At 38.7% G+C, this 72089-nt stretch overlaps 1 pseudogene; it reads left to right on the top strand.

The window, feature by feature from the left end:
- The first annotated feature begins 13156 nt into the window (after positions 1–13156).
- On the top strand, positions 13157–13713 carry LOC123806711 (annotated as a pseudogene).
- Positions 13714–72089: the final 58376 nt, after the last annotated feature.

The following is a 72089-nucleotide window of genomic DNA, read 5'->3' on the forward strand; positions in this document are numbered from 1 at the left end:
TTCTCTCTCACATTGATATTTCTCTGCTTCTTTTTCTCTTTCCCTTCCCCTCTCTCTAAAATCAAATATTAGAATGTATTTTTTCTCTTTTTTAAAAATATATTTTATTGCTTATGCTATTACAGTTGTCCCATTCCGCCCTCCTCACTCCCCTCCACCCTGCACACCCTCTCCCACCTACATTCCCTTCCTTTAGTTCATGTCCATGTGTCATAAGTTCTTTAGCTTCTACATTTCCCATACTATTCTTACCCTCCCCCTGTCTATTTTTTACCTACCATCTATGCTACTTATTCTCTGTACCTTTCTCCCCCTCTTCTCTTCCCACTCCCCTGTTGCTAACCCTCCATGTGATCTCCACTTCTATGATTCTGTTCTTATTCTAGTTGTTTGCTTAGTTTGTTTTTGTTTTTGTTTTAGGTGTGTTTGTTAATAATTGTGAGTTTGCTGTCATTTTACCATACATGTTTTTTATCTTCTTTTTCTTAGATAGGTCCCTTTAACATTTCATCTAATAAGGGCTTGGTGGTGATGAACTCCTTTAACTTGACCTTATCTGGGAAGCACTTTATCTGCCCTTCCATTCTAAATGAAAACTTTGCTGGATACAGCAATCTTGGATGTAGGTCCTTGCCTTTCATGACTTGGAATACTTCTTTCCAGCCCCTTCTTGCCCGTAAGGTCTCTTTTGAGAAATCAGCTGACAGTCTGATGGGAACTCCTTTGTAGGTAACTGTCTCCTTATCTCTTGATGCTTCCAGGATTCTCTCCTTCATTTTAATCTTGGGTAATGTAATTATGATGTGCCTTGGTGTGTTCCTCCTTGGTCCAGCTTCTTTGGGACTCTCTGAGCTTCCTGGACTTCCTGGAAGTCTATTTCCTTTGCCAGATTGGGGATGTTCTCCTTTATTATTTGTTCAAATAACTTTTCCACTTGTTGCTCTTCCTCTTCTCCTTCTGGTACCCCTAAAATTTGAATGTTGGAATGTTTAAAGATGTCCTGGAGGTTCCTAAACCTCTCCTCACTTTTTTGAATTCTTGTTTCTTCATTCTTTTCTGTTTGGTTGTTTCTTTCTTCCTTCTGGTCCACTCTAGTGATTTGAGTCCCAGTTTCCTTCCCATCACTATTGGTTCCCTGTACATTTTCCTTTATTTCACTTAGCATAGACTTCATTTTTTCATCTAATTTGTGACCAAATTCAACAAATGTGAGCATCCTGATCACCAGTGCTTTGAACTGTGCATCTGATAGATTGGCTATGTCTTTGTTGCTTAGTTGTATTTTTTCTTGAGCTTTTATCTGTTCTTTCATTTGGGCCATTTTTTTTTTTTGTCTTGACACACCTGTTATGTAGTGAGGGGAAGAGCCTTAGGTGTTCACTCAGGTGGGGCAACCCAGTGGCTGCGTTGTGATACTGTATGTGGGGGAGGCATTTGAGAGGAAACGATGGGGCTTGGTCTGCTCTCTTCCAGTGTTCAGTCACTTTCCCCACTTCCCCCAAGCAAATTGTGCCCTTCTGGTGCTGATTCCCATGTGGGTGGGTTTGTGTATGTTCTAGGACCCTGTGGGTCTCTCCAAAGAACTCTCCTGTGAGGTTGGGAATCTCTCCAGCCACCTCACTCCCACAGGTGTTTTCAATTGGTGTTTTCAGGCTTTATTTTCCCATGCTGGGACCCTAGGTTGCATGGTCTGTCTTGCTCCCCAGTTTTGTCTGGTTCATCTGCAGGTGAATGTGGGACCACCTGGTTCTGCAAGCCACCGTGGGTGCCAAGCCCCTCCACAATCTGCTGCCTCACTGAGTCCTCCCACTGCCACCTTGTGCACCCACCTGGTTCCACCAGCTGCCACTTTTTTTCTTTGCTGCAACCCCTCTCCACCTAGTTGCCCAACTCACCCCTCCTACCAATCTGGATGAATGTGTTTACTTTAACTCCTTGGTTGTCGGACTTCTATGTAGTTCAATTTTCTGTCAGTACTGGTTGTTATTTTGTTTCTAAATTTTTGTCGTCCTTATTTTGGTTGTGCGAGGAGGCACAGTGTGTCTACCTATGCCTCCATCTTGGCCTGAAGTAATAAAAATAAAATTTAAAAAATTAAATAAATCTGTTGATTGCCAGAGGGAAGGGGTGGAGTGATGTGGAGGAGGATGTAGAGGGATAAATGATGAAGGACAGAAACTTGACTTGGGGTGGTGAACACACAGTACAATGTACAGATGATGTCTTGTAGAATTGTGCACCTGAAACCTGTATAATTTTGTTAATCAGTGTCACCCCAATAAAAAAGAAAAAAAAACAAAAACCTTTTTCAATTAAGTAAACAGTGATGTTTCTGGGAAAACATTTATTTTCCTGAATATCCTGCCTTTTAGTACAGTGTACATCTAGGGCAGCACCAATTGTGCTCTTACAGATATTTAATAGTATTTGGGGATTATAATTACATCCTTATAAAATACATATTTTTGGAAAAAAGATTATATGTTACATAGACTATGAGGTATGCTAACTAATTAACTAGAATTTTTTCTTCTAAAAATGTTGATTTTTCTTCTTTAAAGATTGGTTTTGAGGGTAGAGATGTAAATATATTTATGAGTCAATGCTAAGCAGAGCTGAGAAGACTTGCTAATTTATAGGTAATCAGTGTGGACAGCTAACATTGTGGACAACAGAATTAGCATCAAAATTATATTGGTGTATTGAAAAGTGAGTCAGGAAAAAATAATTAAAAGCTTAGAAAGAATAAGTTAAATAAGATAATTTTCATAAAGTCAAGATGGAGACCATTTGTCTATAGATTTGACAGAAGTGGGTGAATAATGACAGCATAGAGACATTGACAAATGTCAGTCTGAAAGTGGCAGCCTACAAACTACATTAATATAGAAATTGCAGCCAAAGCTTTCTACAGTAAATAAGATTCCTGTTCTAAAACTGCTGATACAAGTTATCATTAATTTGAATTTAGCCTCCTAGTAATCCCATTCATGAATCAAAATTTGTCTTCAAAAATATATCTTTGGTACATAGTAGTTCTCTCACTGCCTTTTCTTCTATTTCCATTTCCTCTTGCCATCATTTTAAGTGATATGAAACTGAGGAGGAGAAGGTAAAGTAAAAGCTGATGATTTCAGCAAAGTTCTGAGGATTAACATGCCATTTTGATGGCATGCAGGGACCCAAGCACTTTGTTGAGCATGCAGGAACCCAAGCACTTTGTTGAGCACTTTGTTTCTGGGGCACAAAAGGCTTTCTTTGCTCACAATATTTTGTAAAACAGCTTCATTTAGTATGTAAGCTTGCATTCTGAAGTCAGACAAACCTGAAATCTCATTTTCATTTTTAACATCTCTTCTCTGAGTCTTAGCTTTCTTCTACCTTTTCAGGGTTCTTATGGACAATAAAGTAAATGAGACAAGATATGTAATGGTAAAAATTAAGTGAAATAGTACATATAATGAAAAAATTAGTGCTAATAGATATTTTAAATCCCTTCCCTTAAAACATCTTAGAATTCCACAAATGCAAGCACCTTTGTTCCAGTCTCACTGGTCTGCTTGGGTAGTGGCAACCACACTGGGCTTTGCTCTGTACTTTGAGGACTCCAGAGGTCTTCGTTTTCTCAAGAGGTCATATAATCACATGAATAGACTAGTTAGATTCTTCTAAGAATTCTGTGTATAGCAGTTATTGCTTCTGAGCAATGAGAGCTGTTTAACTTGGTACAAATTCAGAGAGGGGCCACAGAAAAGATTAAAGGACAGGAGATTAAAAACTAAGAGAGAAAAAAAACAGAGCAAGTGGGATTATTGAATGGGGAGGAGTGAAGGCTGGTTACTGATAATAGTCTTCAAGGGCCACTGGGCTATTATGTAAAGTAGGGCCCCTCAACTATTTTCACTTTGGCCCTCTGAAAAATGTTCACTATGCCATGGTGCACCTGGGACCCACACCCTACTGATTAAAATTGGCAGGGGAGGAGCAGGTCTTTAAAGAGATTTCACTTGAATATAGTCAAGAAGCAAAAAATAGGTGAAAGAAGAAAAGAAGAGGGGGATACGTTCTTTATGGCTTTTTAAAATAGTTTATTAATTATTGTATTTTTTTCCATTACCATTTATCTAGCTTATACCCTCTTCCACCTCCACCCCACAGGGCCTAAATTGTTTTCACTTTTTAGAACTACCCTAAGTTGTGAGGGGAATTTGATTCCAGGGGTGTCTGAAGTCACTGATTGGTGTTTGCAGTTTAACATGTAAAGCTTTCATTACTTTTAAGAAATAATAGTAGAAATTGAAGTAGTCGGCATCTTTGCTGAAATGTGATTAGGATCCTTGTAGGCCAGTGCTCAGGATGGAATCTCCAGCCACAACTCCAGACAACCTGAATGTTCTTTGTCGCTGAAAACAGTAACTTGAATAAAGTGCAAAAAACCCCACATTATTTTTATGTGAAAAATATTTCACCTTTAAGGAAAAAAATGTCAACTTTTAGTGCCTGTGATGAGGATGATGGAGTCTCAAAAACAATAGCTCTGAGACAGGAAGTAGAAATTCACAATAAATTAAATATGTGAATGTAAAATTGTTCGTGTGTCTGTGGTGGTGGTGTAAGGAGTGGGAGGTTGTTCTGTAGAGAAGCAAATAAAAGTGAGAGTTCCAGCCAGTATTAAACTTCAGGGATGGTTGAACAGCTGGTGGTTTTGTGTGTCTGTGCACAGAAAACATATGGCACCTGATGGAAGTCCAATACTTCAGTGCTGCTGGACAATTTCAGGCATACATCTTGTGAATGTCAAGTCTACTACAGTGATTTTAAGGGTGATATCAATTCTTCTGCTTCACATTGGAACAAAGTTATCATACATCCAACCCTTGGGTCTGGTTAAAGAAAAGGAATTGTTGAGTAGGAATTAGTCACTGAAGTTGTGGAATAATTAGATTTTTACAAAGAGGCTATATCTTAATTTGTCAGTTAACTAATTTAGTTAATTCATACTAGTTTAGTTAATTCAAGCATGAGAAACATGGTACATGATTTCTCATTCTTCCCTGGACTTTGATTTTCAGAACTATGGGTGCTGTTTTTCTGGACTATTAAGGACAAATATTTTGACTGGTGCTAGGCTGACAAAATAGAAAGCATTATCTTTTCAGAAATAATTAATAGTATTATAGTCATAAACAATTATGTATATTTTAGGCAACAGCTTTACAACAGGAAGATAGGCCTGCAAAGACAATATTGCCTCTATTCACAAGTTTGTAGATTTGCAGTTTGCTTTTAATTCTGTATTTGCTACATTTCCAGTGTAGAATTAAAAGAACATTCAACTCCAAATTTCATTATAAAATCTTTTGTTGTGTTTTTCAGTAAATATGGATATACGATTACAAAGTTTTCCAGCTTATTAGTGTACACCAATTCTAGTTATTTATAAAATTGTTAAAAGTCTTTTCTAGATGTTATTGTCTCTTCACTCAGAAAGCACAACCTTCAGTATCATTCTAGTTTTCTTTTCTTTTGAGAATGTCTGTCTGATAATGTTTTCTTTCATAACTAGAAACATGTATTGATAACGCTTCTCTTTCCCAGTTTATGACGCTTGGAAGATTTGAAAGTCAAATATGGTGGAGAGAGAAGTTGTCCTTACAGTGAGACTGGAGAGAGAGGAAATGAGAATGTGAGCCATCCAAAGAGAGGAAATGAGAGTGACAGGCAAAACAGAAGGCAGAAAATACATGCAGGTTGACTCAAGAGAGAACTGACTGGAAGGTGAAAGGTGAAAGGACCAAGGAAAAGGCAGACTTTTAGAGAATCACTTAGACCTGAGGTCTGTGGCTGTGACTTCAGAATTACTCCCAAGGCCTTATCAAGTTGGAGGGGCTGAAAGAGAGAGCTGGGCAACATTCAGGTTAGAAGAGAGGGGAGGGAATTTAAGTGGAAAAGGGGAAGGGTTTACAAGAACAAGTATAAAGGACACATGGATAAAAACTAGGGGGGTGGAAATGGGAGGGAGGTGGGGAGGAGTGGGGGGTGGGCTGAGATGGGAGTAAAAGAAAACTATACTTGAACAACAATTAAAATAAAATAAAATAAAATAATAAAATAAAATAAAATAAAATAAAAAACACATACACACATACCTCTGTACAAACAGACAGGCAGAATCTAGCATATTTTTAAGATGTTGTTAATAATTTATTTCTACAAGGGGACATTGGAATTAAATTAAGAGTGTTGAGGGTTTGTTCCCAGGTCCAAGAAGGGACTGTCTCTGAATTTTAAAATCAAAAAGAACTTTTAGATCCTGGCTTTAAATTTCTTCTTTTTATACATGTATGCATAAAATAAATTTAATCTAGAAAAATTGATTAGATAGTCTAATTTATTCTATTTGCAGCAAAAAGTATATTTTACCAGCCATCTATATCATCATGAAGTAAATACCTTTAAAATCTTAGAACTTCTGAGAGTACTAAACTGCCTTAGTATTAGCCAGATTTTCTGGTAATATTAGAACTTCTATAAAGTAGATTTGTAAGGTAGAGATTCTGATACTGTAAAGACTATAAATTCCAAATTGTTACATCATATTCCTCCTGACATAATGTAGAGAAATGGTATAATCTATCTTCTTGGAAAAAAACTGAAGTAAATATGAATAAATTCAGTTTTCATTTTTAAGAATCCCTTTTTAAAACAGTGAGAACATTAACTGCCTAATGTTAAAGTGCTTTAAATTTAGTTAATCATTTAAAATTTCAAGTATATTTAGAGAACAGAAGTACAGTAAAGTTTCATATTCTCATCATCAGAGTTACCATTACGAGGCTTTTGCTACTTCATCCATCCAGGTTTTCTCTTTTTGGAAGTATTTGAAAGGAAAATCCAGTCATCAAGAATCCATTTCACACTTGTGCTCTTCAGTACAGTTTTTTAAAACTGTGGCATTTTCTGCTGCCATAGTTTTAAAAAACTATACTGAAGAACATAAGTCTTTGAACTGGAGAGCATTATGCTAAGTGAAATAAGCCAGATGGTGAAAGACAAATATCATATGATCTCACTTATAAGTGGGGCTAATCAACAAAACAAACAAGCAAGGAAAATATAAACAGAGACATTGAAATTAAGAACAAACTGACAGTAACCAGAGAAGAGGTGGGAGGGGATAATGAGGGGAAAAAGGGGAAGGGTTTTCAGGAACATCTATAAAGGACATATGGACAAAACCAAGGGAGAGGGTGGGATCAGGAGGGGAGATGGGGATGGTTAAGGTGAGGGGAAGTGGTGGGGTGAGAGAATAAAATGGAGACAACTGTACTTGAACAACAACAAAGAAAAAAGAAAAAAAAGGAAGTAAGGGGGAAGAGTGTGTTCCCAGGGTCTATCCCTGTGTAGTGAATGAAAGCACACTCCCCATTACACATATCTTCACACACCCCTAAAATAAAGCAGGCTGAATAACTTAAAAAAAACAACTATGGCATTTTCTTACACAGTTGCAATGCCATCAACACACTCAATAAAGATAACATTTTTCCTTTAATATTATCTCATATTCACCCATAATCAAATTTCTCTGGTTGTCTCAAAAATGTATATTCTTACAGTTGGTTTGTTAAATCCAGAGCTCCCTAACCCCCTATACAACATGTGGTTACCATGTCCTATAACTCTTTTTAAATTTCTTTAAAATGTATTGATTTTAGAGAGAGAGAAGGGAGAGAGACAGTGAGGGAGAGAGAAAGAAACACTGATTCATTGTTACACTTATTTATGCATTCATTGGTTGACTCTTGCATGTGCCTTGACCAGAGATCAAACCTACAACTTTGGTGTTTCCGGATGGTGCTCTTACCAACTGAACTACCCAGCCAGGGTTTTCTGTAAGTCTTTTATAATCTACAGCAGTAATTCTGTTCAATTTTTTACCCTCTACCTACTAGCTTGCTGAAAAGTCTGTCCATTATCCTGTAGAAATATATGAAATATATAATTTAAAGTCCATAGTAATGTAGTCTCACATAAACTACTCAGTATCTTGCTAAATAAATAATTGAACCCCTAAAGGATTTTGCTACCTCTCATGAAATTAACACTTTTGAGTATTTTACCCCAGTTTACAAATGAAATAAAATAGGCCCCTCATGAATTTGCCAGATTTATCTCTAGTTTCCCTTTATAATAAGATTTTTCCCTTTAATAGATCTATACAGATTTAGAAATAAGATGTAAATGATATTTGAGTATTATCATTAGGTTTTAGAAAATGTTTATATTTTGGTGGACTGGCTGATTAAGTAGTGGGTGAACTAGCCCCTATATACTGTTCTTACTTCATCATTATTGTTACTTTTAACAATAGTCCTCATTTTTTTAACCCATAGTATATGTTAGAAAGTTGTTAAGCACTTTCCCTATATCATTTCATTAAATCTTCAAGAAAGACATTGTCAAAGTCATTTAATAGAAAGGTTTTAACCCAGATTTGTGTTACTGAAAGCTCATACTCGTAACCAATTCAAGTTGTCTGCCTGCGTGCCCCTTTGTTATCTGTTCCTATTAACATTCCTTTTCCCCTGTCCCAATTGTTTTAGAAGCCATAACTTTTCTTCTTTCCATTTGTATACCACTGCTTCATTTCTCTCTGATAATGGAGCTACATTGAGACCCTTTGTTGGGAATCGCCCTGCCTGGTTTCAGAAGCTGTAACTCCCCATGGCTAAGGCTGAGTGAGAGACCTTGGGACCATAAGCTAAGGAAGAGACAAAGCTTATCTCCCTGGCAGGGGTACTGCCTCTGCTCCTTTTACTTCACCCTGCCTGGCCCCCAGTGCTTGCTTGGTTAGCCACTGATGGGTAAGATTCCTCAAGGGAGGTATGACTTCAGACAGGCACGATCATGAGGAGGCCCTCAGGGAAGGACTTGGGGGGTTATAGAAAAAGAGGGTGATGGCCCCTCGCCCCCCCACAAGAAGTCTCTTAATCTCTTGGCTGCCTTACTTCCCCTGCTCCACCTAAGCATGAAACAATGCCGAAGGTGGGTGCGGCCCTGTGCTGGAAAGGGTAAGTTCCCCAGGGCAATCGGGCCTAAGAGAGAAAGCATAAAATCCGATGAAACCTACTTTGCAGATACCTTCAGTTTAAATGATAAGGGCCCAAGCCTGAAATGAGTTTGTTTTCCCAAAGTTTTATGGCCCTTTAACTATCTGACCCTGACTCTAAATGAGCCCTCAAATTTCTTTTGAATATTATCTGTTTGATCATTACTGCCTAACAATGATTGTGGGTCTTTGGAACTATTGGTTGCTTACTGATTATAATAATGCTCTGTGTACTTTGATGCATTTGCAAATTATTTCTCCAGGATCATGTGAGAGACCAGCAAGTAGCAAGCTTGGTAGGATCTATAGTGATCCTAACTAAAAACAAAGGGGGAAATGTAGGAGACCATTCTGTGTGGTGTGGGCCCAGACAGGACCCATGCCCATGGATAGGTTTTCCCTTGGGGAATCAGGCCTGCAATGTACCTAGGCTGCTTTGAGACTTGCTTTTTCTAAAACTTTCTCACCCTGAATTGAGGCAACAAGTACCTACTGTGACTTCTTAAAGTCTGTGCTAAACCTCCCCAGTGTGGAGTGTAGCCAGTCCAACCACTTTTCCCTTTGCTTTTGCAAATATCCTTCTTCCGTGATGTGACTAGTGGCATCATATCCTTTATTTTCTGTAAAAAGTAACCACCTAAAGCCAACCTGTGCATAGTAAATGAGGACCATCATGTAATGTGTCCAGAAAAAGAAATAAAGGTCAGTCGAGGAAAGGGCCGAGGCTTTTTCTCCTCTTGAGAGAGAAACCATGCTGTCCCTTTTCCTCCACAGGACTGGGTAGTCTGTGTGAATTTCTCGTGCTTCATCCACATGAGCCAGACCCCACAAGCTGGGATCCACATCAACCCTTTAAACAATATCAACTTAACCAGTGAGAAATGATCAACTTTATATTTTCATTGTTTTAGAACACAAAATGTGTCAATATACTGATTTCTCTCTGTACTCAATTAAATAGTTTTGACTTTTTGACTTTCACACATTTTTTTCTGCATCAGTTTATTTCTACTTAAGACTTCATACAGAATATTTTTATGGTTTATTTATTTGACACAAATATTATCTTTCTGATGTGTTTCAGTATTGTACATTTCCATGTCATAGCTGAAAGACCAAATAATATTTACATTAGAATTTTTTATCTGATATAAATAATCTATGGTTGGTGTTTTAAAATCTAGTAATATAATTTGTATTATATTAAATAATATTCCATATTTATATTGGGATATAATGATATAAACTTAAATTTAATATAAATCTGCACTCTGAGAACTTAATTTTACTATGATATTTAGCCATGCCTTAACTGCTGTTTTCATGAGGCCACCTTTCTTTATAATTTTGAGGATATTATTCAGGGCTACATTTATCACACAAATCTTGGAGATATTTGTCATCTTTCTTTTCTGTGTTTTTGGTGTTTTGATTTCAACTTGGGCCAGGTTCAGTTGAATATCCTGAGCAAGCAGACTGCATCCTGTTTCATATTAACATCACAATTTAAACAGAAGATACTCAGGAAGACTTTGAATGTTGCCTGAAGGTTGTTGAAAACTGTTACTGTGATTCAGCTCCATCTTCTGATCTTCTTTGTGTTATGTATTATATGAATTGTCTGGCTGGTAGCATTACAGGCCAGCACCAGCCCCTTTACGACCTCTTAATCCCACTCCTAAAACCATATGGATCATATCACCAACAGATTAAATACACAGTTATTAAATGTGTTACTTTAACAGTGTTTTCTCAAATTAATTTAATTAAGCATTACAAGGAATTCTTTTTGATTTCTGAGCCACAATTGAAATGTTCATGATAATATGCTCTCTTCTTTCAGAGAGGAAAATTGATGTTCTTACTGTTTATTTTTAGTGATGTTTTAGGTTTATGCTTATACAGAGAAAAACAAAATAGCAGGTTGAGTTCAGAATGTACTTTGGTGTGACTCAGGGCTTAGTTCAAGCTAGTCACTTACCCCTTTTGAAACATCACTAAAAACACTGGAATTCTGGGATGTATCTTCCAAAGAGCAATTTAGCTGCCCAAAGAGATAAGGATAAATGCACTCATGTGGACCTAGTTATGAATATTTGAGATCTCTACTTTTTATAGCTCTTTCTTCTGTCTTACTTAGCCCTGTCCCTGACATAGGCTGTGAATAAGAGTTCCTCTGGGGCTCTGAGTTCTTCCATGCTCATATGATATATAAGAACTAAGGAATTAATGTGTTAAGCACTTTAGCTACATTATTTCACCTGATTTTTCAGGAAATAAACATTAAGTCCTCACTAACATTTATAGATTATGAAATAAAAGCTTAGAGTAGGATGACTTAAAGTGAGGTCCACAAATTGTTAACTGCCCTCCATGAAGTTAGAAAAGAAATTGAGAATTAGCATCCAGGAATGTCTGTAACAATTCAACATTTTGACATAAGATTTTTCTGTTGTATTTTGCAATAGTATTTGTCTACAGCATATTGGCAGTGATAAGAATGAAAGAAAGGGAGGGAGGGAGAAAGGAAGGAAGAAAAAGAAAAAAATGATCCTTCATCATAAATAGGTAAGAGATGCAGGCGTAAGACAGTTAATGATTAGTTCAGGGCTGTACATGAGATAAGGGTCAGAACCAAGATTCACACACTACCCTGGCTTCAAAGCCTTTACTCTTTAGCGTGACAGTCTCCTATCTCCCAATTTGACAATGATGATGAGTCAAGGAAGAAACAACCAGCAATCTGATGACAATTTGTCATTACCCTTAGGAGACTCAGGAGCTCAAACTTCAGATTTTGGGGAATTAAAGTAAGAAGGGAAGATTTTATACTAAAGCCAAGGTTCTTACTCCTGTGTAGTCATCCCACCATCATTTTTTTTACCATAGTTATCATAATTATTACTAGTTGAGAGGTAAGAACCAAGAAGTGTTCCATATACTTAATGTGAATTATCCAGTTATTCCCAGGATGGTTCAATAAGGCAGGCACTATTTGGCTTTGCAGTATCAGAGCCAGGATAGCAAAGCAAATGTGCCTGATACCAAAGCCTATACTTTTCCCACCTATTCTACATGATGGATTCACAAGGATGTCTAAAACAGCACTAGAATTTATTTGCTAATACTGGGGACTTGGATCAGACTAACTGGGTTTGAATTTGGTTCTAGAGCTGTGTGGTCTTAGACATATATCTTAACCTCTCTGTGCTTAAATTATTATGTCTATAGAATGGGAAAAAGAAGACTTGCCTCCCTGGCTGGCGTAGGTCAGTGGATCGAGTGCGGGCTGCGAACCAAAGTGTCGCAGGTTCGATTCCCAGTCAGGGTACATGCCTGGGTTGCAGGCCATGACCCCCAGCAACCGCACATTGATGTTTCTCTCTCTCTTTTTCTCCCTCCCTTCCCTCTCTAAAGATAAATAAATAAAAAATCTTAAAAAGATTATATATTAAAAAAAAAGACTTGCCTCAAAAGCTTATTACAATACTATAACATTTTTTACTATATTAACACAATGGTTGGCACATAATGTTCAGTAAATTGCAGCTACTGCTAATATTATTAATATTAAAATTATATATCAGTACATTTTAGCTTAACATAAGAGTAAAACAAAAATGTGGAATATTATAGTTTATGCATTTTGACTTTCTGTTAAAATTTAGTAAATTTTGCTTTTCACAATAATGTGTGGCTTTAAGGCATTCCATCTAACATGCTAGCCAGAGTGAAATTAACCTTATATGTCCTTCCTATTTTCCACAATCTTTAGTTCAGGTATTCTCACTTGATTAAATTGCTTCTCTTTTAAATATTGAAATAAATAGACCTCAATAAATGTCTGGAAACTTACTTTTGGAAAAGGAAACATTAATTTTGTACTATTCATTAATCACCACTAATGTTTAGTTTATGATTGCCATTCTAAGAATGTAAGCTCTAAAAACCAATGTGGAGGTGACTCTTGTGGAGGCAGCTAGCACAAGACTGAGCCTTGCATCCTGCTCTGTACTGTCCAGACTAGCAAACAATACAGTCAGGATGGCTGAAAGTGATCTCAAGAAGCCAAAGGGCAAGATGTCTGCTTATGCCTTCTTTGTGAAGACATGCAGAGAGGAACATAAGAAGAAAAATCCAGAGGTTCCTGTCAATTTTGCAGAATTTTCCAAGAAGTGCTTTGAGAATTGGAAAACAATGTCAGGGAAAGAGATATCTAAATTTGATGAGATGGCAAAAGAAGATAAAGTACGCTATGATCAGGAAATGAAGGACCGGTTAAGGGAGGCAAGAAGAAGGACCCCAATGCCCCCAAAAGGCCACTGTCTGGATTCTTTCTATTCTGTTCAGGATTCTGGTCCAAGATCAAATCCACAAATCCTGGCATCTCTATTGGAGATATGGCAAAGAAGCTGGGCGAGATGTGGAATAACTTAAGTGACAGTGAAAAGCAGCCTTACAACAATAAGGCTGCAAAGCTGAAGGAAAAGTATGAGAAGGATGTTGCTGATTATAAGACTAAAAGAAAATTTGATGGCGCCAAGAGTCTCGCTAAAGTTGCTCAGAAAAAGGTAGAAGAGAAGAGGAGGAGGATGAATTAAAAAACAAAGCAAAACTATTTATCTGTCTCCTTGTGAATACCTTAGAATAGGAGAGTGCCGTAATCAACACAGCTCTTATTTGAGAGGTGTCTGTTGCCCTCATTAGGATTAATTACACAATTGGATCATAATCATATGTAGTCTTTCAAAGTGCTCTAGAAATTGTCAGTGGTTTACATGTAGTGGCAATGGGTGTCTGGAACACCATGAAACTGTATCAAAGTTGTACTTATTTCCAAACATTTTTAAAATGAAAGGGCTATCATGTTCTTCTCACTCTGTGCACTTTATTGTTGGTGAGACAAGGCATTTAAAGATGTTCTTGGCATTTTCTGTTTTTAATCTCTAATATGGTTATTGGTTAGAAATCCTGAGTTATCAACTGTGTATATCTATAGTTTGTGAAAAGAACAAAACAACCGAGGTAAGCTCTTGATGCTCTTTGCTTAGTTTTGAGGCTGTTGGGAAGATGCCTTTTGGAGGGGCCATAGCTCAGGATGTCCACTGTGAGGCTGGTCCTGTAGACAGAGCAGTGGACATCCGTTTAGCTTCAGGTCGTCTTGTTTTTATATGCAGTGGCATAGCATTCTGCCATTCTTAGCTGTGGAAAAAGGGAGGAGGTTCAGCTGGCATGAGAAGTGTTTGGTTCTCTTTTAGTTAAGTGCAGTAGTTTTAAACTGGTTGTTTTTAAACAAACTGTAGAACTCTTCATCGTCAGCAAAGTGAAAAGCCACTGTATCAATGAAAGTTGAAGAACCTTCTGTATTAAACACAGTTTGAAACATTTTGTTGTTTTTTGTATGTTTACAATGCTGAAATGTTTTCGAAGTTAAATGAACAGTATTACACTTAAAAAAACAGTTCAGAGAGCAGTGCCTGGTGCATAGTAGGCACTCAATAAAATTCTGTTAAATTAATGCATGCTACTGGAGAACTCAGTCACAGCAATTTATATTCCTTTGAATAGTATTTAAGTCTGCCTTTAAAAATGTATCATTAAAAATATTAACCTTTGCTGTCTCTAAAAAAGCTGCATCACTGTGGAAGCTGGGGATGGGGTAAGAGGATTAAACCACTTTCTACATTTATCTGTATTGAGGAGAAAATGTGATTCCTAACTACTGGCTTGACCTCATCTGTAGGTGTGTCCTTGGAGTACAAGCTGGTTCACCAGGCCTGGTGGGGCATGCTGGAGCCCACATCTGTTACCATCTTGAGGGAGTGCTGGGTTATGAGTTCAATGTGGTACAGTGCCCGGCCTGAGTCATTGTTACGTCTCGGTGAGTCAGACTGTCTGGCACTGGACCCATTAGTCAGATCCTGGGACTGCACCGTCACTGCACCGTCACTGCTGGATGGTGTGGCTAGCCCCTGCAGCGCCGCAGTGATGTCTGTGGGTTGGGGTGAGGCTGGGGCAGGGTTTATAGTGTCTCTCTTCAGACAACCCCTTGGGCTCCTTATCTCCTTACAGGAATCAAAAGAGTCTCAGCAGTGCCTCTCTCCCAGCTTTACTGACATTTTTGAATAATAAACTAAAGAGAGAAGTTGATATTTGAGGAAATAAAATGTATTATTCTCTGACAAAATCTGACTATGTTACTCTAGACAAGTCTGCGACCATTAATTTCTTCACCTGTGAAATGAGAAGTTTTGGACCATTGTTTCTAGCACTGGGACCCTATACCCTGAGAATCTGGTCTGGATAGAGCCTGGGAACTTATATTCTTAAAAACTCCCCATGTTATTTGGATGGGCAGCCAGGTTTGCCCATCATCAAACTACACTACTTCCAAGGGCCCTTCTAAACCTAAAACTCTATAAATCATGATCTATTTTCCAATCAAGTTCCTTTGAGCCAAAACCAAAAATTCATTAATTATCTAGTATTAGATGAACTACAAAAAAGGAGAAAGCTTCTTATCATTTAATTTTAGTAAAAATGAAATTCATGTCTTTTTTTAAAAAATCAAGTTCACCTGGGCAACTGCAAAACTGTTAACATTTACATTCCTGTTTGTAAGGATGAAATTCTATCTTGAAAAATCCCAGGCTGAATAGAAATACCATATCTGAGCCCATTGTTCTGTGGCCTTTCACCACTGGGTAGGTCAGAGAGAGAATAGGCCAACTGGGTCAAAAATATCTCAATGCAGCCATTTCATTCACAGCCACAGCCAACAAAGTTCACTGTGAGCAGCACTTCCTGCCTTGTTCTAAGCCACAAACTGCATCAGGAAATAAAGTTTGTCAAATTTTATTTTCTGGCTGAACCCTGTGTTGAAATAGCCACATTATCTATGACATCAGTGATAAGGTCAAAGGAGAGAAAATACACATGAATTTATTCCCTCAAAAGTCTTTAGAAAAAGGCAGGAGGCCAGATGTTTCCTCTTTAAGTGACAAAGGGTGGCCTGAGAACAGAAGGTATGAGGAACAATTTGGAAGATCCACTTGGACTGCTTTCTTAGTGCCTGAGATTACTAAGTTCAATGAGGGCATCACATCCTGGATCCCAGCACGGGGTATGGCACACAACAGATGCTCAGTGTATATTAAACAAACATATGAATCAGACAGTTATGAAAATCTCAAGATCTTTTTCTACTGAGAGTTAACTCAGGAAAAACCCTATCAAATTATAAGTTCAAAAAGACAGTGTGTCTTATTCATCTTATAGCGCTTGACAAATTATCGGTAAATAGTATTTAATGAAATGAGTTGGTCCAGAGGTCTTCTAGTTGTAGAAAAAAGGGAGGCAATCAATGCAGGAGCTCATCATAAAGGTTAAAAGAGTCTATGTGCATATTACATATCAGTATTTCTTGAACAATCATTGACTGATCTATTGATGTCATGTGAGCAAACATAGCAACATCTTTAACTGGTAATGATACTTATTTCAGTGAAATAGCATTATTCAAAGCAATGGGTTTACGGATATTAATTTGGCAATTTTAGGACAAAACACTGAGTCACTCAAAATAGCAAAAAATCGAATTGCCCTAAATGTCTAACAATAGGGAACTTGATAAATAGACTATGATGCGGTCATGCAATTACGTTCTCAGTTAAAATCATGTTTTTAAAAAATATTTATTGCTGTGGAAAATTTTATGTATGCTAAATCAAAAAGATGTAGTAGCAGAAACTATTGGTTTCCTACTCACACCTATTTGCTACAGGCTTCCTACCCACCCCATTTCTTTTGTCCTTCCTAAGAGCACATTTTTTTTTGAGGTTACTATCTTTTTCTACATAGCCATGTGCTTTAAGGGAGGCAGGGGCCAGGCATGACTAAAGAAAGCAATCCATGGTCACCATGAGTTCCTTTTGCCAATGTTAGGTTGAGGCAAAGGTAGGTATGTGGTTTATTTCAGGCCAATGAGATGGTTTGGGGTAGGAAGGCTTCTGGAAAAATTTTTTTCCATCTTGAAAGAAGACATAGGAAAGCAAGGTCCTGCTTCTGTTAAATGTTGGTGAGTCAGCAGGTGATGTCTGCACTGTGGCAGCCACCATGCCACAACCTTGGAACTGAGCTGACATGAGGCAGAATGCAAAGAGATGGGAAGGCCATTGATGGTTGGCGCTGCTGATGTGCTGATCAGTCAATCTTGCAGTCATTGGCAGTAGGTCATTGTCCAAAAGTCAATTCAGCAAAAACTCCCACTCTAATCAGGTCCTCATATGGCCAGATTTTTTAATGTACTCATTGATTTTAACTATTTTGATACAGCTGTCTGATTTCTCTTCTTTTTTTTAATGTATTTTATTGATTATGCTATTACAGTTGTCCCATTTCCCCCCTTCTTTCCCTTCCATCCTGTACCCCCTCTCCCACCCACGTTTCTCCCCTTTAGTTCATGTCCATGTGTCGTTCTTATGAGTTCTTTAGCTTCTACATTTCCTGTACTATTTTTGCCCTCCCCCTATCTATTTTCAACCTACACTCTATGCTACTTATTCTCTATACTTTTTCCCCCTCTCTCCTCCTCCCACCCCCCTGCTGCTAGCCCTCCATGTGCCCTTCATTTCTGTGGTTCTGTTCCTATTCCAGTTGTTTACTTAGTTTCTTTTGGTTTTACTTTAGGTGTGGTTGTTAATAATTGTGAGTTTACTGTCCTTTTACTATACATGTTTTTTCTTTATCTTCTTTTCTTAGATAAGTCCCTTTAGCATTTCATAAAATAAGGGCTTGGTGGTGATGAACTCCTTTAACTTGACCTTATCTGCAAAGCACTTTATCTTCCCTTCCATTCTAAATGAGAGCTTTGCTGGATAGAGCAATCTGGGATGTAGGTCCTTGTCTTTCATGACTTGGAATATTTCTTTCCAGCCCCTCCTTGCCTGTAAGGTCTCTTTGGAGAAATCAGCTGACAGTCTGATGGGAACTCCTTTGTAGGTTACTGTCCCCTTATCTCTTGCTGCTTCTAGGATTCTCTCCTTCATTTTTACCTTGGCTAATGTAATTATGATGTGCCCTGATGTGTTTCTTCTTGGGTCCAACTTCTTTGAGGCTCTCTGAGCTTCTTGGATTTCTTGGAAGACTGTTCCCTTTGCCAGATTGGGGAAGTTCTCCTTTATTATTTGTTCAAATACATGCTCAATCTGTTGCTTTTCTCCTTCCTGTTTTGGTACCCCTATAATTCAGATGTTGGAATGTTTAAAGGTGTCCTGGATGCTCTTAAGCTTTTCCTCAATTTTTTGAATTCTTATTTCATCATGCTTTCCTGCTTGGTTGATTCTATCTTCCTTCTGGTCCACTGTATTGTTTTGAGACTCAGATTCCTTCCTTTCACTATTGGCTCTCCTCCGCGTATCTTCCTGCATCTCTTTTATGGTAACCTGCATCTTTTCATCTAAATTGTGCCCAAAATCAACCAATTCCGTGAACTTTCTGATCACCAGTGTTTTGAACTGTGCATCTGATAAATTGGCTATTTCTTGGTCGCTCAAAAGGATGAGTCCTAGGGGACTGATCTGTTCTGTTGGAAACACGTCTTAAGTCTTTCCCTGTCTCTGGTCAGTCTTGTTACAGTGGGGGGCGGAGCCTTAGGGGTTCACAGGGTCTGGGCACCCTGGTCGCTAGATTGTGACGTTTATGTGTGGGCGGGGGCGGGATCGTGAGGGGACAAGGGCGGTAGTTCCGTTCTCCTGGGCTCAGGCCCTTCCTTGGGATCCTGGGCTGCGAGCTCTGCCCTGGTCCACAATCGCTGCCCCACAGGGTCCGCCAGCTGCAGCTTGCACACTCAGGGATCACCGCTGCATTCTTGCGCCCTGGATGGCTGTCGCGCTGATTTCGTGCCAAATTTTCCCCGACCTCCACGCGCCGCCGACCCGCGCCAGCCCCGCGCACGCCCGGCTCGTCATCTCCTACCGGTCTGGATGTACGGGTCTACTTCAACTTCTTGGCTGTCAGGCTTCCATTCAGATAAATCCTGTCAGTTCTGAGTGATATTCTATCTGTAAATTATTGTTGTTCTAATCTTGGTTGTGTGAGGAGGCACAGTGCATCCACCTATTCCCCCATCTTGCTGGAAGTCTGATTTCTCTTCTTAATAGCACTCTAAGAAATATTGAATTTGTCTCAGTCCCCATTCTTTGTTGCTATAACTTAAGACTGACTTTTTATTAATTGTTCCATTGAGAAGTCACCTTATCTCTGGATTTATGTGAGCCAATTACTTCTTATTGTTTAAGCCAAGTGAACACTGAGTCCAGAATTTTCGTGAGTGGCAACTAAAAGCATACTCATACATGTAGGTTGAATGGGTTAGAGGAAGGTGGGGGGAGAGAAAGAGAGAGAGACAATGATCTCTAATTTATTATTTCTGGGTTATAGGAATGGGAATATGGCTGATTTGTACATTTATTATGTTCAGCTTTGCCCTTTCCTATATTTTCCAATTATAAAAATAATGAATATATATGCTATTATAAATGAAGTGGAAAGTTATTTTTAAAAACTGGGTTAAATTCTATAAATGTTGTCAGTACTAATCTTAAAGGATTGTAAGATCATTGAGAATTAACATTCAGTTAAGCTTTTAGTAAAATGTGAGTTGGAAGGAGAAAACTTCCCAAAGGAGAAATAGTTCAATTAATTCTGGAAGAGTGAGTATGTATAGGATGAGTTGGAAGAAGTGAGGGTCAGGATTTCTCAATCCTCTGTTTCTGACTGGGTTGAGGAGGACTTGAGAAAAACTTTCATTAAGATTTTGTCTCTTCTTTGCTTTATGTGTTTCAAATGTAATTTTTCATCATTGTATCAATCTTGGAAACAGGTATTATTATCGCCATTTGTAGAGGTAGGCAAGAAACTCAAAAGCTCACACAATCTACAAATAACTGGAGCTGTGATTCTAATGCAGGTCTGACATAAAACACCACATGCCACAGGTCTCACTGGTGAGCTTCCTGGGACTGAAAACTCATGGGATTTTGTCACTGGGGTGATCAGACAAAGACCTGTCATAACTGAAAGTGATCAAAACCCAAACCAAAGGACATAAGCAAAACTGGGAATGTATTGCCTTAGGAAGTAATAGAGTGAAAACAGCATCGGTGTGGCAGCCTGTACAAAAGGTGCTAAAACATTCCTTCTACAAAGGGAGGGAGTGTCCTGAGCCTGCAAAAGGGAGCCTAGGAAAAGTGCCTCCATGATGCTGCTGCCTACCTCCTGTAGTCTCCAAGCCTGGGTCCCAAAAGCGCAGCTTCTCAAAGTAAAAGTGTAAATAAGGTAAACTTTGTCCAAACACTCATCAAAAATTTTGTGAAAATATGCAACATTTTGTTATTTGCTATTTATATATCATTATTGTTTGTATATTATTGCTGTTTGTCCTTAAAATATCATGTTGCCTAAGCAATCGGGATACAACTAGTTGTCCTCCAGAGTAAAGGGCACTGGCCAGAGGCTGACCTTTCAGTGTAAGGCTTTAATTAGCTTTACACTAAATGCCTGTTTTCCACCCTGGGTAGAATAGTTATATTTTAGAACTTACTGTTTATTCAATGACTGAAAGAAAGTGAAGCATCTGTTTTATTTTTTCTCTATTTAGTCCCTAGATCTGGAGTGGGCAAATTTTTCTGCAAAGGATCAAATAGAAAGTATTTTTGGCTTTGCAAACCATATGGTCTCTGTAGCAACCACTCAGTTGTGGCTTTTCTCATAGTGCAAGAGCAGCCATGGACAATATGTAAGCAGATGAGCATGGCTGTGTTCCAATTAAATTTTATTTTCAAAAACAGGAAAGAAGTCAGGTTTGGTGTACAGACTTTGGTTTGCCAATTCCTGCCCTCTATCACTTTTTAAAAAAAATCCACTGACTAAAAGCACCATTTTTAAAAAACCCATGACAGAGCAAGAGAATTTCAGATTTTTAAAAAATATGAGTATATTCCATTTTAGTGGTTTTTGATGGTTGCCAAAGGAATCGTTCTGAAATAGGAATTATGGTTACCTGTTTTGTGCTTCTGTTTATTCCAGAAGAGGAATAACTTTATCAAAGCAAGCTTAAATATTTTAAGTTAATAAAATTATTTCAGTAGAAAAGTAAATCAATGTTTTAAAATCTTGCATTTTAAAGGTAAATTTGATTAATAAAAGAGCTATGCAAACTGAACAGTGACTAGATGAAGGGATCATAAATTTAGGGAAACAGAAAATTATATTTTCCTTACTGTGGAGGGGAAACTTATGAAATAATAGAGTAGCCACTATTTTAAGTCTCTGGGAATTTCTGCCCAATGACAGATGTGAAATTTGAAAATTGGTTACAGATTGTATGACTAGTTTTTTTGAGGAGGGTAGTGGTGATATTTTCTTTTTACACATTAAAAATAACTGGGTTAATAGCTGTGGCTGGTGTGGCTCAGTGGATTGAGTGCTGGCCAGCAAACCAAAAGGTTGCCAGTTCGATTCCCAGTTAGGACACATGCCTGGGTTGCAGGCCAGTCCCCAGGAGCAGTGTGTGAGAGGCAACCGATTGATACATGTATCTCTCCCAAATCAATGTTTCCCTCTCTTTCTCTTTCCTTTCACCTATCTCTAAAAATAAATAAATTAAAAAATACATATCTGGGTTAACATAAAATTTTGACATTTTAAAATATAGAGCTTTAATGTACATACCATCTTATTTATACTTAAAATAACTCAGTTTTGGTGATAGCTATTATCATTCTTTTATACCAAGGTAAAATATTTTCAAAATATATAAGCTTGACTCACATGTGCATGGTGACCTTGGAAACCAGATGTGTTGGGCATTACGATCCTTACTTTCAGACATAGCATAACATAGAGATTTGGAAGGTTGCCTGATTCTTCCCAAGTCCAGTGAAACTAGAACCAGAATCTAGATTTACAGGCTCTGAGTCTATATTCTTCTATTGTGTCATATTTATCCAGCTGCCCTCTTAAACATGTAGATTTTTCCAATTCTCAATTGCTTTACAGATTTAAAAGACTGAATAAAAGAACAAACTATGTCATTTTCAGCTGTGACTTAGAATTAATTTTTGAAAATCACAATGAAAAAATTATATGTATTTTGGGCAGATCGTTTGAGGATTTCTAAAAGCTCAGGTGATTCTCAGATGTCAGAAGTGCTTGAATATACTTAAATCTTCTAATATGGATGGCATGTTTTGGGCCCAATAATGAAAATTTAGACTGTTCAAAAAGGCTATGTACCAGTTTTAATTTTTTATTTGTTATATTAATGATTTCTATAGACTTTTGTTGGAAAAAATTTACTTTGCTAAATAATTTACTAGGCTAAATCATTTTTCTTCCAGCTTTCATATTCTCTTGCACTCTGATTTAAGAATCAAATCTATATCTGAATGTAAAAAAGTCTGCAGTGAGAATAGCAAGAAATTATATTGTTTCAATAGAGAAACAATTTTTATTAATCCTATTTACTTATGATTTTAATAAAATTTATCTTGCATCTGACCCACAAGCTATTCCATAGTGTTAGAGTAACTTAAACATGTGTATTAACATTGGTTGAATGAATGAATGAATGACTAAATGACTACAGACTTTAAGGTTCTGGAAAGGAGACTTCTAAGATCCCAGAAATGGGTATCATGCAAGAATGTAGTCAAATGTGGCTCTGGAGCCAGGCTTCCATTCTTATCCAATGTTCTTTCCTTTAATGAATAACTTTTTTATTATTGTGGCAAAATATGCCTAACATAGTGTTTGCCATTTTAACTATTTTTAAGTGTACACTATTTGAAAGTGTTCAGTGGCATTAAATAGATATGTGCAAACATCACCACTATATATCACCAGAACATTTCTTTCTTTTTCATACCATGGCAAAAATATTCTCAAGGCCTGGCTGGTGTGGCTCAGTGGATTGACTGCTGGCCTGAGAACCAAAGGGTCGCTGGTTCAATTCCCAGTCAGGGCTCATGCCTGGGTTGCAGGCCAGGTCCCCAGTTGGGGGTGTTTGAGAGGCAACTGATGGATGTTTCTCTGGCACTTCAATGTTTCTCTCCCTCTCTTTCTCCCTTCCCTTCCATCTCTCTAAAAATAAGTAAAATCTTTTTAAAAGTCCTCAAATATATAAGCTTAATCATATGTACATAGTAACCTTGGAAATATACATGCTGGGCATTATGATCAAACAATAAGTCCCTATTTTTCTTCCCTCTAGCCCCTGGAAATTACGAGTCTATTTTCTGTTTCTACAATATGCCTCATAAAGGTGGGATGATAGAATATTTGCTATTTTCTATCTGGCTTATTTCACTTAGCATATTCAAGTCTCATCCATGTTGTAGTGTGCATCAGAATTTTCATTTAGGGCTGCATGCCATTATACATCATATATAACAGATTTTGTTTATCCATTAATCCATCAGTGCACATTAGGTTATTTCCACACTTGGACTATGTGAATATTTTGGTGAGCCTGTCTGTACATATATCTGTTTCATGCTTGCTTTCAATTCCTTTGGGTAGGTATCCAGAAAAAAATAGTTGAATCATAGGCAATTCCACTTAATTTTGTGAGGAATCATCATATTGTTTTTTGTAGAACTGTACCTACCATTTTACATTCCCAAGCAATGCACAAAGTTTTGCTCCCTTTTTCCTTCACCTTCTCATGAATTTGAAAACTAGTAAAGCTGTTACTGAACAGCAAGTGAGGTCCTGCCTGCCGCCCTCTAAGCAAAATTCTGGAGGCAAAAGTTTGGTGATAAAGGAAAAGAGTCTTTAGCCCTGGCTGGTGAGGCTCAATAGGTTGAGCTCTGGCCTGCAATCCAAAAGGTTGCCTATTTGATTTCCACTCAGGGCATGTGCCTGGGTTGTGGGCCAGGTCCGCAGTTGTGGGTGTTTGAGAGGCAACTGATGGATGTTTCTCTGGTACATCAATGCTTCTCTCTCTCTCTTTCTCCCTCCTTTCCTCTCTCTCTAAAAATAAATAAAATATTTTTTAAAAAGGAAAGGAGTCTTTATTCAAAAGCCACACAATTTTGGAATAACTGCTTTCCACATGCATTAATCACTTAGCCTGTCATTGAAGGCTAAAAAACCTTTAACTCTGGAGTTCTCCTATCATTCCCCCCTGCTAGTTTCTAATCATCTTATATCTATAGTTTACAAACTAAAACAACATAAGATACAAAAGCTGCTCAGTTTTGGAAGAATGGCAGGTTTCTGCCTCAGAGCCCATCCCCTCTAGGACACCCAGAGAAGAATAACCCTGCCACCCCATGCCAGACCAGTCCTATCCTAGGCTGCACTGAGAATTTCTTCTCTCATCCAAAATCTACCCAAAATACCATCCTTCGGTAAACGCAGGCAGTTGTAGGACAATCATCCAGGCATCCTTGAGGAATAAACAATTAAAACAAAGCCAATCTCTGGCCTTCTTTTATTTTAAACCTTCTGGCTCATTAATTCCTTGAGCTCTGGAGGCATTCAGCTTCTCAGCCAATCCCATCCTAGGCTGTTTATCATTGCCTCTGGCAACCTCCTCCTACAGCCCCTCCCTCCTCCTCCCCAGTAACTTGATGAGATCTCTCTGTGTCAAGATCACACCCATTTAGAATGGGTGATTTTAGAATCATTCTTAGAGGAACATTGAAACCAAAGGGAGTGCTAACTGAAAATAAAAAGTGCAGGTGAGGATATGGAGATATTGGGATAATCACTCCCCTGACTGCATTACATTTTATGAGACTATTGCAGCAGACCAGAAGGAGATTGAAAGTCAGAGAAATGTGCTTCCATTAGCCTGGAAAGAATTGAATAGCTGTATTGTGAACTGCTTTGGGGGGCCATGCAAAAAGAGACTGCAAGGGGCCTTAAGAGCTGAGAGTGGTTCCCAGAAAGAAAACAGGGACCTTGGTCATAGGCTGCAAGGATGAGAATTCTGCCAAAAAGTTGAATGAACTTGTGAGAGGACCCAGGGTGCCATATAAGAACTGCAGCTGGGGCAGATATCATGACTGTGGCCTTGTGAGACATGAGCAGAGGATGTGACTAAGCCTTGCCTGGACTCCTGACCCAAGGAAATTGTAACAAGTATGTGTTATTTCAAGCCAATAAGTTTGTGGTAAGTTGTTAATGCATAATAGAAAAGCATTACAGAGATTGTGCAGGTGAGAGTCAGGTTCCAAGGAAGATCATCTGGTGTCGCTTACCTAATGGGAAGCCTTTGGACTCCATGGTCAAAAGAGTTGTTTGAGAGAGCTTCTCATTCGCTTAAATCTCTTTAGTGGGCCAAAAGAGTTGATCGAACCCCAGTTTTTGTTTTTTTTTGACCACACCACTCCCTGCCTTGATTGGGAAAAATTGGCATGCCAGACTATTTTCACTAGTGCACCTAGAAGGGCATCCACTCTGAGTCATCTATCTAACAAAAGGTTTGGTCACTTCTAGTTGTCAACTCAGAGACTACCATATTTTTCAGACTATAAGATGCACCCCCCAAATTTGGGGGGGAAGAGGGTGCATCTTATAGTCTGAATGTAGCTTTACATTTACATTGGTGAAATAGTATGTTATTTATGTTATTAAATATTTTACCACATTTTTTGCTTCAAAACTTTTTTACTATTTTCCTCCTCTAAAACCTATGTACCTATTATGGTATGGTGTGTCTTATAGTCCTAAAAATATAGTATTTCCTCTTGGGAAATCCCAGAGCCAGAGCTATGTACTAAAGGACTCACTCTAGCTAACAATACTAAATAAACGAGGCAGAAGCAACAAATTACTAACCATATGAGTAAAATCATTTGGTCAAAAGAAGAACACCAAGCTGACAATTAAGGACAAATGGACCTTTATAAAATAAGAAGCAAGAGAGAATTTGGAGGAAAAATTCTAATTCATATTCACAATGAGGCTTGAAAGGATATTGCATCACAATTAAAAAATGAAAACAAAGCCCAAACAAACCCAGGCTTTTATGAAAAATAAACAGCCTGAAAACAAGAAATAATTATTTGAAAAAAATTTAAAACACAATTGACAAAATAATCTAAATAATGACAGTGAATAATAAATAATTAAAAGACTAAATGATATGGGGACAGCAAACACACAAGAATGAGAGAGATTGTGAGAAAAGATAAGTATCTTGGAGAACAGATTTGGAAGTCTAATTTTAAAATAATCAGAGTTTTATATGCAAGAAAAGAAAACAATAAAGAACAGTTAATGAAATAATGGAAGATAATTCTACAGAGCTGGAGAAAAAATTTTGTCTGTAGATTAAGAAAGTTCAACAACTAAAGACAACATTATTTTTCAAAAGCCCACTTCTAATATCAGAAACTGTGATGGGTTTGAGTTTTTACCATAATTACAAGTTAATAAGGAAAAGGATTATAACTCTGGATCCTAGATATTCAAAGAATCAGAATGTAACAATGTACCAATGTAGAGTGTATCCCAAATACACGTTTGGGATAATTGCTTGTGAAAATAATTAGTTACTGTATTTTGCCATGTATAATGCATACTTTTTGCCCCAATTTTTGAGAGAAAAATAAGGATGCACATTATACATGGGTAGTACTAATTCCATATCTATTAAATGTTTTAAATTCTTATGTTTATAGTTATGCTTAAAAGTGTAACTCTAGAAAGCAATAACTCTCTCTGTTTGCAAAATAATACCGTGGAATATGTAATTGGTTTTGTTTCTAAATATAAATAAATAAATAAATAAATAAATAAATAAATAAATAAAATGAAATCTTTTTTGCCTCAAAGTTTGGGCCAAAAATGTGAGTGTGCATAATACATGGAGAAATATGGGTAACTAAAAACTGAATCAGGGTAAAAATCACAAGAAAGGAAAAACACAATATACAAGAAAGGTCAGTAAATAGTAAAAATTCAATAAAATTCAGAGTTAAATTGAAATAAATTTTGATGAATAATGTGTGATGCAGTTAAAAGTAATCTTGAAAAACATCATAGTATCAGAAAATAATTATTAAAGCATATGGAAAATTGGGCACATTATTGAGGAAAATGTGGGAAAGGAAAGAGGAAGGGAGGAAGGGAAAAGTAAAAGCTTCCCAAAGGTTCCAACTGAGATAGAAAGGAGAGACCATAGTTATAATGTAGACTCAGATTTCTATTTTAAAATATAATAATGACCAAATAGAATTAAAGTAATATGTAGACCTACTAGTTAATAAAAAAAGAAGAACATATGATAATTGGACTGATGGAGGATAAAGAAAGAGAGAAGGAAACAGTAGTAGAGGAGGGAGAATTTCTACAAAGTTCCTCACACCAACCTGACTTTAGCCCTACCCTTTCAAGCTTTCTTTTTCTTTTTTTTAAATATATTTTATTGATTATGCTGTTACAGTTGTCCCATTTTCCCCCCTTCATTCCCCTCCACCCTGTACACCCTCTCCCACCCATATCCCCCCCTTTAGTCATGTACATGTGTCATACTTATAGGTTCTTTAGCTTCTACATTTCCCATACTATTCTTACCCTCCCCCTATCTATTTTCAACCTACAATCTGTGCTACGTATTCTCTGTACCTTTTGCCCCTCTCTCCTCCTCCCATTCCCCTGTTGCTAACCCTCCATGTGATCTCCATTTCTGTGGTTCTGTTCCTGTTCTAGTTGTTTGCTTAGTTTCTTTTGGTTTTGCTTTAGGTGTGGTTGTTAATAATTGTGAGTTTGCTGTCCTTTTACTATACATGTTTTTTTCTTTATCTTCTTTTCTTAGATAAGTCCCTTTAACATTTCATAAAATAAGGGCTTGGTGGTGATGAACTCCTTTAACTTGACCTTATCTGAGAAGCACTTTATCTGCCCTTCCATTCTAAATGAAAGCTTTGCTGGATAGAGTAATCTGGGATAGAGGTCCTTGTCTTTAATGACTTGGAATACTTCTTTCCAGCCCCTTCTTGCTTGTAAGATCTCTTTTGAGAAATCAGCTGACAGTCTGATGGGAACTCCTTTGTAGGTTACTGTCCCCTTATCTCTTGCTGCTTCTAGGATTCTCTCCTTCATTTTTACCTTGCCTAATGTAATTATGATGTGCCTTGGTGTGTTTCTTCTTGGGTCCAACTTCTTTGGGGCTCTCTGAGCTTCCTGGACTTCCTGGAAGTCTATTTCCTTTGCCAGAATGGGGAAGTTCTCCTTTATTATTTGTTCAAATATGTGTTCAATCTGTTCCTTTTCCTCTTCCCCTTTTGGTACCCCTATAATTTGGATGTTGGAACGTTTAAGATGTCCTGGAGGTTCCTAAGCTTCTCCTCATTTTTTTGAATTATTTCTTCATTCTTTCCTGTTTGGTTGTTTTTTTCTTCCTTCTGGTCCACTCTATTGTTTTGAGTCCCAGTTTCTTTCCCATCACTATTGGTTCTCCATGCATCTTCTTTCATCTCTTTTATGGTAACCTGCATTTTTTCATCTTATTTGTGCCCAACATCAACCAATTCTGTGAGCATCCTGATCACCAGTGTTTTGAACTGTGCATCTGATAGATTGGCTATCTCTTGGTCGCTCAAAAGGATGAGTCCTGGGGGATTAATCTATTCTTCTGTTTGAGACATGTCTCTCTCTCTCTCTCTCTCTTTTTTTGGTCTGGTTGCTCCTGTTATGGTGAGGGGCGGAGCCTTAGGTGTTCACTGGGGCTGGGCACCCCAGTCACTGGATTGTGATGTCATATGTGGGGGCGGGGGCGGGGGCGGGAGGGAACAATGGCGGTAGCTCCTTTCTCCTGGGACCTCAGTCCCTTCTCGGATCCTGGGTTGCACGCTCTGCCCTGGTCCACATTCGCTGCCTCACTGGGTCCACCCGCTGCCGCTTGCATACTCAGGGTCCACCCGCTGTGATCTTGTGCGCCCCAGATGCCTTATGCGCTCCCAGTTGCCTTAGGCACCCAACTCTCCCTGTTCGAGCCTTGACCCTGCGCCCAGCTGCTTGTCTCCGCCCCTCCTACCCTTCTGGATGAACGGGTCTACTTTAACTTCTTGGCTGTCCGACTTCCATTCAGATAAATTCTCTATCAGTTCTGGGTGTTATTCTGCCTCTAAATTGTTGTTGTTCCAATCTTGGTTGTGCATGGAGGTACGGTGCATCCACCTATACCTCCCCTTTCAAGCTTTCTGTCCAGAGGAACTGGCTTTGCCTAATGTACTTACGGATAGAAACACTGGGTGTCAAACGAGGTGGACTCATGGTTGACTCCATCTCATCCATTTTCCTTTTTGTCCTGCCTTGTGTAGGTAAACTGACTCTGGGCAGGAGGCCCTGCCCACACTCTCTCTACATGCACTCCTGAGTATGCTCATCACTGCTAAAGGAGAATCAAAAGCAAGCAGGAATCCTGCCATTCAGATCTGGGCATGAGGGGAGTGGGTGCACTTCCTGTACTTCATGTCCAAACTGTGTTCTGGGTATAATTTTTCCAGAGCTCTGTATTTAGGTCCACGTATAGCTGGTAGTTATGTGGACACTGTTTTCTGTTTGCCTGCTGCTCACAGCCCATGGGAAAATGGACTATTGGCTGGATCAGATGATACATTTGGGGTTCTTTGATCATAATAACATAATGGTTAGACTGATAAAATTTAAAACATGTCTTAACAAGAATGGTTTCAGCAGCAGAATCAGCACCAACAGAAAGTGGACATGCCTTGACTGTGTTACAACATAGTAGGTAGTGCAATAAGCGCTTTTGGGGGGAGGGAGAGCAATTGGAATGATCACAAAATTTAAAAAGGGTACACACTCTGATCCAGAAATTTTTCTTTCCTAATTTACCTTGGAGGCAATACCTGGTCCTGGCCATGCAAACATTCAAAATGTTCACCTCAGCATTTCTGCAGTAGGGAAACACCACTGGGTCAATCCCAAAGACTTCATCAAAAGTGTACATGCTACCAAATCAAAGTGGGGATTTGGCTGCCTGCTGTCACCAACAGGTAAATTCTAGACACAGAAGCTGGTGAGAGAGGAAAGAGGTTTTATACAAAAGCTACAGGATCTGGGAGAATGGCAGACTCTTTCTTGTCTCAAAGCCCTCTGGAAAAACGAAGGAAAGCCCAGTTGTCCTCAGCCAGACCAGAACCAAAGGCAGTGTCCAGAGTTCCTTGTCCCATTTACAGTACCCTTTTGGGAAACATAGACGGCTGCTGAGTGGCCATCCAGGCAACTCAGCTTGCCTCCAGACCCTATCCAGCTTCATTCACCAGGACCAGAAGGTCCCCGGAGCACACTGGCTAGTGTATTCGAAGGGTGAGTAAGAGCATATCCCTTCTTTTCATGGGGTTTATATTAGTTTCTGGTGCTGGATGAACCAGGTGCTTTCTCAAAATGCACAATTAACTCCCCAAACTTCTGGGCACTGCTCAAGGGTCCAACCTTGGGGACCAATCCCTTCTTTTCCCCCTGGCCCAGACTGACAGGCTTCTTCAATACAGCACCTCCCCCTGTCACCATTCTGACCACTAGGGTGCAGGTGCCTGCCTTTCCCTGGTCCCATCCCCAGTCAGGTACCAGAAGCAGGTAGCAAGGCTTTCCCCGCTATCCAATAGGGGGGAAAATATATCCTCCTCCTGCCATCTTGCCTGGGAGGAGGGGTCTTCCCCCAAAAGCAGGACGTTCTGCACCGCGTGAAGAGCATTTGCGCGACAGGAGCTCGGTTATGGGGACAACACGGCCTCACTAGCTGCCGTGGAATTTCGCCATCTCCTCTGGTGGCGCGTCCCGTTCCTTGCCCTCCACCTGCTCTCAGCGGTCTGGCCAGACTATGGGTATCAGATAGGTTAAGCAAACTGTAGTGTATTCAATCAGTGGCTTTAGCCAATCAAAAGAATGGGGGTTGATCTGTACATGTTAATCTGTAAAGTTATATACAATTAACTTTAGAACATTATATTATGATCATATAGATGTGCATGTGTGTGTATGTGTAACCTGAGAAAGAGGTCTGGCAGGCTTTGGTCTCTGGGGAGTGTAGGACTAAAAAGTAGAATTCACATTTTTCTCTTTGCATTTTTGTATTGTTAATTTCCCTCAATGAGAATGTTAACTTCTGTTAAAAAAATTGAAGATAGTTTGAGGAAAAAGGTGTTTTCTCCCTATTTTCTGCAAGGAAATGCTCACTGGGTAATTATTTGACTTCCTTCATCACCTTGCTCATCCAGTCTTAGCAGCATTATAGAGGTATTTTCCTGCTTGATTTGTACAGAATATATACTTTCTTTTTGCCATTATGATGAACTGCAAGAATAATAAGCCCATGGATTCATTCTAGTTATTTAGTAATGTTTAAATTCCCCATGTTACAGACATTATTTATTGTCATCTGATAATCAATATAGCCATATATATCTGTAAAACTATATACATATTTAGAAGAAAAAGAACATATGATAATTGTCCTAATAGAGGAATGGAATTGGTCTAAATGAGAATTTATTGCTTCCAAGAGGTTTGTAAAGCTTTATAAGTATAATCACAAAACATTTAATAAAGTACTAAAAACTAAGTAAAGACAGATGCTACAACCATTTTATGAGTGGAAAAGTGAAGTAGTGTGAGCTATGCACACGCCAGCAAAATCAAAGAGTCAGGAATAGATGTAAAATTTTCTATTCTTTTTAAAATATCCAAAAGTCCTTTCTCTCCTCTTGAAACCATACTGTTCAAAATTCTTTTTTTTTTTCAGGATTAGTGAGGACTTTTATTCTCTGCTGTGTGTCTTTTTTTTAAATTTTAATTGTTGTTCAAGTCAAAATTCTTAATAGTTCTATCTTTTGGTCTGCTAGTAACTATAACAAAACAATTACTATACATGTACGTAATTATTTCAACTTGTAAGATTGCCTTATGTCCGTATTTATACTATTTTTAAACCTACAGCAATGCTTGAAATCAGAGGTTTTGTCCAAGATCATATCTGGACTGTTTCTATTTAGAATATATGTTTTTTAAATAAAAATAAGCAATTGTAGAAATATAGACAAAAAGGTAGTAACAATGACCATTTTTAAAAATTAGCCTGAAAGTCAGGCTAGGCAAAGCCAGTGCCTTGTATTAGCCCTTCAGCATTTTAGTAACTGTTTGCGACCTCTCTGGCCGGTTAGGTTTCTGTGAGTGTGCTGGCATCCGTAGCAATGCCCTCTTCCGATCTGCCTTTCCAATCATCTGCAGACCCAGCAGGGTTAGTAACGCCTGCTGAAGGGCAGATTTTGTCCTGACACTCGCAACAGTCACTCCTACTTTAGGCCGCTGACTCAGTCTTTGCCCTGGTTCGTTTTTCACCAGGCAATGTTTTCTCTATATATGGTAATCATGCTCACTCAGATCAGTATTTTGCTTCCCTAGGAAAACTGGAAAGTGAAATCACATGAACAAAACTTTAGAATATTGTTAGCTCCAGTAGTTTCTGGGCAAGTTAAAGTGAGAGTCAATTATGAAAGCAGTTATGTCTTCATAGAGTAATCTTACACATCACTGCCAACTTGAAGCAGTGTGTTTTGCAGAGCAGTCTGCAGCTTGCTCCGCTGTATAGCAGACAGTCACTTGCTGTCACTTGTGCCCTGCCTGGTTCCCAGGGGAAATCAGTCGGTGCAACCTGCTTCACAGCACTCTGTGTGGCATGTTAGGCTTCCTTTAATAGGGCCAAACACTGCCTTCATATAATAACGTCAGTCCACTTTAACTATATATGGTAGAGTGCAGCAAAAAGGAAATTCAAAGGAGAAGAGTAAGCACATATAAGCCCTGTTGTGTGAGATATAACTCGAAGTAAGCTATAAGTTCTTTAGTAGTAAAGTGAGTCATGAAAAAGCCCAGGTTATTCAAAATGACCAGAGACTTACAGGAAATGTGCAGAAATAAGGTCTTTTCAAAAGGATCTTACCAGCTTTAAAGAGCTGTCTTTTCCTTGTAGTTTCTTTGACAAAACATCTTCAGACTAGATATCTAGGAATACTAGGCTTCATCAAGAAAATTATAAACAGAATTTTTACCCCGATTTCTTATTCAAATAAAATATTTACTTTATCTTCTAGCTATAATTAGAAAACATGTAGGAGAATGTTGAATGTTGTTATTATATAAAAAAATATGCAGAAGTCTCACCAGCTCCAGTAGCTTTAAATTCCTCTGGGGTAGATGTAAGAGTCTTTTCACAATGTAGGGGGAATATTCCTGGCAGAGAGTATGTCACACAAAACAGACACTCAAAGAATGTTGAGGAAACCATTTTTACTTCGCTTTTCAAAGCAATTCAATATTAGAGTCAGGTTTGAAGTCTACTGTCAGCTTCTTTTTATTAAGTTCATTTAAGTACAGTGTTATCTAGAAACAGAAGGATAAACTAGATAATCTCCTTAAAGTAACTTTTGGGAACCTTTCTCAGCCTTGGGGTGCCAGGGCAATTTTGAAAGGGTGGCAAAGGCTCTTGGGTGGTGATGCTGTACGGCTTTGGGGAACAATGCCGTTGCTGTTCATCCATATCATATCTTCTGTTTATATATTCCCATTGTGCTCTCCCAACCTCAACTTCTCCAACTTTGCCCTGCAAAATTATAGTCAGTACAGTGTCACTTTATAATGTCATTCATTACCACTTCCATTATTATTTGTTCCCTCTACCATTTCTGTCCTGAGCCAAATGAAACAAAGTCAATCAAACAAAAAATACAACAAAAAGAAGCAAAATATGTGTACTCAGGTCTCAATAGACTGAAAATCCTGTTTTTAGCAAAATGCAGATAACTGTTTGGAATCAATATTTTTGTTTAAATGAGACTAGAAGACAGACAAACGTGTGAGCCAGAATATTTAGCTTTCCACACTGGCTTTCTCTTTTGAATGGGGGAGAGGGAAAGTAGTTACTGTCTGCCATCTAGTGTAGGATGTTGGAAGTTCATCTTGCCATTAAGATCTGGAAACTAAAATTCATAAAAGCAAAGTATACTGGTGTAAACAGGGATGATGGGTTCAACAAACAATTCTACTTTATGCTTCAGAGATCTATAAAAAAACACAATGCTGAGCATTTATGACAAAGCCAGACAGCAGGATTCGGTGTTAAATCAAGATGGGAAGAATCAAGAAACCGTACTTACAGAACTGTGTAAAATGAATGGTGGTGCATGGTAAGGAAATATATTCATAACTAATGAATCAGTTTTATTCAGAATACTCTGTGGAGCAATGCCCAAAATGACCCCCACTAAAGCCAAGAAAAAGTTAGTATCAGTGTGTGCCATCTTTCAGATAGGGCAGACATTGGCAGTCACTCAGGCTCAAAAACCTTGGACTTTAATATATCTCTATTTCCTCCTTATTTTTCTCTCTATAATGTATATTTTTCTCTGTTATTTTTCCATTCTTTATCCCCACTACTAAGAATGGGTAATTGATGCTTTTCGATATTACTTACATCTTCTTAGCTCTGACCACTATACATACTATTTACCAGAGTAATCGTCCTTAAACACAGTGTCAGTCTTGCTTAAAAACTTCTGAAACCCCATTTCTCTCTCTTCTTAAAACCCTCCTCTATCTGGCTTCTTTGTTGCTATAATCTGATCTCATTATCCTACACAAATTTATTCCCTACTCTTCTTGAGCTGTTTGCCAGTCACTTCATAGCCCCTTGAGTAATCCTGACCTCCCCTGAAGCCTTCATTAACACAGTTCCTCCAACAAGAACTCCCATCCTTGCCTCCTTTGCCCAGCCCAATTGTATTCAGCTTTCTGGATCCAGCCCAGTGGGTGACCCTTCATGGACACCCTCCCTTGCCTGTGAAGTTTTAGGTTATATTCACACTTGAGTACTTGCGCAAATACTCTCCAGTGATTTACTATTATTTCACAGATTTTAGTCCCATCTCTTCCAAAATGTATTGTGAAATACTCCAGTCCAGAAACTGTTTCTTAATGCTTTCCGAGGGCATCTTCAGGTGTACACCTTTGAAAGCACTAGGAATCATAGGTACTTGTTGCTTAAGTTTCCTTTATCTACAGCACAATTCTGCAAGGAAGATGCAGTTGGCTCTTTTGATGAATGAGGATGCTGAGGCCCAGAGCATTTGCAAATTTACTCTTGTCAACAACAGTGCCAGGACAGAAGTTCGTCTGGGGCTCCTCTCTGCACACCCTGCTGCCATAAGACTGGTTCTGATAGCTGAAGCCATGCACTACATCCTTCTTTATTTTTAGATAGGTAAATTCATTTCCTTAGGTAACCGGCATGGGCTCATATTGTAGGAAGCAGCCAGGCAACAGATGGCAATCAGGGCATGTAGTTAATCCTCCTGTGGGACAATTTCAGTTCTTTCTCGGTGGTTATGCCACATTTTCAGTTCACACCCATTTGTCCTGTTTGAAAACCACAAAGTAGTTCTCTGGCAAATAGAACATTCTTCACTACAGCCTCTGATTAAGTGACTAATATGGCTCATTTAAACCTTTAAACAACTATGAATGGGACCATCCCCTCCCCTTTCTCACCTGCTAAAATGCATCCTGGGGCTAACAAGCTCACACCGTGTGTTGAATGATTAAAAATAACTACTACTACCAGGCTGTCTTCATCAGAGTCCTTAGGGAAACAGGGAGGATTTCTAAGTAGTTCCAACTCTGGCCACAGGATGGATTCATTTCCCATTCTGTGTGTGTCTCCAGTGACTCCCAGCCCCAGCAGCAGGGTGACTTTGGCCTTGTTCATTCACATGAACTTAGCCTGTGGAACCCTCCACTGGTGTGCTAGTTCTCCTGAGCCTGGCTCAGGACCTGGGGCACTGGGGAGTAAAATGAAAATGTCACATCTACGTGCAGTTAGGCAGTTCAGAAGGATGTCATTGCTGAATTTTGTCCTGTTAGCTACCTGGAACCATGGTTTAACAAGGTTATTAAGCAATTCTACTAATTTAGAATTATGTATATTGATTGAACAAAAAGTAGGAGAGGCTTAGAATGTTTAAAAAATCTAAATACACAGTTACAACAAGACACATATAATTGCATGTCTAATGAAATTATCAGAACTTATCTAAAAGTATCATGCAGTGCAATAATGATATTTTTCAGAGAAAATTATACACATAAAGAAGATTAGTTCCAGCCAAGCTATGAAAAGTTTCATAACAGTAGCAGGAAATTTTAAACTAAGCATTAGATCTGAAACTTTTGGTTATGCAAGATGAGTTAAGACCTAGAGATCTACTGTACAACATAGAGCCTAGAGTTAACAGTACTGTATTGTATGCTTAAAATTTTGTTAAGATGTTAAATCTTATAACTCCTCTTATCACCAAATAAATAAATAGGGTACAAAAAAACTTTTGGAAGTGATGGATATCTTTATGGCATAATTGTGGTGATGTTTTTATGGGTATGCACTTATCCCCAAACTTATCAAGTTAGATTTATTAAATATGTACAACCTTTTATATGTCAATTAAACCTCAATAAAGTGTTCTTTTTTTAATAAATCAGATCCAACTAAGAATGGCTATATAATATACGAGATGCAGAGCACTCACAAAGAGCCCAAAATTATTATCACATGAACTGATCAAAGAGAAATGACATCACCTTTACAGGAGGCAAAACATAATCACAAACTACATATCCTTCCATCTTCCCAGCAGGCCCAAGGGAAGGCAGACCAGATATCCTGATCCCTGCTTTGTTTGACTTGGAAAGTCAAACAGCCTCCAACTCTTACATGCCTCATACTGTGGTGGTAGTGGTAGAGGAGGAGAAGGGGCTATGACCTGAAGCCAAGCCTTAGTACTTCACATCCATTAATTATCCACACAGCACTGTCTTAAGATGCAAACTCCATCATAATATGATATTGACTATTCAACCCTTGACATATGTTTGCATGAAATGTCATTTTTCTAGTTTTATGGAAATTTGAGTGTTCCCTGGGCAAATTTCTGATGTGGTATGTTGGGAAAAAAATCCCTAAAACATGTCTTGTACTGTAAATTTCATTGTGTGTGAGTCACCTAGATTCTATGACACTTCCTATCACTTCACACAAAGCTTAGCTAATGAGGAAATCTGAGGACTGAAGTCATGTCTATGGTATCTGACCTGTTATTGGCCAACACCATCTGCAAAATTGCTTGCTATGATAATAAGTAGCTCAGAATTTTAAATGGCCTAGAATATCTAGCCAGTCATTCTTGGACACAGCCATCACAAAACAATATAATCCAAAGGGGAGAGAAGCACTGGAGGCTATTGCTTATCTTTGCTTTTTCTCAAATTTATCAGAAACTGTATTCCTTAAGTGTTGGATACAACCACATCTTTTCCATTTAATGTGACAGGCACTGATAGATGGTGTTGGGATCCAATGACACATTGGAACATCATATTTCTAGATGACAAAATTCTGGGTACGTTTGTGGGACCAAGTCAACTTAGTAGAAAATACTGTGTTGACTTTTCATGTTCAAGGCTCTTGTTTCTGACTTTTTGAGTGCCTAGGGAAGGTTGTTGCCATTGGAAGTGAGAGCTTGATTGATTAGAACAGAGGCGTGCCTTTGAAAAGATTGAATTGCTGGCTTTAAAGGATCAAATTCAATGCTCAGGAGGGAGGCTGCCCTTATAATCCCCCCACCCCAGGCAGTTGTGATTCTTTTCTCATGCCTTGAAATACCAAATTGTGGTGATCATTCTGTGTGAGTAGTCTTGTGTAAATTGTCCCTCAGGTCTAGGTCTAGAGATTGTAATCTATTAATAGAAATATGGAAAACTCCACAAAGTACAGGCAAAAAAGAAATATTTTCTCACTTCCAATGACCTATGTAGGAGGACACTATTAGTGGGAGTGGACATTTGGTTAGAAAAGGTAAAAATTGAAGAGCTCTTAGTAAAACTTTGCAAGCTGGGCTGCCATGCCTCTGCCTCTCACTGCAAAGTGACTTGAATCTGATTTAACTCATTTCCCATGTGTGTGAGCAGCATGGCGCAAAGGGTGCGCATTCTCCAGCCTTCTTTTGAAGCAGGCATCAGGCTGCTGGTCTGGACCATTTCTTTCTAGTTCAAATGGTGGTCTTTGTGTTCAAGTCCCTTCTAAGTCAAGCCTTAAGTGGCTCCAAAGGCAAATTGAAACCTTATCTCCCAATGGGACACAGAAGCAAACAGGGTACTCTGAGATATTCTAGGCAGGAAATTAATTGAGTCAAACCACCTTTCTTTCCCAATCCATGATAAACTGGCACTTGCATAACAGGGTCAACCAATTGGAAGAGTGGTTTTGCATTTTTTAAATTACTTAATTTATATGGTTTTTCCCAGAAAGAATATGCACACAAACACAATTCAGAAAGCATAGAGAGGTACATGCCTTCATCCTCCAGAGGCCCAATTTCTCTTTCTGGTGATATCTGGTTTTAACCATTTCTTAGTCTTTCCAGAGGTGATGTATACCTACACTGATATATGCACATAGAGATTCACAAATTCTATGTGCATATGATTTTTATACTGATACTTGTGTACTTTATTTTTAAACCTAACAGTATGATTTTGAAGTTGCTTCATTCTTTTTGACTGCTGTATAGTATTTCTTTTATGGCTATGTTATAATTTATTCAATTAGTTGCTATTAATAAAACTTAATTGTTCTAAGGCTTTTGATATTATAAACAACTCTGCAGTGGACATCTTTATATACACATAATTCACACATATGTGACTATATTTATAGGATAAATTTCTTGAAGCAGATATGATAGATTTTACTTTTTACATAATAATGATGTAGTACTGATTTTCATTGATGCTTTAATTTCTATCTTTCACCATGTGATCTGTTTTCTTTATTGGTTTGCTTTTTTCCTTTTTTCTGATAATGTAAAAGATTTCAATTCTTTCTGTAGTGGTTTGTTTTCATAAGAATATAGTATACTTTATATATAAGACTTCAATTTCTTTGATCATATTTCATAAGAATATAGTATATTTATATATAAGACCTCCATGTTTTTTAAACTTTATTTTATTTTATTTTATTGATTATGCTATTATAGTTGTCCCATTTTCACCTCTTCATTCCCCTCTACCCTGCATACACCCTCCCACCCACATTCTCCACTTTAGTTCATGTCCATGTGTCATAAGTTTTTTAGCTTCTACATTTCTCATACTATTCTTATCCTTTCCCTGTCTATTTTCTACCTACCATCTATGCTACTTATTCTCTGTACCTTTTCCCCCCCTCTCCTCTTCCCACTCCCCTGCTGCTAACCCTCCATGTGATCTCCATTTCTGTGGTCCTGCTCTTGTTCTAGTTGTTTGTTTAGTTTGTTTTTGGTTTTGCTTTAAGTATGGTTGTTAATAATTGTGAGTTTGCTGTCATTTTACCATACATGCTTTTTATCTTCTTTTTCTTAGATAAGTCCCTTTAAAATTTCATAAAATAAGGGCTTGGTGATGATGAACTCCTTTAACTTGACCTTATCTGAGAAGCACTTTATCTGCCCTTCCATTCTAAATGAAAGTTTAGCTGGATAGAGCAATCTTGGGTGTAGGTCCTTGCTTTTCATGACTTGTAATACTTCTTTCCAGCCCCTTCTTGCCTGTAAAGCCTCTTTGGAGAAATCAGCTGACAGTCTGATGGGAACTCTTTAGTAGATGACTGTCCCCTTATCTCTTGTTGTTTCTAGGATTCTCTCCTTCATTTTAATCTTGGGTAATGTAATTATGATGTGTCTTGACGTGTTCCCCCTTGGGTCCAACTTCTTTGGGACTCTCTGAGCTTCCTGGACTTCCTAGAAGTCTATTTCCTTTGCCAGATTGGGGATGTTCTCCTTTATTATTTGTTCAAATAACTTTTCCACTTGTTGCTCTTCCTCTTCTCTTTCTGGTACCCCTATAATTTGGATGTTGGAACATTTAAAGATATCCTGGAGGTTTCTAAGCCTCTCCTCATTTTATTTTGAATTCCTGTTTCTTCATTCTTTTCTGTTTGGTTGTTTCTTTCTTCCTTCTGGTCCACTTCATTGATTTGAGTCCCAGTTTTCTTCCCATCACTATTGGTTCCCTGTGTGTTTTCTTTCATTTCACTTAGCGTAGCCTTCATTTTTTTATCTAATTTGCAACCAAAATCAACCAATTCTGTGAGTGTCCTGATCACCAGTGCTTTGAACTATGCATCTAATAAGTTGGCTATCTCTTCATCACTTAAAAGTATTTTTTCTGGGGCTCTGATCTGTTCTTCTATTTGGGCCATTTTGTTTTTCAAGACCTCCATTTTTTGAGTCCTTACTACATTAGTGTTGAAATCAGTAATTTCCATTTCCTCTCCCTAGAGTAGTATTCTTTCTACTAGCTGCTTTTGTTTGATTTTTATTATTTTTCTTAATGCTTGAATTAATAAATGTAAATAAACATATTAACTAGCTTTTCAGCTGTGATGCCTGACTATGAAAGATAAGACTATGAACTCTCTGAACCTATGTTATCTTTTTTATGTGCTCTTTTACCTCTGAATTTTGTTTCTATTGTTCTAAAAAAGCCTTTCTTTATCTTTGATATTCAGTAGCTTTCCTAGGATCTGTCTCACTGTTGATAATTAGATATCAGTGTATTTTCTTAGAATAAGATGTGCCATTAAAATTTAGATTCAAGTCTCCTATTAATTCTGGATCTCAGTAATATGTCTTCTAAATTTTTCTCTGTAGCCCTAGCTGGTATAGCTCAACGGGCTGAGTGCAGGCTTGCAAACCAAAGGTTGCTGGTTCAATTCCCACTCAGGGCACATGCCTGGGTTTTGGGCCAGGTCCCCAGTTGGGGCATGTGAGGGGCAACCACACATTGATGTTTCTCTCGCTCTCTTTCTTCTTCCCTTCCCCTCTCTCTAAAAATAAATAAATGAAATATTTTTTAAAAATGTGAAAAGAATTCTTAAAAATAAATATCTAAATTTATCTCTCTAATCCTTTCCAATCATTGTTTACTTCCATTTTGCTTTCTCACTTTTGTCCATATTTCTTAACATGTTCTCAGCAATGTCTATGCTCCTTGTGCTGCTTCCAAAGTCACCTTCATATTTCTGTGAGGGTTTGTTTCATCTCCTATTATTTTACTTTATCTTCCCTTTGCCCTTATAACTCAATTTTAAACTCTTGTTTTATAAATAAATAGCTTCATCTCCATGCAAATTTATGGTGATACACTTGAATTTTTGCCTGGTTTGTGGTGTTATGTTTCCAGTGATACTTTTTAATTTGTTCCCACCTCCCACTCCCTGTTTCTTTCTGTCTTTTCTCTTGTAGTATCTTTGTATACTACATCCTGTGATGAGTCCATCTGGCCATTACTAATCCTCATTAGGATGGGTGTCTGGGACCAGAAATTGTAGGTAGTGCCTATGAGGCAGGTGACAGAACTTTGTAGGTCATTGTGAAGTTCTTCCTAACAGAGTCACATATAAGAGTGAGCCCTTTCTGCCTTCCTCTCCTTGCTTAACAGAGATTGGCAGCTGCAACACTGTTCACCACACCCAGTCCCTCGCCTCCACCTTACCTCATGGGTAGATGAGATAACTGTGATTCATCACCCAGCTCTGCCTGTCATATTTCTGGAAGACACAGGAAAGAGCAGCTACATCTTTAAATGCTGGAAGTCAAATGGTACATTTTTATTGAGTTTTGAGGATAGATTAAGGAGCAATAGTCCTGAAGCAAAATGAGCCACCTCTGCCACTTACTAGCTATGCAACTTCGGGCAACTCTTTAAACCTTTCTGAAACAATATTTTGTCATCAGTTAGATAGAGATAATAGTACAGTGTATGTAGCCTGACTCATGCCTCCTGAGAAGGGAGGGTTCTTTGGAAAAGGCAATACTGCTGGGAAAAACAGAAGGCAGCAGGAAAAGGGGAAGATCAAACATGAGACAGAGTGACTCCACAAAAGAAGCCCAGGCTGAGCCCCTGAAGCACAGAGGCTGAGCAGAGCTGCTGAGACAAGACACTGTGGGTGCCATCATAGGCAGCCAGGAGTCAGAGTTGGCTTATGGAGTTGCTGTGCAGAATAATGGCCAAGGGGATGTGAAAATACTTTAAATTTAATAACCTATATAAATATTAGATGGTATTATTGTTAATAATCATCCTTAAAAAGCAAAATCATCAACTCTTAGTGCCCATCTTAGCACTGGTTTAAAACTCTGCAGGGCTCAAAACAAAGGAGGTTCCAGAAAGCATTTCACTCACTTTGGGACCTCCTTTGATTTCCAAGGGGGCATTTCAAATTTTAAAAGCACCTGTTCTTTGTGGAAGCTACTGGCCAGCAGTATCCATTCCTGTTGCAGATGCTCGTCGAAACACGACAAAAACATACACAGAGACAACCGGGTCCTGTGGGGAAATAGGGACAAAATGGTCACTCTCTCTAGTGGAAAGCGCCCTGAGCCCCAGTCTCAGTAGGTTTTTATTCAGAATCCAGACTCAGTTTGTGGATTCACAGTCTGGCAGAAAAGATAAAAAAGGATAGGTAACGTTTAAAGGTGCTGACAGAACTCCCGATGGGATTCTGGGCAAAGTTTGGAGTTTTATCATTTGAAAGGATTACAGAACCCAAAGAGCTAGTTTTGGTTTCCTGTCTGTGCCTTCAAATTCTAATTTAATAACATCCTCCAGCAAACAGATCTCACAGGATCTTGCATATTCTATGTCTCAGACCTGATTACCCCAGGGGTCTGCTGTCTCTGGGCTGGGCTGCACCCCTCTGCTATTTCCCCAGGCTTGAGTTGGGCAGAGGTGACAAAGGCAGCCAGGACACTTGGATTTCTTACACCTAAGAACAAGGACTCAGGCTTTGACAAAGCCAAGGGGGCAGGGGTTGATGTCAATCACCCCTTGATTTCCACAGCCCCTGAGTCTCTTCCCAGAGGCCTCCTTGTGATCATACCTGTCTTAGATGATTTCCTCCATGGTAAATCTTACCCGTCATTGGCTAACTGATCAAGCCTAGGAGGCCAGGCACAGAACAGGCAGCGTTCATGCCAGGGGAATAAGTTTTGTCTCCTTAGTGGCTCCTGGTCCTGAGGTTTTTCACTCAGCCTAAGTTACAGGGGGTTACAGCTTCCTGAGTCCCAACAGTTCTTCCAAGGACTCATAATTTTTAAATAGCTCCAAATAAATCCCCCACAGTTTTATTATACACTTTTAGTACTCTTTCTTCTTCTGTTATTACAGCTTTAAAATGAGCTCTCAATTATTTGTAGAAAACTTTTAAGGTCCAAAAATAAATTACCTTAAAGCTCATCAACAGAATTCCTAAAAGTCATCATGGGAAGCACTCTAAACATTGAGGAGAAAATGCTGTGTCTGTGGCCTAGACCAGAGTTCTTGCCACACCCTTCTGATGAGAATGTTAGTCTCATTCTGGTTTAATGAGTGCTTATCACCAAACCAACTGATGCAAGTTTCTTACAATTGCAGAACCCTTTCATTCTGGAGAACTTGCCTCTCCTATATTTGATGATCAAAAAAAATATTGACAAAAAAACATTAACTATCCATCAGCATATGCTTCTTATCCCAGATATTTTAAATACAGATCAAGCAAATATGTCCCTTACAATTCACAGGGTGTCTCACTAGAAGGACTCCCTATTGAAGATCAATATTTGTGGATTACAAAGACAAATATTGTTCTCCAATACTTGGTAGCTTACTGGCATAATAAGTTTATTTCTCACTCTATTCTAGTTGGCAATGCAGTAATTCTGGGAGCTGTGATCCTTCCATCTAGTGACTTACCATCTTGTGGAGTCAAGATGAGTCCCCCACTGGAAGTTTCTGGAAGTGACATATATTGTATTTGCCCACACTTCATTGGCCAGAACTCAGTCACATGGCTGCATATAACTGTGTGGGAAGCTATGAAATGTAGGAAAATGAATGGGATTGAAGCCCATGTTACCAGGACCTCCTATTGGTAACAAGTGATGGTTGCATGTGTGTTGAAAAGTGCAGTCATTAAGTCAAAGGCCTTCTCTGCTCGTAGCCTAAAGACATTTCTGAGTCCTTGGTATCTGGTACAGAACTCTTAACACTTCAGTTCTATCCTACCTTTCTGGTTTCATCTTTTGCTGTGCATGGCCCAACTGCCCCCCAAAACCCCTACCCCATGTGCTTGACACTCTGGCCAGATCAGACTAAGAGCTATTCTTTAAATGTGTCACATACCTTCACACCTTTGAGCCTTTGCAGATATTTCCTATCTGAAACACCTGCTCCTCCCCTCCACCACAAAAGCCAACTCAGGTATCACTTTTCTATAACACCTTCCTTGAATTCCTTTCCCCCAGGAAAGGAATTATTATTGCCAATTAATTATTGTCTTCCTCAACATTAATGCTCCCACAACATTCTACATATTATTTTATTATTACTATGTTGCATCTTTCTCATTTGCTTATCTACATGTCTCTTCCTTTGTACTGTGAAATGTGGGGAAAATAACTGAGATACACACCTAGGAGTCCTGAAGTGTATCAATGTCTAGGTGAAGACTCTCTTAGCAAGCATAAATCAAGAATCACACAGAAAATCAGAATGCAGTAAAAAGATTGACTTTCACTTAAGAAAAGCTGTCCTATTTGGAAATGTTCTAGATGCATCATTTATTCCTGGAGGAATATAACAGCTGAAAGAAAGCATAAGCAATACATTTCTGAGGACAAGGTAATCATGATAATGTCTTTGCACTGTTTGCCACAGTGCTGGTTCAGTGAGCATCTCTGAGGACATAAATACCTACAAATTTGCATGGAGGATGCTTAAAGTCTTGGAGAAATGCAGAAAAGAAATAAGCTTACATTAACATTTCATTTCATTTCACTTAATGCATGCTCTTGGCAAAGTGTGCCCTTCCATGGGGGGGATGTGCGAGGCTCTGAGTTGAGCCCTGCTGAGGCTCACTATGAATCTTTCCTTCCAATAAATGAGCCTGAAATTCCACCTGACCAAAGTCAACACAGACAGCCGTAGTTCAAAAGCAAATTTTCTCTTACTGTAATGGATTGCAATACAAAGCATTGGCTGGGCCCCTTCTTCTTGGCCATTTATGACTCTAGACTTAGTACAATAACTTTCAAGGTAAAACAAATTCACCTTTTGTGGGAGGTCTCCACCCTCAGGGCCTCCGTCCACCTCAGATGAGAATAAGTCTACCAAGACCTGATCTGCTTGGGGAGGAAAGGTGGCCAGTCTCTCAAAGGAGAAAGGCCAGGAACCTTTTCCTCAGTGGGTTTTCATTGGGTTCAGTTTACACAGGAATATAGGTAAAGCTCATCAATCATTGTCAGGCAGTAAGGATCAAACAACAGATGACATACAAAGAATTATGAGGGCTTATTCTGAGTCAGAGTCAATTAGCTAAAGGGCTATAAAACTTTGGGGAACAAGTCATTTTATTCTTGGACCCTTATCAGAAAACTGAAGGCATTCTTAGCAAAGCAGGTTTCACAGGATTTTCTGTATTCTTTCTTAGGCCTAATCGCCCCAGGGAACCCGTCCTTTCTAGCACAGGGCTACACCACCCTCTGCCATTGTTTCAGACTTAAATCAGGCAGAGGAAATAAGGCAGCTAACAGATTATGAGACTTCTGGAAGACAGAATGAGGACTCAGGCTTTGTCAAAGCCGAGGGTCCAGGATCCATCACCCCCTTTTTCTGTAGCTCCCCAAGTCTTTCCCTAAGGGCCCTTTTGTGACTATTCCTGTCTTAGGTCATTCTTCCTTTGAGGAATTTACCCATCATTGGCTAACTAGTCAACTGCTCAGGGCCAAGCAGGGTGAAGTAAAAGGGGGCAGAGGTGGCACCCCTGCCAGGAAGATAAGATTTGTCTTCTTAGTGGCTTAGGGTCCCAACGTCTCTCACTCAGCCTTAGAAATGAGAAGTGAGAGCTTCTGCAACCAGGTAGGGTGGTTTCCAACAACCTTTTATTCAGATGTTTTATTTGCTACACTCCTCATTTCATGTGGTTGTGCTTACAAATCTCACAATCTCTCTCATCTCTCTCTCTCCTGGTTCTTATTCCTTAATGCCTCAGGCCAGAACTTCTAAGACAAACTTTCCTAGTACTCAGTGACATGGCCATTGCTACCACAATTGTTAAAAATAAACCCTGTTCTGCTGCTTCAACCTTTAACGAGTAAGAGATGAGGTTATTTTCTGCTTGGACAGTGGATCCAAACTGTGAGTTATTGGTACTACACTGAAATGTAGAAAAAACAGGTGTTAAAGTGACTTCTCCCATCCTATTAAATACCTTTCATGCCGTGATTTACAGACATGTTTCCATTCTCATGACTGAACAGGCAACCCTCTAATTTGTCCACTACATTCATTTTTTCCTACTCCATGGCAACAGTTTCTCTTCAATTTCTTCCAAGACTGTCTATTGTCTTCCTATGTTTCTGCCCAAAGTGTGTGTTACAGGGATGCTTTTACAAAATTAAACAGCAAAAAGTGACAGGCATGTAATTTAACAGGATTATCAGGCAATGGAGTAATGGGGTTCTTCCTACTGCTTTTCATGTGATTTCTGACACTAAAGTTACTAACGTTTCAAGCTTCGGAAATTGACTCCTTGACAAAAATGGGGGCAAAGCAGGGGGATATTTAGAAAGAGAGAGAATACTAAAAGGAAGGTGCTGAACAACAGAAATAAAGAATCAATTAAATCTTTAGTATAATATAATAACATGAAGGTATGGAAACCAGAGAATATATTTATACCTCAGCAGGCTAGCTGTTTGCTAACCCTAGTACAAACATCAATTTTAAGACAACTTAAGCTGTAAGCACAAAACTGGGTAAATGAGGACAGCTGTAAGAAAGGCAGATATTAGAGAGATCTAGGTACCAAGTCCATCTTTAACATTGAACGTCTTCCTGACTTTGAACAAATTACTTCATTTCTTGAGACCTCAGCTTCTTCATCTGCAAATTGAGGAAATTGAATTGGATGACCTTCAAGGTCACTTCTGGTTCTAATGAAGTTCAGTGTGTTCCATTTTGTAGTCTGTATATCATACTATCAGGAAAATCAATTCCATAGAGTATGCCCCCAACTTATGTCACTAGAAAATGGCAACAACTGAAACAGATATTTTGTTGGTTTGTCTAAATATTTTCAATTCTGAAAGAGTCTGTGGAAATGTGTGTGTAGTATCTGCCCAGGGGTCCATGTTGGTGTTACAGGGATGTCTAACCTGTGGCCTGTGGGCCACATGTAGCCCAGGATGGCTGTGAATGCGGCCCAACACAAAATTGTAAATGTACTTAAAACATTATGAGATTATTTTTGTGTGATTACATGTCACAATGTATTTAATGTATGGCCCAAAGACAACACTTCTTCCTCCATTGTAGCCCAGAGATGCCAAGAGGTTGGACACTACTGGGGGCGTTATATTCAGATAGGAAAGCCTTAATACAACCAGATGATTCCACTGTATTTAGGAGACTAAAAGCCAGAGGGTCAGCCATAGAGAAACATAGTACTTTTCTTCCTAGCCTTAATTCTTTGTTTTTTTCAAACTACCCCCTCAGCACCCCTCACCCACAAACTTCATTGTTGGGATGGGGGGGCTGGAAACTCCTGCAGACCAGGGCACTGATGGGCAATAAGCCTCCAGCACCCAGGCTCCTTGATGTCTGTGAGGATGATGTGGTCTTCCCTGGAGGTTAGTGACAGTGGACAGGAGAATGGGGAGTGTGCCAGACTGCAGAGGAGGCTGGTCTGGAGCAGGAGCAGCTAATAATGGCACCAAAACTGTGGGGGAGCAATTCTGAATTTTCGAGCCAGTAGATATTTTGTAGCTTCAGAAGTACCCCAAGCAAAATTCTCAATGCTACCTCCTCATTCTAGGGTTTAGGAGTATTTAGGTATTTACTCTCTAAATTGCATTGGGCAAAATCAGTTTTTCTTTGGATATATGTTTTTTGCAAAGCTTATTTTTCCTCAGCCTGGTTATCTGAACTTAGATATGCTATAGATTCTTCTATATGCATGTTTCAACTAACAGATATTATTTCCCTTTGGTCTTTCTTTTATTAAAAAATAGAGAAATAAATTTAAAAATTTTGAAAATGGAATTAAAAAAATTCCATGGTGCACATCCAACATGACACCTTGCATCACTTTTTTCTGTATGACTGGACTAGGACTGGTGTTTACTGACTACTGGCTTATTTTTACATGTGTGTCCAGAAGAAGATGCATACAGAATGAGAAGCAGGGACTAGTGTGCTGCTCAGCTGGCACTGTGCTGGAAATGAGAGCTGCCTGGTGAACTGGTAATGTGCTTACCACAAGTCCATGAGTTTGAGGTGCTGGGGCTCCTGGAAGCAAGCCCAGCCTAAGAAAAGAAGCAACCCAGTAAATAAGCCTTACCAGTTGGATGAAGAGACTGAATCTACCACTCTGCTTTTTCTTTTTGTTTTTCTGTCAGCTTTTCAGTGAACTTATCCCAAGAAAAAGTTTCTGTAAATAAGGATTGTTTTCCTAGAAACTCTCATAAGACATTGTAGGCACAAGTAGTAGGACTCAGGGGCCCCAGTGCAATGAGATGGTGATCAGTGGATAGGACAGCCTAAAGTCATGGCAGGAAGTATCTCAGCAGATGTGACAGGGGTGACAATACTGAGACCGGGGCAGTGGAACCTGTGGTCACATTTTGTGCAGGCCCGTGGGAACCTAGAGATGAGGCTGTCTCTGACAGGCATTACTATGCTCAGCACAGGCAGGATGCCACATAAGGGAAGTAGTAACGAACCCTGTAGACAAGAAATACTTGGGGCAAAGGGACACAGTGCAGAAATAGGTGAAACCAAGAAGCAGCAAATTATTAGTAGCAGAGGATAAGATTTTAGTTTGTCCTCCTGAAGTTTATAATCTAGTTGGGAAGACAAAACTCTCACCCCTGGAAATTAGGAAATGATAAGAAATAGGGTGTGCTCAAGCATAACTGGCCCTTGAGATTATATCTGGCCTAATTACAGTGGAAAGTGAGTCTCCTAGAAATGAGGAGAGCTGGATGCCAGTAACAAAGCCTTCTTACAAACTCACTGAGCTCTTACCATATCCCGTGAAGCATATTAGGGGTTTTCTGCAGTATGTGGCTAATCTTCACAAAGGCTGATAAGGAAGGTTTTATTTTCTTTGTTGTACAGAGGTGAAAAATGGAAGCTCAGTTAGATTAATTACCTGCCCAACTTCACACAGTTAGCGAGGTGACAGCTGAATCAAAGGCAGTTCACAGATCTATCTGTTCCTTAAGAACAGTGGGAGCACGAAGGTGGTACAACAGCAGGAAACCTGGAGATCCAAGGCAAGGAGTTAGTTTGGTGTGCAGTTTGGTAGGTGAGGGGAAGTCACTGATGGTGTTTTTGGGAGACAACTAATATAATTCCTTGTGGCTGGGCTAATTCATCAGGAAGTGAAAGGGAAAGAGCCTGAATATAAAGGCAATCTAGCTAAGGGTTCTGATTGAGAAATCTAGGCCTTGGGAAGAAACTACAGGCCTTGGTGACTTGTTTTTAATAAGGACCAGAAAGCTTAATGAGACCTGGAAGACTCTCTCAGGAAGTGCTGCCTTCTATTTGATGAGCCAGGTTCTGGTCACCTGGGACAAACTCTAAGTACAGGTCAACACCAGAGGCCAGGGATCCCTAAACTCACCAAACTGCAATTGAAAGCCAGATTCAGAAACTGATTGCAGGAACAGGCCCAGACACAGGCACTGGGTGGGATCAGAAAGGCTGGTGGTGAAGATCTCTCAGGGATGCTAGAGTCATTAGCACATCAAAACAGATGATTTCTTTAGACTGGAACTGGGGCCTCAGAAAATATAGGGAGTGCAGAATTGAAACAAGGTCAGGAATTTTCATTTGTCCTTGCTCCAAGCAAGTAAAACAAGGAAGCAATCAGCAACCAGTCTCTCATAATTATAGTTGAAACTGAACTGTATTTTAATGTCATCTCAATCTTTAAAAGTGCTTAGGCTCTATTTTACATATGCGATATGCCCTCAGCTGGAAGAGTCAATAAGTTGTAATGCCCAATAAGTTATAATTCTTTTTTTCAACTCCACCTGTACTGTTTTATTTTTAAAAAGAAAAATCAGAAGCAAATATTGCAAAATTTTAAGATATGACAGAGCTAGATAAGAGGAATAAGAAGTCCTAATTTTTATTCTGGAGTGTGTATGTGTTTGAGTGAGTATAAAATTGTCTAATGTTAAAATGTATCATTAATTTATTTTTCAGTGTCAAGGTTAGCATATAGCCATGTGATATATGTCAAATGAATTTCTTGGCTATAGTCCAAATGTAACAAAGCATGCATTTAAAACTATCCATGTATTGACGATACCAAATTTTTCATTTTCTTCTTTTTATAAATGCATCATATCTCAGCTCAAAATCAGTCTATTAACGTTGAAAACATTTTGAGCTGAAATGAAGGTTAGCAGTGAACTTCGTGACCTTATGTGATATTAGTCATATTTAGTGATTAATATTGGATTTGAGTAATGACAAGCCAGTTGAGGCAGGAACACTACCATGGTGGTTACCAATCAGCCAGACTTCAGAGACCATAGGAAGAATGAAGAGCATGCACAGTCAGGCTTTTTAAACCTCAAGGTTGTCTGCCACAGAGCTCCTCTTTAAAAAACAAATTTGAACATTTTGGCAGCTATTCTGATAAATTACACATAAAATACTCCAGCAAAATCTTTGTTATGGGTAAGAAATTCCATTCAGTGGATTCGAAAGTTAACTGAAGACTGAAAAAAATGATGTCTCTGCCCTTTAAATCTCCAGAAGGATGAGTTTGATAGGTTTCCCAGGAGCCTGGTCTGTTGATTGCCATGAGACTGGGGGAAAAGGCAGATAGAAGCTTATTTGCAGTATTTTTAAAATTAAAACCCAAATAAATGTGTCAACTAAAAATGTTGTAGGCATACATCAATATATTCAGATGAAATTTATATTATTAAATAAATTATATTGGTTTTAATACCATACAAAATATGACATAGATACTTTTGGATTCACAATAAAAAAGAACAGTTAATGATTTTCCCATATAGGACATATGAAAATACTTCTCTAAAATTCTTTTGTTTTGTTTTATGAATATTCTACCTCTAAATCATAGTATGGAAACTTGATACCACAAATGGAATATTTTTCATCTCTATTATTTATTGGACATAAAATAAAATAGTGCTATCTTTACTGTAAAAGAATCTAACTTTATGAAATTCACAAATATTTTAGTGCTATTATTTATTAATTTAAAAGCATTTCTCATGTGAACAATTTAATTTCATTAGCATCCTTAAAATACGTATATATAATTTTATATTACTCAAAAACATAGAGAAATACTAGATTTACTTCCAATGTCAAATGCTGAATATCTTCCACTTCCAAATTGAATTGAGTTTTTAAAAAGTTAGTTTCCTAGTATCTCAGCCTATGGTAACTTAAAGAAGAAATATATTAATTAAAAGTTAATATACAATTATAGTAGAAAACAACTGTAAATAGTGAAATCTGGAAACTCGGGACTAGAGATTAACTGTCTCTGGCAGAACAAGATATTCAATGACTTTTCCAGAGAAGAAATTAGCAGTGGGCTGCCTATCCCAGAAATTCTTCCAAGTAATATAGAATCTTGAGAATTTTTCCATTTGAGTCGGGAGGGGTAGTACAATTATACTGGGAATGAGAAATTTTGCAACCAGTTGTTTGGGATATTGTAATAAATTGTTCCTTTTTCTTGTCTTTTGGTTTTTGTAACTACCACATCATATGTCCTAGGAATATTTAAGTAGTTGTAGCAAAGGGAATGGGCGGGCCCAGCTAATACACTTTTCACATAGCCCACTGAACACTTCATACATTACTAGGTTTATTTTCAGTGACCTCTTGAACTAACACTCCCAACTCCAGTGGAATTGCTCAGAAAATGGAAGATGGCTCCACTTCCAGAAAAGATCCAAATAAAGATCTTTGGGAGTGACTAGAGGAATGAACAATGGATGTTAAGTTTTTGAAAGGGCTACAAGGCATATTAGTTTCTGTCTAGGAAAAGGATCTAGGAAAGGGCAACAATAAGAATTTGCAAATAGCAGCAGGGGTATCCAACCTTTTGGCATCTCTGGGCCATACTGGAAGAAGAGTTGTCTTGGACCACACATTAAATACATTGTGACATGTAATCACAAAAAATATCTCAACATTTTAAGTAAATTGACGAGTTTGTGTTGGGGCACATTCGCAGCCATCCTGGGCTGCATGTGGCCTGCTGGCCACCAGGTGGACACCCCTTGTACAGTTTTCACATATGAACAATCTCATTTCATCAGCAATCCTTAAAGTATAAAATTTAATAACAATCATCAAAGCAGAAAGGAAACACTAGATTTTTTTCTCTCTCATTATGATTGTAAAATATGGTTAATCCTGGGGTACATTAGTAGAGGCTTTGGGCTGATAGGGTTTTATCCCCACAGTTCTCAGAGATAGCAACAGAGAATTAAACCACAAGCTAGTCTTGAGGTGAATGTTTTGCCAGGAACACATTTGTAAGGAAATATTAGAATTACTTCCAGTCTTCCTTTGTAGCAAGTAACAATGTATGTGCTTTATTTAACCTCTTCAGGTGTTTTGAAATGTTTTGATTTTAACTAGCTGGTTAGTGAGTACTTTATTAATGGCAGTTCATCTCTTAGATCTCTTAATGACCTGGCCTAAGAACAAAATTAAACTTTCTGAATTTGTTTTCTCTAAACAAGTTCACTAAATGCAATTGCCCTTTCTATCAAATAAGCCCTCACTGGTTTGTAAGTCTGAAGTGATTTCCCCACTGCCTCTCATTATGGTTGTTCCACGACTCTTGACATTGTCTAAATCATCTTTGGCTGAGTGCAAGAAGTCCATGAGGAAGTCAAGATCGATGATAGACTTCATCTCTCTTGAATTTTAATGCAAATGTCTGTTCCCCTGGTCAAAGGTTAAAAAAGGAAATCAAATTAGCTTATTACAAAAGCTAGCATAACTGAACTAACAAGAAAAATGCTTTCTGCATGAGAAGCCTTTAATCAATGCTTTAAATAAGAATGTCACTGGGAAGAAGGACTCATATGTGGTCAGTTACAATCTGTAAATCAATATGTTCTTTTTAATAAGTATTTGACCACAGCAGCTCAATAAGCATTGCCCATAAGAATTTTTCTCTTTAAGCCAAAATTAAATAAAGTTACAGTGTAAATATAATGTTTAGGGCATAACCTAAACTTCTGAAAAAATTCAAGGTCAGGTCTATTTTATCTTTTAGTCATTTGATATTAAATATTGGGGAGATTCTCCTTAGTAATTTGTCTCAATACCAGTCCCCTATGTAATTCAGTTGTTCAACAGTAAAATGTCAGAAAATAGATTACTTAGTAGAGGTAAATCCAAGTGCAATTTTTAAATTCTAGGTTTAGTTTGGCTGTCTGAAACTTGTTAATAAAATATCATATATGCAGTATAGCTTCAACTTTGGCAGATTTTAAATTCAATTCTACAAAACTATAGTCAAGTGGCAGTGACTTTTTATAAATAAGTATACTGTCATTGCATTCCATCAAACCTCTTTTCACTTAAAATTTGGTGAGCACTTTCTATATTCACAATAGCACCCACACATGTTGACGCTTGCATTTGCTTGCATTTCTACCTACATCACCTGGAATCTTCCACCTGTAATCTAACACTTATTAGATGTGTTACCTTGGGCATAATCACTTAATTTTCTGTACTAGGAACTATGCATGTGAACAGTGTCTACTTTTTTCTTTCCTCTCATTTCCTCACCCCCCTTTCCATTAGCAACCATCAGCTGGCTCTCTGTATCCATGGATCAGCTTTTGTTGTGTTGATTCATTTATTTTGGATTTTCTGGTTTCCATATATAAGTGAAATCATACAGTATTTGCCTTTCTCTGGCTATGAAATGGTGTCTACTTCAAAGGCCATTTGGGGGATTTAAGGACATGTAAATAAAGGTGTTAGCATAGTGCATGGCCCATTGTAAATGATAAATGGTTACTCATTATTAAATTCTGGTAGTGGACATGTAAAGAAATATAATTTAACACACAGTTGCTGGTTTTAACAGTACAATTATATTCAGTAGAAATAAATAAAATATACCTTTGAACAAATTATCAGACCAGTGGAGACACTTAACCATAGTCTATCATTCACCATGTGTCCTTGATTTACTTTCTTTCTTTTTGCCATCCCATGAGATAGTGGAAAAAAGTTTTTTTTAATAGTCCTTATGAAATATTATTTTTAGAAAGGCCTCATACTAGCTTATCAAAGAAGTCCAAATAAGCAAAATATGCAAAGTTTATAGAAATTGGTCTTGCCCTGGCTGGTATAGCTCAGTGGATTGAGCATGGGCCTGTGAACCAAAGGGTTGCTGGTTTGATTCCCAGTCAGGGCACATGTCTGGGTTGCAGGCCAGGTCCTCCCAACCCCCGGAGGGGGCATGTGAGGGGCACCCACACATTGATGTTTCTCTCCTTCTCTTTCTCCCTTCCTTCCCCCATCTCTAAAAACAAATAAATAAAACCTTTTAAAAAGTTAGTAAAAATTGGTCTTAAGTTTCTGCATATAACAAAGTTATTCTAAACACTGAATACATAGCTTTTCTTTTTTATCCTTCCACAGGTATACATTTTTTTATTCTTTGTAAAACTTGTTTTACAAAGCAGAGTCCCTAAAAATCCTTGGATTTCTTAGCCTTGATAAGCATGATCAATGAAAATACAAAGTTGATTTCCTCTGCATTTGAAAGAATAAGAATCATTCTCATGTTTCTGAGATAATTTTGAAGTTGTTTCTGCATAGAGTAGTTTCTTCTCCAAGTATCAATAACACAGATAAGGAAAGCCCAGGGTAAACTTACACATGAAAAGCCTGCCACTTGACAACATTAAGAAATCTCTTGCTGCTTCTGCTGCAGCTCAATCATTTAATTATTTTGAAGTGACCATGTCAAGGTTTCTAGAGAGTATTTTTAGGAGATAAGTGCTCTGAATGTTTGAACTATATTAGTTAGTACAAAACTATTATTCTTCAGTATTAGAGATGGTGCTCCAATGAATTATAAAATATGTTAATTAAAAGAATATTTTTAATGGAACTCTTTTCTGATCTATTAGGGTACCTAATCTAGGACCATGCATACATTAGAATTATGATTTTTTTAAAACAAAGAAAAATAATGATGCTGGCCAACATATGTGGAATCATTTCTACTTTACAAATTACTCTATTTAATCATTTCCATATCTATTATCTGATTTAACTTCCATAGCTACCTTAAAAATTTGAGCCTCTTTTCCTCAGTCTTGAGGCCCCCCTGCTCAGAGTGAGTCTGAAGGCTCTTATGGTTATTACACTGGGCATTACCTCTCCCAGTCTTGGTTGGGGCCTCAGAATATTTTTTGTGGGAGGACTGATTTCCATTCCTCAGAATGTTTCCTCCATTCCTGCACCAGGGTAAGCAAGAATCCTCTTTGCACTATGTGCTACATAGTGTTACCCATAACAACAAAGACATTTTTATGGTGTTGAAAAAATATATAAATAATGGCTATGCAACTTCATTCTGCAGGAAGAACTAAATAAATGTTTTTTTTTTCAGTAAACTATTCCCATGATCTATTTTTCTGACTGCAAACATCAAGCATTATTAAGGAATTATAAATAGCATGCAAATAAATCTGTGGTATTACCTGTTTGTACAGGCTCTTTAAATCCCAGAAATGATTTAATACACAGACATGCCCAGTGCACCTACCTCAGGCAAATTCAGTGATTTCCTCTGCTGAGTGTTTTATGATTCTTTCCCCTCTTCCAACTGGGCTGTTTCTTTTTTTTTCTTCTCCTTGTTACTGATCCTCATGTCTTTCCGGTAGCTTATGTTTATCTTGTGCATTAGATATACCTCCCAGTGATTTTTTTCTTCTGCCTGTGTTGCTAGGTTGGTATCTGGAAATGTGATTAGGCAAAGGGTGAGTTGTCACCCAGAAGTGTGCTTCCTTCCTACTGTGCTGAAGGTTGAGAGATCTCATGGGCTTCAGAGACAGTTTTGATACTAAAGTGTAATTCAGAACTGAATTTATTATGGAGAAAAAATTTGTATCTGGTGAATAAATATTATGACTGGACTGGATGCCACACATTTTTCCCTTTTCTTATTTTTAGTGTTAAAAGGCAGAATTTAGGGGAAAATCTTTTATTTTTTAATATATTTGATTGATTATGTGACTACAGTTGTCCCATTTTTTCTCCCCTTTATTCCCCTCTGCCCTGTACCTCTCCTCCCATCAGCATTCCCACACCTTAGTTCATGTCTATGGGTCATACATATAAGTTCTTTGGCTTCTCCATTTTCCATATTATTATCAACCTCTCCCCATCTATTTTGCACCTACCATTTATGCTTCTTATTCCCTGTATCTTTTCCTCCATTCTTTCCCCTCCCTATCCCCACTGATAACCCTCCATGTGATCTCCATTTCTGTGATTCTGTTCCTGTTCTAGTTGTTTGCTTAGTTTGTTTCTGTTTTTTTTTCCCTTAGGTTCAGTTATTGATAGTTGTTTGTTGTCATTTTACTGTTCATATTTTTTATTGTCTTCTTTTTCTTAAGTAAGTTCTTTTAACATTTCATATAATAAGGGCTTGGTGATGACGAACTTCTTTAATCTGACCTTATCTGGGAAGCACTTTTTCTGTCCTTCCATTCTAAATGATAGCTTTGCTGGATAGAGTATTCTTGCATGTAGGTCCTTGCCTTTCATGACTTTGAATACTTCTTTCCAGCCCCTTCTTGCCTGCAAGGTTCTTTGGAGAAATCCGCTGATACTCTTATGGGAACTCCTTTGTAAGTATCTGTCTCATTTTCTCTTGCTGCTTTTAAGATTCTCTCCTTATCTTTAATCTTTGGTAATTTAATGATTTATTTTGATAATTTAATTATTTATTGGTGTGTTCCTCCTTTGGTCCAATTTCTTTGGGACCCTCTGAGCTTCCTGAACTTCCTGGAAGTCTATTTCCTTTGCCAAATTGGGGAAGTTTTCCTTCATTATTTTTTCAAATAAGTTTTCAATTTCTTACTCTTCCTCTTCTCTTTATGATTTGGATGTTGTAATGTTTAAAGTTGTCCCAGAAGTTCCTAAGCATCTCCTCACTTTTCTGAATTCTTGTTTCTTCATTCCTTTCTGGCTGAATGTTTATTTCTTCCTTCTGTTCCAAATCATTGATCTGAGTCCCAGTTTCTTTCCCTTCACTGGTGGTTCCCTGTATATTTCCTTATTTCATTTTGCATAGCCTCCACGTCTTCTATTTTGCGACAATACTCAATCATTTCTGTTAACATCCTGATTACCAGTGTTTTGAACTCTACATCTGATAGGTTGTCTGTCTCCTCATTGCTTAGATCTTTTTCTGGAGTTTTAAACTGTTCCTTCATTTGGGCCATATTTCTTTGTCTTGGCACACCTGTTACATTGTAAGTAGAGGATCCTTAGGCCTTCACCAGGGTGGTGCACAATTCCCTGCATTGTGGTGCTGTATGTGGGGGAAGGGTCAGAGAGGGAACAATGCTGCTTGTTCAGCTCTTGGCCCACTCTCAGTCACTTCTCCTGCTACCCACAAGCAAATTGGGTCCTTCTGGTGCAGAGTCTCAAGTGGGTGGGCTTGTGTATGTTCTAGGACCCCACTGATCTCTCCAATGTACTCTCCTTTAAGGCTGGATGTTTTTCCTACTGCAGTAACCCCTACAGATTTTTAAAGCCAGAGGTTTTGAGGCTTTAGTTTCCTGAACTGGACCTCTGGGTTGTGCTGTCTGTCTCACTCCCCAATTGTTCCTTCTGGTTTATGTGCACGTGAATGTGGGACCACCTGGTCTGCCAGCCACCACCTCACCCCCTTTTTAGCTGCTGCCTTGTCTCATGTCCTCTCCACCCTGGCTGCCCATCTCTGCCCCTCCTAGCAATCTGGATAAATGTTTCTTCTTTAACTCATTGGTTGTCGGACTTCCATACAGTTCTATTTTCTGGCACTTGTGGTTGTTTCTTTTTGTTTTTAAATTTGTTTTTGTCCTTCTTTAAGTTGTGAGAAGAAGCAAAGTGTATCTACCTATACCTACATCTTGGCTGGAAGTCTCTTTGCTGTTTTCTACTTTCTTATCATCTCTCTGTAACTCTGTAATTGAGTGTGGATTTTTAATTGTAGTGGGGTAAATTTTTTATTAAGAGAAAATAATCATGAATTAAAGTAGATAAAGGTACAGATTTAAGAGGCACTTGGGAAATTTACAGGAAAATTCCCTCAACAGTCATCATTTGTTAATTTTAAGTATTGATTGGCTAAAAGTGAATCTCATGTTTTATCTAGCATATTTATGGAATATGTTTATTTATTAATGAATTTTTCTAAAGCAAATGTAACAGGTACATAAGGGCATTCTGAAAATCACTCAGCTATATGGCTGTGGATATTTATTAGTAGTCTTTAGAGAATGTTTAAAAGTGGAGAGTTGTAGGAAAACAATAAAAAAAATCCAATCCCTTAAGAGCAATGTATTCCATGAATCCTTTATTCAAAGAATTAAGAAGAAAATACATATTTGAGTTTGTGATGAAAAATAATCCTCCTCTGCATCCTTACCAGAATTGTTCAGAATAGTTTTCTTTTCCTTTACTGGACAGATGTGGTCATGAAGCCATGCTCCTAATAGGTGGGCACATGTGTCAGGGGTTTGCCTCAGAAGCTTCTCCTTATAAGATGTGGTCAAGAGAAAATGTAGAGGAAGCTGATATCATTGTGTTCTTTCCTGGACCTTTGCACCCCTGTCACTTCCACTCGGGCAAGTAAGTGCTGGTGGGCACCAATGAAGTCCATAAGCAACACCTGAAGCAGGAGCACAGCCTGCAGTCAGAAACTGTCATTGAGAATGGGATATATGGTCATTTTATAACTAACTCCCTTATTCTACAGATTGGGAAAATGAGGCACAGAAAGGGTGATTGACTCATCCGTGGTCACGTGATAGTTACCAGAAGGGTTGAGACTCCACCCAGGGGCTTTTCAGTATTCAATACTGAGGACTGAGGGGATATCTGAGGTTTATCTAATCTAAATTTTCCTTTGCTTAAGACTATACTGGTACGCTGGAAAGAGCAGTCACTACCAGCTGGGCCAGGAAACCTGAGAATCCACTGGGCAGTTGGAAGGGTGAATCAGTTACATTTTGTCATCAGAAATGCCAGGAAGTGAGTGTCGATGTAAAAAGTGTCCGAACTTGTAAGAATTTTTATGAGTTTATTTGAGCCAAATTGATGATTATTGCTGGGAAGAAAAACCTCAACTGATTGAAGAAATGCTCCAAGGAATAGCAGTTTAGCACCTTATTTTATATATTATAATCAAAAGAGAGAGTGTAAGTTGGTTATATGAAATCATTGGTGATAAATTAGGGAGGCAGGAGGAAGCAAAGCAGGGAAACCTCTGTGATTAGATAAAAAGTTGAAGGACAGCTTTTATACAGGTGGGTACAGGATAGTTAACAGTCAATAATTAACATGGTAACAATAACAATGAGAAGATTTGTGGTTTCCCCCTGGTGCAGTGCCTATGTTTTGAGGGGTCTAGAAAAATTAAACTTGGCATTCCAAAAGTGTGTGATTGCAGATGCGATAAGACAACAAACAGGCTCGGTTAAGGTAGACCCTGACCTTTGTTAGGGAAAAATACCCACCTAGGCTATGACTACCCACCATGAGCTGCTTTTATTGAGAAAGTTTTAATTTCAGAGCGTCCTGTGTGGTTACTTTAGGTCTCTGAGTTTGTAAGGCCACCATGTAGGCCTGCCCTGAGCTTGTCAGGTTTAATACATGGCTCCTTTTCTTCCACATGAAGAATACATGTTTGAATAAAATATATTCATAAACAACAAACAAGCATGTGCCCATCAATCATGAAGACAGTATGAAGTATGAAGATAGTATACGAGGGAACCAAAAAAAACTGTCAATATTTTGTGGAGGGTAGGCCCCTTGTATGGCTTCCCCTGCTAGAGTGTTCTAGGAACCCAGTATACCAGCTAGTGTTGTGAGAGGCTGCATTTGGTTTTAGTAAATTGTTTTTTGAAGACTCTTTTTAATGCCTTCCCCAATTTCATGATGGGGAATTTACTAGCACTGCTGCCCACACTGCACTGAGTATTCAGCAGTTTTTGACCAAAATCAGCTTGACTCCAGTACCCCACCCTCCCTATTCACTGGATCTTTCCCCAAAGCAGTTTTCCCTCATTTCTCTGATGAAAGAAGCCCTCAAAGGGAAATGTTTTACTGATGTGAAAGAGGTGAAACAACAACAAAAAGGTCAGAAGCACTAAAAGGCTTCATAACTGATGAGTTCAAAAAGTATTTTGAGTAGTGGAAAGAATGTTTCAATAGGTTCATTGCATCAAATGGAGAGTACTTTGAAGGTGAATGAAGTTTAAACATGTAAGAATAAATACATATTTTTTATAAATAAATTCCATTTGTTTGGTACTCTCTTATACTCCAGCGAGCTCTCAGCAGTGCCTCTTAACTTGTAACCGCAGGTTGAGGACTTGAGTTCTAGGATCCACGCTCGTCCTGGGGTTCTGCTTGATTGGTCTGCAACACCTCATGGAGGGCTATGTTTTCTGATGTCTGGTTGGAAGCCCACTCTGCTCCAGGCTGTTATCTTTCTGCTCTCAATTTTTCTTTTCTTTTTTTATTTCAGATGGCACCAAAGTGCATATTTTCATCATGCTGTGTTTTTTGGGGGGGAATTGTGCGTGCTGGTTCCTGAAACTGCCCTTCTCTTCTTCCCTCTTTATCTTCAGATAATTTAGCAATTCAAGGTTATTTCATTATCGACCCCTAACTGCCTGGAAACTGAGGAAAGCTGAGGAGGAGATGGCAAAATGGAGGCCTTTGGGCTTACTTGCCCAGCAGACTTATCTTGGGTGGCTTAATCAGCGTTTAAAATAATTTGAGGTGATATTTTAAAACTGGTGGCCTTGTACAAAAACCTGGATTTTGGGTGTCTTTTTAAATAAGAAATCAGAAAATCTCTCCACACTGAACTCAACTTCCCCTTGGTAAGAATTGTCAGGACTTGACTGGCCTCTGATCCCTGTAGGCCAACTGTGCATTCTCTCATTGGGGGTCCTGGCACTGCAGACAGCTGCATTTGCAGCCCTATTGAGGAGGAAATGAGAAAGGGCCACCAACTTGTGTCTCTTCCAGAACTCATTTATTCACTCATTCACATTACTTGTTGAACAGTGAATGCCAGGGTCTATTCTAATCCTGGAGGATTGAATAGCAAATCAGATAGAGAATATTCCTGCAATGGAAGTTAACTATCTACGGACATGTTAAACAAATGGTAATCACACATGGAAACTGAAGACACTAAACTGTGCTACACACATAATTAGAACAGGGTGATCTGAGAGTGACTTAAGACAAGGGACTGGGAAGGCTTTTCTCAGGGGCTGGCATTTAAACTTAGTCCTGAATAACAAAGAGGGTTTAGCTATGGGGCTGTCAGTGAGGTAAGGGCTCCAGGCAGAAGCAGAGCTAGTGTAGAGGCTTTAATGCTTGTTGGAAGGTCTGAATGAGGTCAAGTGGCAAGAGAATGGGGACTAAAGAGGAAGGTGGCCAGGCTGCCAGGAACCACTTTCAGCCCAGTGAGGAGATTAAGATTTTATTCTAAATTGGTTGCTAATCACTGGAGAAATTTATACAGGGGAGTAATGTTTGCTTCAGATAACTGAATGTATAGATTTCCATTTCAAAACAGTGAAATTAAATCCTAGAGGTCTAAAAGAGGGAAGTACATCTCCAGATGCTTTGGTTTTACTAAAGAGAATGACATACTCTGTATAAAAGTATATTTGTTTCCTGGGGCCACCATAACAACTTAACAAAAAAACCCCAACAACTTACCTTGGTTGTTTAAAAAAAAACAGAAATGTATTTGCTCACATTTCTGGAAGCCAACAGTTCAATATCTGTTTATTGGGCTCAGAGAGAATCTGTCCCTTGTTCCTTCCAGATTCTAGTGGTTGCGGATGTGCCTTGATTTGTAGCCATAGATACATGTCGGAGACAGAGTCAATGCAGGTAATTTATTTGGGAGGTGATTCCAGAAAGCACTGGGAGGGGAGACACTAAGGTGAAATAAGACAGAGAAGGGAAGAAAGTAAAAAAATACATGTGTTTATTGAGCACTTTACTGTTCCATCCTACTGAGAAAGGCTGGAAGATCACAGAACATACCTGGAGCTACATCACCCAAGAAGTGTGAGGGCTTAGGTTTTCATCCTAATTTCCGCAAGTCATTGGTTGAGAGCTGCTCTGGGAACTGTTAACTCCCTGGCATGTCTGTGCTGTCCCTGCCAGCTGGTGGCTAAAGCCTTGAGTGAGAGCAGAAGGAACATGCATTTGGGAGGGAGCCTTGTGTGGGGGGGTGGCATACAGAAGTGAGCACTGAGGTTCTACGTATGGGCAGGTCACTAACATCTGCAGTAGTCAACAGGACTTTCAACATTTCTCTTGAGCCTGTTTCATTTCATATTTAAAACTAGTGGATATATTTCTAAAAATATTTCCTGAAGAGACAAGTGAGAACATTTATAAATATGCTGCTAAATAGATGATTTCTTTCAAATTGACATTTATCTGTCAGAACAGAGAACATTTAATCTATAATCTATGAGTAGTCTGTCCATTAGGTGCATGTAAGGCTACATCTAGTAGATTCTTGCCAATTAGCTGCATCTAAGCATGTACCTATTGGGTATAATGTGTAGTGAGAATGTAAAATGGAACAAGATCTGACCCCCTTGCTCAAGAATCTAGTTGTCAAGACAAAACTGCACATATCATTTTCATAATAGCTATCATAGTACAGGTTGATGAAAGTGAATGCTCATTTTCGCCTTCATTAAACATTTATTATGGCAACACTATTCCAGGTACCAGTGATGCAGGGTAAACATAGCCAAGGGGATCTCTGATTTCATGGAACTCACATTTTTGCATGGAATTCCTTAACATGACACTTCAGTTCTCTCACACTGTGTTTCAGTTGCCAAATTTCTAGCAATTTCCTTTAAGGTTTTGATGCTTACACAACAATTTTGGTTTAGGCCAAGTTTACATAGCTTGTGAATGTCAGAACCACATTAGATGTAGCCTATGTGGTTCTGGTGCCTATACTTTGGCCTTCACTTCCATGCTTGCCAGAGACAGACAACATACAGGAGCCTGAGCCAATCCATTGAAAAGAAATATGAGGGGGGACGCAAACAAACCAGAATTTATTTACAAAAAGTTGTATATTTATTATCACGTGCTTTAATTTTATTTACCTTCAAAGTACTCTCCCTTTGATGCAATATACCTTTCAAGATTTTTTTTCCACTGCTCAAAACAGTTCTTGAACTCATTGATTTGGTACCTTTTAGTGCTTATGATGTTTTTGTTTCACCATTTCCATATCGACAAAACGTTTCCCTTTGAGGGCCTTTTTCACTCGGGGAAACAAAGAAAAGTCCTTTGGGGCAAGATCAGTTGAATAAGAAGGGTGGGCATGGGGGCAATGTCTTTGGTCAAAAACTGCTGAACACTCAGCATGGTGTGAGCAGGTGCACTAGTAAATCACCAATCATGAAATGGGCAAACATGTTGAAAGAGTCTTCCAAAAAAAATTCAATGAAACCAAATGCAGCCTCTCACAACAATACCAGATGGTACACTGATACAGATGGGTTCTGATAACACTCACCTAGTGGGGGAAGCCTGTACTATAAGGGGCCCACCCTCCAGAAGATAATTTTGGCCCCCCTTCATATTTTCTGTGGGTTGTTTACAGCACTTTCTCTTTTGATGGCAGAGTGGGCTGAATAATGACCTACCTTTTCCCACCAAAGATGTCTGTGATCTAATCCCTTGGATCTGGGAATATGTTACTTTCTATGGCGAAAGGAATTTTGCAGATGTGACTAAGTTAAGTGTTTTGGGATGGGGAGATTATCTTGGATGATCTAGGTGACCCCATGTAACCACAAAGATCCATTTAAGAGGGAGGCAAAAGATGAGAGGGGATAGAAGATGCTACACTGTTGGCTTTAAAGATGAAGGAGGCAGACGAAAGCCAAAAATGTGGGCAGCCTCTAGAATCTGTCAAGGTAAAGGGAAGGAACACTCTCGTGGAGAAGCCTTATGCCCCTGCTTTAGACTTCTCACCTCCAGAACTGTGAGATAATAAAATTGTGTTGTTCTAAGTCACTGTGTTTATGAAATTTTTCACTGCAACAGTAGGAAATGCGTACAGGCAGTATAGCAGAAAGGTGTTCTCATCTGTGTAATGAGTTTTGGACTAGTTTATCCCTAAAGCCCTTTCTGGTATGTGGTTTAAGCCCACTGGAGGTCCTCAGCAAGGGGCAGATAGGACAATCAAGTCCCACAGAATTGACTGGGCATGCTTGGAGTTTTGAGTACTCCATACTCGGATCATAAGAGTTAACCTAGGGAACAAATGCTCTCAGTGATCAGTCTGAAAAGCAAGCACCAGTTTACTGGCAGCCTTTTAAAAGCACATGACTCATTCAGAAATACAACATTTGGTCAATGACTATGTCAGACTTTCAAGTAAATTTAATCAACAGAAAACCACTATTTTATTTTTCTCCAAACCTGAATTTCATCTTACATTTCATTCCATTAGCTTTGATATAAAGATGCAGTTGATAGCAAGTCATATTGACAGGCCCTCCTGGGCATAATGTAGTAGTCACTTTAAATCACTTATTCACTGCTTGATTCATGGCACTCAGAAAAGAGGGTAGCCATTACATATTCAAATATAAAGCTAAAATATCAGAACACTCAAAACATTCTATCTTGGCTATTTAATTCATCTTAATTAATTAGAAGGCATTTGACTGCCTCTCAGCATCTCTAATCATAAAACTCATAGTATTTGTTCTTACCACAATACAGGGAGACTGGCAGGTGATTCCTGGGGGTGGAGATGGATGGGTGACAGAGTCTGATTTTGGAAGTCGCTATCCCCAGAGGCAAGCCCTTGTAGTGGGCTCCCACTCGGGACAGCTGTCTTCCTGTGATGCAGGAGATGGTGCTCATCAGTTTAGATTGACAGATGTTTCTTGATCACCTAGTAAATGTCAGGGTAGTCATTAGTGCTGTGAAGATCAATTAGGTTCAGACCTGTCCTGCAGGATCCTCAGCCTCAGAAGGAGGAGCAGAGGTCCTAACTCTAGAAATGTGTCTGATGGTCTTGAATTAGTTCCCACTGAGGAGTTATTTTGGCTCAGAAATATGGTGATAAGAAAACTAATTTGACACTAAAAGCTGGTTTCTAGTGGTTCTTTACTTATAGGAGGTAACAAACTAGGTTTTGAAGTTGGAGAAAGACACGGGCCTGAGGTGTTTCCTGGTCACTGAAAAGCACTATAGTGAGGGGAATTGTAAAGGTGGTACAACCCAGTCACCAGAAGGACAGATATGGCTGGTCTTTGCATGGTATTAGATTACTGCTGGGCACCATTTAGCTCATGACAATGTGCAGTTTGAGCATGTGAAAAGAATTTATATCACACAAGTAGAAAATCCAACTATGAATAAAAAGATTGTATTGGCACACATTGAAAGTGAGATTCGAACATGTCACAGAGGAAAACTGATCAGACCTTTGTCATCAACAGGGAGAAAGGGGTGGCTGAATTCCCCCAGGTTTCGCTTTACTGAAGCACAAGATGCTACAGTAACTTAACCCAGTCTTATTCTTATCGTATGTGAAGGGTCCATTGGCCATAGGAGTCTTCTTTCATGAGGTGAATCCCCAGTATTAGTGAGAACACTGAAATATGAAGAGATTATCCCTACTCCACATTGCCTCTCTTCTCCTACCAGGCTTTGTTAGAGTCACAGAGTGGTGGCGGCCTATAGCCTGCATCAGGGAGAGAGCAACATTCACGGAGAGCAGAGTCTGTGTGAGGCTAGTACTTGTTCCTGGGGGATGACAATGTGTAAAGGCCTGCTCTGCCCTGGATGAGCTCATGTTCCCTATCCCTATAACAATTACCAAATAAAAATTGAAAAGTGAAATGTCCTTGATATCAACCCTGAATGTCAAATAACCTTGATATTATCCTTGAAATAACCCTGAAAGTGAAAAATTCGAAAGTGAAAGGTTACAATCAGTCCTGAGAGAATTGAGGGCTAAGGGTTCACTTAACTTTTTTAAAGAAGTGGGTCTTGGCTTGGATTTTGAAAAGACAAACCAGAAGTTGTTGGGTTGGTAACTAGGAAACCCCATATACCTCTTTTTGTGTGTGATTTGTACACTAGTTCCTTATTAGTGAGGCAGCAGATAGTTGTGGGAAGAGTGCAGACTTCTGAAGGTGCAATGGTTAAAGAATGGACATGTTCATGACTCTCTCATGTTAGTCATGGTCAAGTCAGTGGGGTAGCTCATTCCATAAAGTCCATCAAGGACCCACGTTTCTTTCATCCTATTCTTCTGTTGTCTCTTAGGGCAGGGATCTGTAAATTATGGCCTCCAGGTTGGCTTTGTGAATCCATTTTATAGGTGCATAGTACTGCTCATTTGTTAGCAAATTGCCTATAGATGCTTTTGTGGGTATAATTGATTAGCTGCAACTATAACTAAAGGACCAGAAATATAAAAAATATTTACTCTCTGGGTATTTAAGAAGAAATGTGCTGATCCCTGCTCTGGGCCATTGTCCTTATCTATGTGGTGGAGGCTGGGTTATAGCCACATTCCAGCTCACTAGAAAAGAAGAAAAAAAATTTGAAGGCAACAATTTTCTTTTAAAATGGAAGTTGTACACATCACTTCAGCTCACATTCCAGTAGGGGAACTTGGTCATGTGGTCGTATTTAACAGCAAGTGTGGGTGTGTTATATATTCTTCATTTAGGCAGTCAGATGCTCAGATTGAACTACATTATTTTGGAATAAAGGGTGAATAAATTTTTATGGAAAACCAACGGTGTGTCTGTCACATTCATGTTCAGTATGAACTTCCTGCCCCTTCTTTCCAGGTGTCAACCCCCCTCAAAATCCCTAGTTTCTGTTCCTCCACTACAATATCCTTTAGCTTCTGCTTCTGGCTCCTGTGTTTTTGTTTCTTATCTCTATTGCTATCTAGTTCTCATATAATCTTAGAACATGAGGTTGGGCTCTTTTAAAACAGCTTGTGATTTACTGCAGGGTTTCTCAACTTTGGCAATTGACATTTTGGGATGAACAGTTTCTTGATGTGGGGGCTGTTCTGTGCCCTAAAGAATCTTAAGCAGCATCCTGTATTCTACTCAGCTGATGCCAATAGCTAATCCCATTGAGACAAAGCACTACGTCTCCAGGTATTGTCCAAAGTTCCTGTGGGGTTGGGGATTGCCTGCAGTGAGAACAATTGATTTCTGGCTGATTTTTTTTTTAAAGCCTAGCACGTAGCCCAAGACCAAGGCTCTCTACCCTTTGTCTGCTCATACTCTTAACAATCACCAATTGTTTGGCTCAAGGAGGATTTCTCTTTTATAATGACGACCCTTTCTTGATTTTACAAAACAATGCTATTCAATTAAAATTTTCTACAGTATTCAGCACTTAATAAGTCTCTATGTGCGAAATCTTTTAGCTCTGAGGAGCTCTAGGTAATTATTTTGCCCAAGTAGTCCCATGAATGCCAGCATCTATTCAGAATATCTAAAATGATCAGATCCAGGCTGTGGATTAGGAGAGACTTTGAAGAAAAGATGAGAGGTCATTTAAGTTAGTCATCAAAAAGTGGGGATGGGAGGAAAGAAGCTCACTGAGGAACAGTAAAAGAGGATGTACTAAGGTTCTTGTTCTCATGTCAAGAAAACACCCAGCCATGTTGTTATGTGTTACATCAGCAGTCCTCAACCTTTTTGTTACTAGGGATCAGTTTCATGGAAGACAATTTTTCCATGGACCAAGGGTAGGGGCAGAGAGATGGCTTTGGGATGATTCAAACACATTACATGTATTGTGCACTTTATTTCTATTATTACTACATTGAAATGTATGGTGAAATAATTATACAACTCACCATAATGCAGAATCAGTGGGAGCCCTGAGTTTGTTTTCCTACAACTAGACAGTCCCATCTGGGGGTGATGTGAGACATCACCCAAAAGTGATGTGACACCCAAAGTGTGTTCCTTATGTCCAGTCTACTCCATAATCTCATTCTGGTGGCTGTCACTGCCGAAAACCCTGCTTCACAAACACAGGATGTTGGGAATGGAAGTAGGCTATTCAGCACTTCTGTGGCAATTTCAGGATATTCTACCTTGACTTTAATCCAGAATATATGGAGATTTGAAGTTGTCTCAAACATACTTTTAAGGCCACCATCATTTTCTATCTCAAGCAGTTGATCCTCTTCTAGCCCGGACGAAGTTGATTCACACATGAGTCTTAGATACACTCCTTGACAGTTTAAGGGTCTTTAGTGGTTGGGAAGTAATGCTCAAACTCTTCTGAAAGCTGAGACAGATGATCATGCACCAGCTGGGAGAAAAAAGGCCCTGGCTCAGTCTCTTTCAAAATCTCTCCTAATGCTTGAAACATGTCAAAAATCCCAATGTTCACTCATCACTCCTATAATTCCAGTTGGGCTTTGAATGCAGCCACTTTATCTGCAAACTTGAACACCGTCGTTCTCTCCTGAAGTGACTGACTGAGTTCACTGAGCAGGTTGAATATGTCACATGAGTAAGCAAGTTTTATGACCCATTCTGTGTCACTGAAATGTATTATCAGTAGTGACTATTTTTCTAAAAGAAATCTCTGGAACAGTTCTCCAAATTCAAAAACAGGCCAGTATCTACCTTTAGAAAGCCATCTCACTTCTGTGTGTAAGAGAAGACGTGTGTGCTCTGCATCCATCTCCTCACAGAGCTGCATAAACAGATGTGAGTTAAGGGCATGTATGTTAATGTAGTTGATAATTTTAATCACATCCTGCAAAATGTTGTTAAGTTCGGGTGACATTTTTTTGGCTAGCCAGCATTTCTCTGTGGGTGACACAGTGCTTAGACTCACATTCAGAAGCGACCTGTTTGACCCGAGTAGTCAAACCAGAAAGCCGTCCAGTTATGGCAGCTGCTCCATCCATGTATATACTGATACAAAATGACCAATTCAGTAATCCTGATATATAACCATTCAAAGACGAACAGTTCTGCAGCTGTGGTGTTGGTTGGCAACAAATATGCACATAACCTATCCTCATACACATCCTCCTGATAAATATATCATACAAAAACAAGCATTCTTGCCTTGTTCTCAACATCAGTAGACTCGTCAACCTGGATTGCATACCACAGTGACTCATTAATCTAACAATTGTGCCTCAATATCCTCTACTGTTTCATCAATTCATCTAGTTATGGTGCTTGCTGAAAGAGGAACATGTGCCACCTTTTGAAAGACAGATTCCCTTCAAAGTTCACAACAAATGTCCTTAGTAGCAGCCAGGATCAACTTTTCACCAACAATAAAGGGCTTCTTAGCTTTAGCAATGCAGTTAGCCACTAAGAATGATGCTCTTAGTGCAGACACATTTGATGAAGTAATGGCCTTCAATAATTGCTTCTGTTGTTTGTGTTCATGTTTTTCTTTTCTTTTGAAAAATTCCCAAGGCTTGTCTTTTAATGTAGGGTGCTTGGTGTTCATTTGGCAAAGCACTTTTGAGAGTTTCATGGCTTCATGGGATAGCCAGTCACCACATATTATACAAAGAGGGCTTGGAGAATGTGAACCACTTATTGCAATAAACCCATAATTTAAATAGGACTCTTGGTACTTTCTTTTTTTTAGTATATAATTGATTTTTATTTGTTTTTTAAAGTATATTTTATTGATTATGCTATTACAATTGTCCCAATTTTTTTCTCTCCTTTATTCCTCTTCACCCTGCACCCCCCTCCCACCAACATTCCCCCACCTTAGTTCATGTCCATGGGCCGTACATAAAGTTCTTTGGCTTCTCCATTTCCTATACTATTCTTAACCTCTCCCTGTATCTCCCTGTCTATTTTGTAACTGCCAATTATGTTTCTTATTCCCTGTATGTTTTTACCCTATTCTCTCCCACCCACTCCCCACTGATAACCCTCCATGTGATCTCCATTTCTGTGATTCTGTTGTTCTAGTTGTTTGCTTAGTTTTTGTTTTTGTTTTTTAAGTTCAGTTGTTAATAGTTGTGAGTTTGTTGTCATTTTACTGTTCATAGTTTTGATCTTTTTCTTAGATGAGTCCCTTTAACATTTCATATAATAAGGACTTGGTGAGGATGAACTTCTTCAACTTGACCTTATCTGAGAAGCACTTTATCTACCCTTCCATTTTAAATGATAGTTTTGCTAGATAGAGTAGTCTTGGATGTAGGTCCTTGTCTTTCATGACTTTGAATACTTCTTTCCAGACCCTTCTTGCCTGCAAGGTTTCTTCAGAGAAATCAGCTGATAGTCTAATGGGACATTTTTTGTAGGTGACTGTCTCCTTTTCTCTTGCTGCTTTTAGGATTCTCTCCTTATCTTTAATCTTGGTTAATTTAGTTATGATATTCCTTGGTGTGTGTCTTTTTGTTTTTTACTTTTTTAAAAGATTTTATTTATTTATTTTTAGAGAGGGAAGGGAGGGAGATAGAGAGAAAGAGAAACATCAGTGTGCGGTTTCTAGGGGTTATGGCCTGCCACCCAGGCATGTATCCTGGCTGGGAATTGACCTGCAACACTTTAGTTCTCAGTCCGCGCTCAATCCACTGAGCTATGCCAGCCAAGGCTGGTGTGTTTCTTCTTGGATCCAACTTCTTTGGGACTCTCTGAATGTCCTGGATTTGGATGTCTGGTTTCTTTGGCAGATTGGGGAAGTTTTTCTTTGTTATTTTTTCAAATAAGTTTTCAATTTCTTACGCTTCCTCTTCTCCTCTGGCATGCCTATGATTCAGATGTTGGAATGTTTAACATTGTCCCAGAGGTCCCTAAGCATCTCCTCATTTTTTTGAGTTCTTGTTTTTTTTCATTCTGTTCCTGTTGAATGGTTATTTCTTCCTTCTGTTCCAAGTTGTTGATTTGAGTCCCAGTTGCCTTGCCTTCACTTTTGGTTCCCTGTATATTTTTCTTTATTTTACTTTCTATAGCCTTCACTTCTTACTTTATTTTGTGACCATACTCAATCATTTCTGCGAGCATCCCGATGACCAGTGTTTTAAACTCTGCATCTGAAAAGGGTCTACCTCCTTGTCACTTAGATCTTTTTCTGGAGTTTTGATCTGTTCTTTCATTTGGGCCATATTTATTTGTTTTGGCACACCTGTTATGTTGTAAGGGGTGGAGCCTTAAGCATTTGCCAGAGTGGGGTTGTGGTGCTATTGGTGGGGTATGGGTCAGAGAGGGAACAATGCCAATTGCTAGCTTACTTGGCTCTCACCCCACTTCCTGTCACTTCTCTCACTTCCCACAAGCAGATTGTGACCTTTCAGGTGCTGATTTCCAGGTGAGTCAGTTTGTGTGTGTTCTAGGATCCTTTGGGCCTCTTCAATGGACTCTCCTGTGAAACTGGGAGTTTCTCCCACCACTGCAACCCCCACAGGTTTTTACAGTCAGAAATTTGAGGCTTTGGTTTTCTGCACTGAAATCCTGGGTTGTGGTCTGTCTCA

The sequence above is a fragment of the Phyllostomus hastatus genome, unplaced genomic scaffold (assembly GCF_019186645.2).
Source record: "Phyllostomus hastatus isolate PE091 unplaced genomic scaffold, TTU_PhHast_1.1 phas_scaffold_39, whole genome shotgun sequence".
NCBI lineage: Eukaryota > Metazoa > Chordata > Mammalia > Chiroptera > Phyllostomidae > Phyllostomus > Phyllostomus hastatus.